At 44.6% G+C, this 72,089-nt stretch overlaps 1 pseudogene; it reads left to right on the plus strand.

Moving 5' to 3' along the window:
• Positions 1–34,130: 34,130 nt before the first annotated feature.
• On the plus strand, positions 34,131–34,334 carry LOC147732817 (metallothionein pseudogene; annotated as a pseudogene).
• Positions 34,335–72,089: the final 37,755 nt, after the last annotated feature.

Here is a 72,089-nt window from a genome sequence, read left to right on the forward strand (position 1 = left end):
CTGGGGGACTCCGCAAATGATGTCTGTGGTTTTGGATCAGAAGGCTGGGAGACGGATGCTGAGGATTACTATATAACAACTTCAAAACTAAGGATTTAACATATACTATTTGACCATGAGGAAAAGTATGTAAAACCATTAAGGATTTTTTGTTTTATATTTTGTCAGCATATATTTGTAAGTAACATTATCTACAGTGTAAGAAAATTAACGATAATGTTTTGTTATTTTAAGATTGTTTGAGATGTCTCATATTTACGTAAGAAATTGCTCTTAGAAAAAAACATTTAACATATGTTTTATTTCTATTTTTTAGATTGCTATTGAGAATATTGAATGTTTTTTTAAGATAATCTTATTGATTGTCTTTTTTTTGTCCGCTGTTATGTGATGAGTACTATTAAACTCACTGTTTCTAGTGAAATTCAATACATTCTGAGAACAGCAAAAAGGCAAATGAAATGCTTTACAAATTATTTTGTGTTGTAAAATATATATTGTAACTGTATTTTTTTGTCTTCCACAGATGCTAATTTTATAATATATACTTTTTTATTATTTATTATGTTTAAGGCAAGTATAAGTAACTATTAAAAATGGTCAATAGGATGTACTTCTACAGAGCTGAAGGAACAAGAGATGGATGCAGTACATATCTGTGCAAAGATGGTTTGTATCCTATAAAGACATTTGAGAAAGTTAACATTTATACTGAGTGTACCTGAGGACCTACTATCTTTAAACATATATTTAAAAACTTGCCAGAGACTTTTATTATAGAGATTTTTAAAATGAAATAGGGCTTCAGAACAGCTTTCTGCAACGTACCAGTATGGTATTGAATAGAAAGACATGCTTGACTAGCAGAGACCAGAGAGTTTTAGGATTAAAAGAGATCAAATTATTCTCCATAAAATATGTCACAGACAGTGTTTTCAAATACTATTTTATGTTTAGAAGAACAGGATAAGTTACCCTGTGTAGTTTTTCTTCTCTATCTAAATATGTCCTCATCATACACAATACTTTGTGTTGAAGTGTTGTTCTATACCTGTTGCTGTGAGTATTTTCAACTTATATAAGAAAGCACTACTTTCTTATTATGTTAAAAGGTGAGTACTGGATAGGTCTTTAAGAAATGATGTGTGTGAAAACACATGAAGTATTCAAAAACTAGTGTGATAATGGTACCAATATATACACAGATACACAGTGTTATTTTGGACAACCAACAGAATTCTTTGCATTTTACTAAAACACATTTACTAGTTTGGATCGGGTAAGGTGAATAGACATATTCTACATTTTTTAGTACTAAAAGTTTACTACAACAGACTGAGTCTTTTTCTATAGTCATAAGGAGTGACTGGTTTACAATTTAGGAAAACTTAAGAGCAGGATATCCTTATAAGTAATTATATTTATATAGCCTTATAAAGTACTAAAACTCTAATGTTGGAATGTTATTAGACAATGGTATTTATATAATATTTTTGTAAGGCCAAAATAGATGATAAAGCTAGTTTTGTGTTATGTATTAGGAAAACTGATGAAATTAAGTGTCTATGTTTTTGTACAAGGACCTACAACATAAGAAATGAAATATGGAAAGAGAACAGAGCAATACCGAGGACAGTTTGGAAATTAGCAATAGTCTCATAGAAGAACTAAGCGTACCTCTCACAGGCAGCGAGAGTGAAGAACAAGAAATTAGTGCTGCAGATATGAGCTGTGATTTCCAAGACGAAAGCTTTGATGCTAATTTTGTGGAAGCATTAGATGATATCGAATTTTTTGAACATATAACTTTCAAAATTGCTAACCAGGAAATTGATGCCAATGAAATACCTGATGAAATTCTTTTACAAGCTCTGTTAAAATATGAGATGTTAGAAGAATACATTTATTGTTTTATAATAATAATGGTTTGAGTACTATCTACTAATGCATGTACTGTACTTAAAGGGAAGCACTTATAGATTCACTTATACATTATTTACATTTTTCTATTGATTCAAAGTATGCAAAGTAGGTCTCAGGGCATGAACTGCTCCAAACCCCTATACACTATGCATGTACTCTTCTATGCACCTGAAAACGTGTCTTTTAAACGTTTAATTGCCCAGTCTGTATCCTTACACTTCCTCCAAACACTCTGCCAGTGCTGTTTCAGTATTGTAGTGAGGCATTCAGCAGTTTGTACTTGTCTATGCACTGTGCTAAAAGTGAAGCAGTTGTACATTCAGCTTGACACTCTGTTTGCAGAACTGTAATCATTCAGCCAGTACCCAAGTACTCCTGCAGAAAAGTAGGCCTTAGGACATGAACTGCTTCAAACCCCTATAGACTATGCATGCACTCTTTAATGCACCTGCAAACGTGTGTTTTAAACCTTCAAATGCCCAGGCTGTATCCTTACTGTTCCACTAAACACTCTGACACAGCTGTTTCAGTATTGTGGTGAGGCATTCAGCAGTATGTGCTTATCTATGCACTGTGCAAAAAGTGAAGCAGGTATACATTCAGCTAGACACTTTCCTTGCAGAAGTGTAATTATTCAGTCAGTACCCAAGTACTCATGCAGTAAAGTAGGCCGAAGGGCATGGAGAGCTTCAAACCCCTATTTACTATGCATGTACTCTTCTATGCACCTGAAAACTTGTCTTTTAAACCTTTAATTATTCAGTCTGTATCCTTACACTTCCTCCAAACACTCTGCCACTGCTGTTTCAGTATTGTAGTGCGCCATACAACAGTGTGTGCTTATCTATACACTGTGCTAAAAGTGAAGTAGTTATACATTCAGCTCGACACTCTCCTTGCAGAACTGTAATCATTCAGTCAGTACCTAAGTACTCATGCAGCAATGTAGGCCTTAGGGCATGGACTGCTTCAAATCCCTATAGACTATGCATGCACTCTTCTATGCACCTGCAAACTTGTCTTTTAAACCTTTAATTACCCCGTCTGTATCCTTACACTCTCTTCAAACACTCTTCCACTGCTGTTTCACTATTGTAGTGAGCCATACAGCAGTATGTGCTTATCTATACACTGTGCTAAAAGTGAAGCAGTTATACATTCAGCTTGACACTCTCCTTGCAGAACTGTAATCATTCAGCCAGTAACTAAGTACTCATGCAGCAAAGTAGGCATTAGGGCATGGACTGCTTCAAACCCCTGTAGACTATGCATGCACTGTTCTATGCATCTGTAAACTTGTCTTTTAAACCTTCAATTGCCCAGTCTGTATCCTTACACTTCCTCCAAACATTCTGCCACTGCTGTTTCAGTATTGAAGTAAGCCAATCAGAAACGCAACGCAGCTCCAGCAATACTCTTGGAGACCTATACTCACAATGCTGTGTCAATCCTTACACCTGCTTCAAGCAGGTGCAGGGTTATGATGCAGCATGGGCTCAAAAGTGACTAAGTAAAATCGTAGATTTCACTCAGCCACTGTTAGGAGGTGTTCCTGCACTGGAACACCCCCTCCCCCTGCGCAGGAATGTCTACTTCTGGTACAGGAATTTAGAATGTGATGCACCTCTCAGATGCGTCACATTGTAAATACCACACACCATGGCGCATCTTTTGCACCAGCGCTGCATCAGAAAAGTGATGCAACAGCAGTGTAAAAGAGGCACAAGGGGGTTGTAAATCTGCCCCTAACACTTACAAATTAACCCAGGCAGTTTCACCAGCTGTGCAAAAGGAAGCATAGACTTTTAACATATTTATGCACATATGTTACATTCAAGTGCTTTGGAAGTACTACAGTATACTATAATTAAATACCTTATAGATTTATGCTGTAGCACTTCCTTATAGTTCTGCACTTTCACTTTTACCATACACTACTAATGTATTCATTCATTCTTTTATGCACTATACATTCATTCAGACAAAGTTTTACACACTATCATAGAAATATAGCTCTTTTTTTGACTAGTGAAGGTAGTTCTGAAAAGAACTGTTTTTTTGCCTTTTTGGTTTTGTATTTTTTGTGTGATTTTTTAAAGTTTTTTTTTTTACAAAAAAAAAAGAAACTGCAACCAAAAAAGTGTCCAACTGGAACAAATCAACAAAAAAAATTAACGACGTGAGCAACGGTGCTCCCGTTTCCTTCGGATAATCAAGTCAATAGACTGCTCCCCATAACACTGAATCTCATTTTACATGTGACTTTGGGGGCATTCACCTTTTTTTGTCCTTCAGGAAAGGTGAACAATTTCCAAATGACAGCCTCTTTCCTCTTTTCCTGAGGCTGCTCTGCAACAAATTCCTCCTCTGATGAGTGCTCAGAAGAGGATTCCACAAGTTGAGCCATGTTGAAGTAGGTTTCTAAAATGACTGGAAATCCACAGAAGAGATGGTTCTCCTGAGAAAGTCACAGAAGAATGATTAAATTGGGTGGGGTCTTTCAACAGTTGGAATAGGAAGTATTATGAGCCAATCAAATCTGTTCTTTTAAAGTCGCATAGGTTTGCATACGTGTAGGGTGCGCTTACGGTGCGCGTACGTCATCAGCAGTGCATTGAGGGCGCGCAAGTTATAGTTAGCTGAACTAAATATAACGGGGGAATTTCAATAGTTTGGTATGAGTGAAATGTCCAGCTAACTATAATATGTGCGAAACCTATGTTTTTTTCAGAGAATTGTTAAGGTTTTTTAAATGCTAATTCCTAACTATAACGTGGCTGAAACCTATGTTTTTTTCAGTGAATATATATATATATACACACTGCAGCGTGAGCAAGGGCATCCGTGCTCGAAACGCGTCGCTGGTACATGGCTTGTGAACTGCAATAAACAATATTTGCCTGCTAGATTGGTGGTCTGTTTTTCCTTCCTGTGGTTGGCGTGGAGGCTTTGACCGCGTACGCAGAGCTGGAGAGAGGGAATCCTGTGCTCACATATATATATATATATATATATATATATATATATATATATATATATATATATATATGTATATATATATATATATATATACATATATATATATATATATATATATATATATATATATATATATATATATATATATATATATATGTATATATGTATATCTATATATATATATATATAGCCACACGGCTATCCAGCACAGGCATATCACTGTCTACTTGGCCCAGCAGCCCTGAGGGTACCGGAGGGAGAACTTTGTTAAGCGGTCACATTTCACAAGACTCACCTTCATCTCTGCAAAAGACATTGAATTGGAGTGCAACAATTTTTGCCCGCCTCCCACACCACCGGCCCGACAACATGATTATGGTGTTTGTTGGGAGTTGGAGTCCCCTTACCTGCACGTGACTGCCAACAGGTGAGCCTACTAATGAGGGGAGGTGTTCAGTGTCGACCGCAGCACACAGCAAAGCAGAAGTGATGAAGCTAATGCAAGACTTTATTTGGATAACTGGCACTGAGGAAGGCATGGGTTTGCCGAAATGCATTTGCCGCTTCAAATGAATGTTTCCGTGAAATAAAGGGCTTCCGAAAGATTCCCCTATGACCTCCGCGCTTTTCATTTTGGGAAGTGGTTTTTTCATATATTCGCGCCAAGCCAGGAGCGCGTCACGGAAGGTCCTGCTGACAAGTTACCGGGACTGAGACTGGCGCTTCACTGCGTGCAGTGGGTGCATGGACTCGATGTATCAAGTAGTCTGGCGTACTCCGTAGAGACAGGAGAAGCAGTGCGGTGGGCGGTATTTACCCCCCTTATATTACTGTGTTGCCACACGGCTATCCCGCACAGGCATATCACTGTCTACTTGGTCCAGCAGCCCTGAGGGGACAGGAGGGAGAACTTTGTTAAGCAGTAACATTTCAAAGGACTTACCTTCATCTCTGCAAAAGACATTGAATTGGAGTACAACAATTTTTGCCTGCCTCCCACACCACCAGCCCGACAACATGATCATGGTATTTGTTGGGAGTTGGAGTCCCCTTACCTGCACATGACTGCCAACAGGTGAGCCTACTAATGAGGGGAGGTATTCAGTGTCGACCTCAGCACAAAGCGAAGCAGAAGTGATGAAGCTAATGCAAGCCTTTATTTGGAACACTGGCACTGAGGAAGGCATGGGTTTGCTGAAATGCATTTGCCGCTTCAAAAGAATGTTTCTGTGAAATAAAGGGCTTCCGAAAGATTCCCCTCTGACCTCCGCGCTTTTCATTTTGAGAAGTGTTTTTTTCATATATTCACGCCAAGCCATATATATATATATATATATATATATATATTCTCCTTCACCACACGCTGACAAACGTGAAAATGCACTCGACCTCCAAGCAATATTCACCATTAAATTAGGCCATCCAGCAAAGTTCGTAAGTGTATTCTTTTATTCCAGCATGGAACACAGTTCATAGAACTAAACCCCCAACGCGTTTCAGCGACAACTCGCCTTGGTCACGGGTGAGTAGTAAACAGAAAGGTGAACATTAAATAAAGTTTTCAAAACTTCAAGTGTAAACATAAACAACGGACTCAGTGCTCAAAGTAAAAACACAGCGGCCATCTTGGCATGGTCATTTGTTCATGATAATCTGCCTAATCGACAGACAAATATATCAATACGCCTGAATGGTTCTTGCAATCATCTGACCTGGCGCCTCTAGCAAATCTCGCTATATTAACAGTGTGTCACTAAACACACCACAGTAACTTAAGCAAGATCCCAAGTGGGAAAAATTAAATTTAAACAAGATCCCAAGTGGGTAAGATAAATGAAAACCTCCATGCTGTCATAGTTAATCATAGAACGACAACAAACATACATATATGAGGAAGGCGCATGATATTTAGGAGCTCATAGGTGACCCTCTAAACCGGCTTACATAGTCCCAAGTGGGAGATGAATTTGCTCGCAATAACCCATGGGGAACATAGATGCGAATTTTGTCACATATCTACAAAAACAGTCATGTACAAATTAAATTTCCTTTTCAAATTTCAAATTAATTATGTCACCATATATATATTGTGAGACCCAGTCTTTGAATCCCAAGTGGGAAAAATTGAGCATGACCCATGGAGTAATCAGTTCTTCTGACCGGTCTACTCTCCACAGCTATGTGTCACCTATGAAAAACAAGAACGGCACATCAGAGCTACTAATGCCATTTTCAAGCGGCCATAAAATACTTGTGTCTATTAAGAAACAATTATACTGTGAAGTGATTAAAACCATTCGAATCTTTGCTAGGAGTTCGACATAACAAACAATGCAATATACATAGCTGAACTTCAATGCAGGCAGCATACTCTACACTTTACTCTCCCAAATACCATTTAAGTTCTTCTTCAGAATTCAAACCTCCTGGGATCCGTGTATCGAGGTCAAGAATATATTTACTCTCCAACTGACGCAACCTACGGATTCTGTCACCACCCCTTCTCATGCCTGGAATCTTGTCAATCACAAAAAACTTTAAAAGATTGCGATTGCTTTTATGTTTTTCTTCAAAGTGCCGGGCGACTGGCGAACTCTGGTCCTTATTATCAATCGCCCTCATGTGTTCAAGAATCCGTTTTTTTGCAGGGAACATGGTGCTCCCTACATACTTTTTGGCACATGGACACACCAATACGTATATGACATGATCAGAGAGGCAGTTAAGATGTTGAGTAATTGGTTTCTCTCTGTCTTCTATGGGATAGTAGACTGATTTGACGTTATTGCTAAACTTGCAAGCTTTACATTTTAAACAAGTGAAAAAGCCCTTTATTTCCTGGGTCTTCCTAGGTATGGTCTTGATCTCATTCTTGCTCAGCTTGTCCTTGAGAGAATCAGCCTTCCGATAGGTGATACTAGGGTTGCTACCTAGAACTTCTTTGAGTGTCAATTGGATCTCTCCTTGAGAACACTTCGAAATATATCGATTTCTTTCTACGTCCTTTTGTGGAGGGGATACCCTCGTATCTGAATGATAGTAGAGACTTCATCAATAAGATCAAAGATCTTGAATGGCAGGACAGCTATCTACTTATTTCCCTCGATGTAGGCAGCCTGTACACCTCCATCAGGCATTTGGATGGTATCAATGCCTGTCGGAGGTTTCTGAAGAAACGTTCCATCTCCTTTCGGGACCATACAGACATGATTCTAAGAATGATGCTATTCTGTCTCGAAAATAATTTTTTCATCTTTAATGAGACATATTTTAGACAGCGCCAGGGGACGGCGATGGGAACTTGTTTTGCTCCCAGTTTTGCGAATTTATTCATGGCAAACTGGGAGCAACAGGTGGCAGAAACCAGCATTTTGTACCGCAGCCATGTTAAGACCTGGCTGCGTTACATTGATGATCTTTTCATCATCTGGGATGGTCCGGAAATACTGGCAGAAGACTTCATCCGTGAGTTGAATTGCAATGATCTTAACCTCACTTTTGATGGTAAGATCAGTAGCTGTGCGATGGAGTTTCTGGATTTAAAAATTGAGGTGGCGAAGAACAAACTCGTCACTAAGCTATACCGCAAAGCGACGGCGGGCAACACCTTGCTCCACGCTGACAGCAGCCACCCGAAGTCACTCATACGCAGTATCCCCTTTGGGGAGTTTCTCCGGGCTCGGAGAAACTGTAGTAGAGATGAGGATTTTGTAAAAGAAGGTGACATAATGAAGGAACGTTTCAAAGAGCGAGGCTACAACCCACAGGTTATTCAAGCAGCTTTCTTAAAGGCTAGGAACATCAGTCATGACTCTTTACTGGTACCCAAGACCGACATACCTGAGGAGCAGGAAATTATCAGGTTTATCTCTACTTACCACGCGAGCTCGTGGCAGGTACAGAAAAGCCTCAAGAAAAACTGGAACGTGTTACTCACTGAACAGACACTCAAAGAAGTTCTAGGTAGCAACCCTAGTATCACCTATCGGAAGGCTGATTCTCTCAAGGACAAGCTGAGCAAGAATGAGATCAAGACCATACCTAGGAAGACCCAGGAAATAAAGGGCTTTTTCACTTGTTTAAAATGTAAAGCTTGCAAGTTTAGCAATAACGTCAAATCAGTCTACTATCCCATAGAAGACAGAGAGAAACCAATTACTCAACATCTTAACTGCCTCTCTGATCATGTCATATACGTATTGGTGTGTCCATGTGCCAAAAAGTATGTAGGGAGCACCATGTTCCCTGCAAAAAAACGGATTCTTGAACACATGAGGGCGATTGATAATAAGGACCAGAGTTCGCCAGTCGCCCGGCACTTTGAAGAAAAACATAAAAGCAATCGCAATCTTTTAAAGTTTTTTGTGATTGACAAGATTCCAGGCATGAGAAGGGGTGGTGACAGAATCCGTAGGTTGCGTCAGTTGGAGAGTAAATATATTCTTGACCTCGATACACGGATCCCAGGAGGTTTGAATTCTGAAGAAGAACTTAAATGGTATTTGGGAGAGTAAAGTGTAGAGTATGCTGCCTGCATTGAAGTTCAGCTATGTATATTGCATTTTTTGTTATGTCGAACTCCTAGCAAAGATTCGAATGGTTTTAATCACTTCACAGTATAATTGTTTCTTAATAGACACAAGTATTTTATGGCCGCTTGAAAATGGCATTAGTAGCTCTGATGTGCCGTTCTTGTTTTTCATAGGTGACACATAGCTGTGGAGATTAGACCGGTCAGAAGAACTGATTACTCCATGGGTCATGCTCAATTTTTCCCACTTGGGATTCAAAGACTGGGTCTCACAATATATATATGGTGACATAATTAATTTGAAATTTGAAAAGGAAATTTAATTTGTACATGACTGTTTTTGTAGATATGTGACAAAATTCGCATCTATGTTCCCCATGGGTTATTGCGAGCAAATTCATCTCCCACTTGGGACTATGCAAGCCGGTTTAGAGGGTCACCTATGAGCTCCTAAATATCATGCGCCTTCCTCATATATGTATGTTTGTTGTCGTTCTATGATTAACTATGACAGCATGGAGGTTTTCATTTATCTTACCCACTTGGGATCTTGTTTAAATTTAATTTTTCCCACTTGGGATCTTGCTTAAGTTACTGTGGTGTGTTTAGTGACACACTGTTAATATAGCGAGATTTGCTAGAGGCGCCAGGTCAGATGATTGCAAGAACCATTCAGGCGTATTGATATATTTGTTTGTCGATTAGGCAGATTATCATGAACAAATGACCATGCCAAGATGGCCTCTGTGTTTTTACTTTGAGCACTGAGTCCGTTGTTTATGTTTACACTTGAAGTTTTGAAAACTTTATTTAATGTTCACCTTTCTGTTTACTACTCACCCGTGACCAAGGCGAGTTGTCGCTGAAACGCGTTGGGGGTTTAGTTCTATGAACTGTGTTCCATGCTGGAATAAAAGAATACACTTACGAACTTTGCTGGATGGCCTAATTTAATGGTGAATATTGCTTGGAGGTCGAGTTCATTTTCACGTTTGTCAGTGTGTGGTGAAGGAGAATACAAACAGGGTGCCTTTGACCCTGGTTTGCACCGCAGTCCGAGGGTCCCGGTTTCTCAAAGGATGTGAACTGGTACATATATATATATTCACTGAAAAAACCATAGGTTTCACACCAGTTATAGTTAGCTGGAAATTTTACTGATATAAAACCATTGAAATTCCCACGTTATAGTTAGTCGGACTCACTATAACTTGCGCGTGCAATGCACTGCTGATGACATCACATATTACATCACTCATGACATGGTCAGTGACATCACTCATGACATCACTGATGACACCATCCAGTGAATATGTGTCTTTCTGAAAAATAAATATTAGTGAGTTATGTTTAAAAATTTAAATACATATATTAGTGTTTCACTTTGTGTATAAGTGGCTACATGTGTTGATAAGTAGCAACATGCGTATGTATATGGGTTATTTGATATTATTATTAGTATCAGTATGAGTGTCTATATGGTTTGGTGGGGGTATTACTTAGCACATAGATGCATGAGTGACTGACTCTTTGTTTGTATGTGTTTTGAAGACAACATATGTACAGGACTGTATGGGTGGATGAGTGTCTATATGTGTTTGTTAGTGAGTGAATGACTGTCTCACTAGTGTCTTTATCAGTAACTACATATGTTTTAATCTGGTATATGTGAATATTGATGTATATAAGTGAGTATATGTGAGAGTAAGAGATTGTAAGAGTTCCTGTTTAAATAAGTATGTGTTTCTATAAGTGATTGTTTAAGAGAATAAATATGTGTAATTTTAAATAGAAGTAAGGTGGAAGTGTGTGTATAACTCTATATTCAAATAAATGGATGTCCAATAGTTTATTTGCACGTGTGAATATGTGTGTGAGTAACTTTTGGATGAATGTCGGTGTGTAACAGGATGTATAGGTGTATCACTTCATATGATGAGTGAGTATATGTATGAGTGACTATATAGAACTGTTGGTGAATGAGTGGATGTGTATATAGATAGTGGAATTACTGAATTGCTTGTTGTAACTGATATAGGTATCTCCATTTTTTTAAAAATTTCAGTTTCTATTTTTGAATATGTGTCTCAAGGGTTACATTATAGTGAAAGGAGGTCTGTCACTATGTCACAAGGATGGTGTCATGAGTGATGTCACTGACCATGTCATGAGTGATGTAATATGTGATGTCATCAGCAGTGCATTGCACGCGCAAGTTATAGTGAGTCCGACTAACTATAACGTGGGAATTTCAATGGTTTTATATCAGTAAAATTTCCAGCTAACTATAACTGGTGTGAAACCTATGGTTTTTTCAGTGAATTTAATAGGTTTTTTAAATGCTAATTCCTAACTATAACTGGTGTGAAACCTATGGTTTTTTCAGTGAATTTCATAGGTTTTTTAAATGCTAATTCCTAACTATAACTGGTGTGAAACCTATGGTTTTTTCAGTGAATTTCATAGGTTTTTTAACTGCTAATTCCTTTGTATATCGAGTTTCTAACCTTTTTTTTTTTTACAATTTGCTGTTTTTTTTTAAGTATTCATTTTTTTTTTTAATTTTTTTCTTTTGCGCTCTGGGTGCGCGCTCCGGGAAGCTTTCAGCTAAGCTCTCCTGTAAGCTTCTCCGAGAGCTCATCTGAAAGCGCACCCAGAGCGCAACTGTCGTTCGTGAAAAAAAAATATGAATGAAAAGTTAATAATAATGCAAAACATTTCGTACCATACAAATAAAATTTGTTTTTTTTAATATGGAAAATGATTATGCATTTCTATAAAAGATTGATGACGTCACTTTGGCGCGCAACGTAAGTGCCCTCGGAAGCGCATACGTGCGCGGCGCATAAACGCACGGAAAAGCGCCTACGATCGCGCCACGTTTGCGCCCCGGAAGCGCCTACGATCGCGCTGCGTAAACGCACCCGGAAGTGCTCCGGAGCGCGCAGCGTAAACGCGTCGGGTCATGTGACCCTAAAATAACACTTTTCATTGGTTGCTAACAGTTTTTTTTTACAATGAATGAAATCCCCACCCATTTCCTTCACTTCTTCTTTCACTTTTGTGACTGAAAGACCTGCCTTTTTTGCTGCTCCATATTCCTGGATTCATCATGGCTGCCAGACCATCCAGCAGTGAAGATGACTTCATTGATGAAGAGCCTCCTACCCCAAAGGTGAAGGAACATTTCATCTGGAAATTTTTTAAGTTTCCAGAAGGTCAGAAGAAGGTGAATGCACCAAAAGTAGAGTGCAGGATCTGCAAACAGGTCCTGTCACGGGGTAACCCCCAAAAAAAATACTCTTTTGGCAACTACACCATGATTCGCCATGTGGAGAGGAGGCACCCCCAGAATTTTGCCCGGGAAAGTGTCAGGGCTCTGGCACAGGAGGTTCCCAGAGATGGGGCCTCTACATCAACAGGAGGAGCAACTTCTTCTGGAAGAGAACAATCTCAGGGGCAGGTAGCAAACATTCAACCTGCATTCAACCATGGGGTCGTCAGATGCAGATACTGCAATCAACTCCTCACCTATGGGGAGCAAAGTGTCCTGCTCATGGTTCGGGCATTGGAGAACCATCACTGCCCTTCCCACCCCTAATTTTTTTCTTTTCTTTTTGCTCCTGTTGAGCAGTTTCTATTCCCTGTTTTTGTTCCTCTTCAGTTAAAAGAAGAAAACCAAAAGTTCTTTTCAGAACTACCTCCAATTCTCATCAAAGAGCTATAATCTTAAAAAATGAAGAGTAAGTGAAATATAGTGCATTGATAATTGAAAGGAGAATGAGTAAGAAAGAACAGAAAGGTATGAGAGGTGAAAGGAAGTGAAGTAGGAGGAATGAAAGAAGGTGAGTGTTAGAAAAGAAAGTTATGACACAGTGAATAAACTGGAGTATTTCTGACATATCTGTAAACACAAAAGTAACGCATTGCAGGAGTGCGTCACAAAAGTGACGCAACTCCAGTAATGTGTCCTTTCACATGGAAAAAGCACCATGTGAAAGGTTTGCTGTGAAGCAGGCGCAAGATTTTTGCGCAACTGCATCCTAAAAGTGACGCACTGCGTCATTATTACCAAGCTTTTTGCAAGGAACACCCCCTCTGCATGCATTATACCTGACACTATTTTTTAAAAAGTGACGCATCTAGGTACATGGGTCACTTTTTAAAACTCTGCGCCATATTGTATCTGCAACATGATTCGTCATACATTAAATATGACACATCTGGAATGTCATAAGGAGTGCGCACAGAAAAGTGACGCATAACACCAGCAGTGTAATAAAATGTACCTCGTTGCACTATATTTAAAAAGTGACGCATCTAGATAGATGCGTCATTTTTTAAATATTGCATAACAATGCGCATTTTTTTACACCGCTGGTGCGTCACAAAAATTGACGCACAGGAAGCGCAAAACTAACAGCGCAAGGCCTTCATAAATATGGTCCTGGATTTTCCCCGTGCTTCTCCGGTGCGCGTACCATGCGCTTCCCCCGCGCAAAACGAAAAAAAAATTTTAATGCCCTGCAGGACCCTATTTTAGTCCCTACATCAAACCTAGGGGGTCAGAGGGGGTCTACTCTTCCCCCTTATGGTCATTTGCCCCTTTTTTTTTCAAACCCCTTGTGTCTCGATTTTACCGAGACACAAGATGGCGGCCGCTCCGCACTGTTTAGAATGTTTACAGACAACTGAGATCCAATCAGCTTCCTGCGCGCAAGTCGCGTGTCGCGCCTGGAGCGCACTCGGGTGCGCGCACGGGAGAGCGCCTATAGATATATATATTTTTTTGAACCTAAATTACTCAAAATCCACTGGAGCACATATCTTGAGACATAGCAAAGGCACATCGGGCTACCAGTCCCTACAATTTTGCCAAGTTTGGTGGAAATCCATTCAGCCGTTCGGGCTAAAAGTGAAATCGACCGCCCTATGGAAATTAACATGGGGAAAACGCGTTTTGGGACCCCCCTTTTATCTCGGCCCCCGCTTGACGAATCCCCCCCAAACTTTCAGGGAAGGACCGGACCGCCATGAGACCATTTTCCTGAAAATTTCAGGCAGATTCGTCAACCGGCGCCAAAGTTATTCAAAATAGAATGTTGAGATTTAACATTGAAAATTATCCTAACTATAACTACCTACTGGCGACCGCCAGTAGGTAATATATATATATATACATACATATATATATATATATACATACATACATATATATATATAAGTTTGCGGGTTTTACCGTAGTAAGTATCACATGCACTCAAAGTGGTACAGCTGGTGAAGGTTTATTTTCCAAAGTCACGCTACGCGTTTCAGCACCGAGGTGCCTTGTTCAAACGTGTGAACAAGGCACCTCGGTGCTGAAACGCGTAGCGTGACTTTGGAAAATAAACCTTCACCAGCTGTACCACTTTGAGTGCGTGTGATACTTACTACGGTAAAACCTGCAAACTTATTGAACTTTCCTCGGTGGTTGAGGGCCGCCGTGCTTTGACACGCCACCTGACAACGGGACCGGGATCCCAGAAACTAACCCTCGTGCAGTACTTGGATATATATATATATATATATATATATATATATATATATATATATATATATATATATATATTATGTATGTATTAAAAAAGAACTGTATTTAAAATGCATCTAAAGGTAATGACTTTTACATTTTCACAGAGGAATTGTGACAAATTATGTTCCCGAATATCCCATAGATTTATTGATTTGTTTTATGTATATGTGGGGCAAAGTACGACCTGCTATGCATGATAAGGCTGTTGCAAGTCACCAAGGAGTTCCATGACCATATAGGGGAATGGGGTCAAAGCCTGGGTTCCTTTCAATGTTATGGAACTCAGCGCTAACTTGCAGTATCCCTATCTTGTACAACAGGGGAGAGTTTGGTTTTCATAATACATAGTAGCACCATCACTTTTACTACAAACCACTTAAATCCATTGTCCGTAGCACTTTCATATAAAAGAGAAGCTTGGTTGAAAACATCAAGAATAAAATTAAAATCTTTAGTGCAAAATTAAACAAATAAAAAAACTGTTAGATATTTGTTGCAAAAAGATATTAGAATCAATTTAATACAATTAATTAAGAAAAGGTACTGTAGCTCAGAATGGTTAGAAATGTACAGAAAGATCATAACTTTTCTATAATTACCCAAGGAGGCAAAAAATAATCATGTTGCTATATCATGTTTGTCATGGTACAGCTGTAAAAGCAGAGCAGTACAAAGAAAAGCCACAATTAGTTTTTGTTCTTTAAAGAACTGCTTTCATTATCTTGCATGACCTGGCCTGTCTTTCCACTTAACTGCTTGCTCCGGCAGAAGGCATTGTGGCATCACATGTCAACTGTCATGTTATCACAGTTAAGTTTTGATGTAATTTCTTCATAATACATGTGATTCTGTATCCCTGTATTAACAGCAGTATCTAATTTATTTATAGTCCGAAACTTGTGACCAATTATAAAATACTCTACTATAGTAAGTTATTACCGTCAAGGTCTGACGTTACAATGCCCGCTGCCAGCAGCCAAGGTGATAGGCAACTCAGGTCACAGAGCATAATTGAAGGAGCTCAAAAATAAACTTTGCTTTTCTTTCTATCACTCTATTTTATTAGCTTACCATGACAACCAGAAACAATATGTTTAGTTTTTTGCACTCCTAAAATACAGAAAAGCAAGAATCTTTTTGCATGTTTGTGCATATTCTGAGCTACTACAGTTCTTTTTTTTTTTTAAACTGATTTTATTGAGCTATTTCTAATATCTGTTTGCAAACAATATCGAACAGGTTTTTGATGTGTTTTAATTTTGCACTAGAGGTTTCATTTTTATTCTTCGTGTTTGCAAACGTGCTCTCTTTCATATGAAAGAGATATGCACTAATTTGTTAAGCAGTTTGTGGAAAATGTGATGGTTGGAGAATTTATTAAATGGGAAAAAGTACCCCCTGGCATACATGATAATGATAGTGCAAGTCACCTCAGAGTTCCATAATCATATTGAGGAACTCAGCTTTTAGCCTCGTTCCTCAATATGGTTATGGAACTGCTCTGTGACTTGCAATATTCTTATAATGTACAGTAGGGAATACTTTATCCCTTATATTATAGTTGACCGTATGTGTTACAAGCTGCCTATTATAAGAAAATTAGAGACAGATTTTGATAGAGGGATTGCAGAATCCTCTGTATTAATAAGAAATTAGAGACATGTTTTTATACAGGGATTGCAGAATTCCATATATTATAGCACTATAATCCTTAGTTTATGTTTTTTAACATGGATCATGTTACATAAATTGGTCTGGAAAACCTGGACTGCAACTAGGTTCTAAGTGTTTAGATTTGTCCATATAGCATAGCCAATTGTGACAAGTGCCCACAGGCTGCATTGCTGTACTGTTCCACCTCACACAGGCCACAGTACATCTTGAATTCGGTGAATGTATGGTCGGACATAAACTGTGGTGCATGAAGTTGCAGTCTACTTACGCACCACTAGCCTTTCTAACAGACACCGCAGCAGCAATAGGAATGATATGCAAACGTCTGTGGGTGTCTAGTTGCACAAAAATGGAAAGAATGAAGTGTGTCAGATGCACATTTCTAAAATAAGCAATGTGCTTATAAAGTTCATACAGCCATATAGTCAAGACTAATAACAATACTTTCCCAACTGGACAAAACTATCAATCTCAAACAGCACAGTGACAGACAAAACTTACTCACTCTCTCATGCATGCCAACATTTGAGCACAGGAAAGTGGGAGAGTTTTTTTCTCCCATTGACTTCAATTGCAGCATTCATTGGTCAGGAGCACAGAGAACTCGCTTTGGCAAGGCAGCAAAAGCATGACAAAAATTTTGGGCACTTGCTTGCAGGAGCAGGTTACTGACTGGCAGAATCTGAGTCACACAAGACCAGCCGCTGCCATCTGAAGCCCGTCGACGAATCAGACTTTTTGCATGCAGGACTTGGAATATTGGAGACTAGCCTAAGAAATCGGTGGTGTACCCCCTGAATCAGGAGTGTTGGCATGTATGAAATACCTAAGTGTTAGACCTGGGGGTCTCTAGTTGGCAATGACACCTTTGACCAAATAGGGACCCTTGCTTCTAAGTCAGGGAAAGGGGATTACCCCTGCTCACCACCTTAGTAGCTTGGCACGAGCAGACAGGCTTATCTCAGAGGCAGTGTGACCACATTCAGCAATACTGTGAAAACACTACAGATGGACACATCACAGGTTTTATAAATATGTATTCTTTATATAGACTTATCACAAGACCATAAACGACAAAAATACACAATGCTGTAATCAATAAGAATTCTTCAAGATGGTAGAAATAGTTCAAAAATATATCATTCACTTAAAAATAGTATTTTGCAACAAATAACCCCAACTGGAGTTATCACGACGTCAATGTCAAAGAAATCCCAAAGCACGGCGCCGACCACGAGGTGTGCGGCATCAGGCCCGGTGTCAAAACAGACCCACAAAGAACAGTACCGTGGAAAAGCGAAAACAAAGACTGCTCACGGCATCGGTAGGTGCGCATCATTGGTGCATTGCGGCATTGGTTCCTTACTTCGGGGAGATGATGCGTGCGTGTTCTGGATGCTTGCGCAGACATGGGAGGCATCTGTTCCTGACCGGAGAGGAGGTGACGTCACGATGGCGCCGAAACCATGGTTCCATACGATGTCACTATGTCGATGTATTCTTGACCACCCACATCGATGATCGGCTCCGCGATGATGTCAGCTTCGGAGTCGATGCGGCACAGCAGCAGGCGTCGGGCCGGCGTCATAAGTCAGAGCAGCACTCACAGCTATGGCAGGCTTACAATGTTGTTCTCTGGCGTCGATGTGGCATGGTGGCCGGCGTCGGCTCTACGTTGCAAGTCGGAGCAGCGCTTACGACTACGTTGCGGAGTACGGCATCGCTCACCAGCGTCGGTATTGCAGATTCCTTCTGTAGCCCTAGAACAGCAAGCTCCAGATGCAGGCAAATAGAAGGGGTGAAGTCTGGTATCCCTGAGACTTTGGTCAGGAAGCAAGCTCAAATCAAGCCCTTGGAGTAATATTCTGCAAGATGATGAAAGTTCTTTAAAAGTTCCTTCTCCTTCCCTTGGCAATGAAGAGACCCCTGCAGGCCAACCTAGCAAACAGCACACTGGCAGAAGGGCAGTCCCAACTCCTGCAGCTTTCTTGGTTCTTCTCCTTGGCAAAAAGGTTTGTTTCCTTCCCAGAAGTGATCTAAAATCTTGGGGTCTGGGTCCCCATATTTATACTACTATTCGCTTTGCTCTCTGAAGGAAGAGAGGCCTCTGCCTCCTCCAAACCAGTTCTGATCAGTCCTGGAGCACTTTGTTGACAAGACTCCTTCTTTCCTTTCACTGTGTAGGCCAGGGACATCAGACATACCACAGGAGGTGGAGCCAGCATTGTGGAGGGAAGGCACAGCCCTATTCAGGTCTCAGGTGAAACTCCTCCCACCCAATTACATGTAGATCTCTCTATTCAGGCCTGTGCTGACTCACCCTGTCTCCTGGAATCCCCCATCCCCTGTCACTCAAACTCCAGACAAGGAATACACAACCTAGCAGAGGCAGGCTTGGATAGTTAGGCAAGGAAATACCTACTTTCTAAAAGTGGTATTTTCAAACACAGAATGTTAAAACCAACTTCACTAAAAGATGTATTTTATCACTCTGAGTTGAGGCATTCAAAACTTGAATTTCCAACTCGTTCCCTGAGCAGTTAGGATTATAAGATGTAATAATCAAACTACCCATTCTGGCCTATGGGGAACAGGTAGCCTTGCAATAGTGAAAAACGAAACAATTGTTGTAATTCACTATTAGGACATGCCACACACACCAGGGCATGTCCTACATTCTACTTACAATCCACCCTGCCCTTGGGCCTACCTTAGGGGTGTCTGATATGAAAAAAAGGAAGGTTTAGGGACAGGCAAGAGGGTGTACTTGCCAAGTTGACATGGCAGTCACAGACTGCACACGGGCCCTGCAATGGCAGGCCTGACACACTTTTCAATCTGCTGGGTGGCACAACCAGTGCTGCAAGATACCAGCAGCATTTGATTTACAAGCCCCGGGCACACATTGTGCACTGTACTAGTGTCTGTCAAGTAAATCAAATAACCCAATCAAGGAGTCACTAATCAACACATCAATGTAACATAGGGAGCACTTGCACTGTGGCACTGAATAGCAGTGGCACAGTGCCCAAAGCATCTAACCGTCAAAACAGATCAAAAACGGAGGAGGCAATCAGTAAAAATGGATGGGACACTCACGCCAATGATACCAGGTCTAACACGATGAATGTTCAAATGTCATAAAATTAACATAAATCACCAAAATGTTGCATTACTCAGCCAATCCTATAGCATGATTAAGTTAAGCCTATTTGCACAATTCCAGTGGTCCTCACTTAATATAAGAAAAAACACAGTCAGACGCATGTTGGAAATGGGGCTGTTTGGTGGGAAACCATATGCTAGGAAGGTTTTTTTAAATTATTTATAGCTAATAGTAGAAAAGATATGTGTTATTCATAACTTTGTCTTTCAACACCCACGCTAAGTAATGCATCTTCTAGCAGTGCCACAGCGTATACAAGCAGTGTGCTAGAGTCAGTCTGAGAAACTGCTCTATTTTTGTAGAATGAAAGGTTTTAAGAATTCTCATTTGTTTTTATATAGCTCTTCACACCAGACTTTTGACGATCTGGGAGCTGTAAATAACAGACGTTACAATTCACAACTTTAATGGTACTCGATCTACTTAACATGCATGTATGGAAGACTGTGGAGGCTTTTCGAGATTCGAACTTGTGACTTGCAGATCACAAACGATGTCAACAGTTATCTTACACCGCCATCGCGCAGGAAATCACTGTCCACAACTTCTTTCAAGAGCATGAAAGGCCACTTTATTTAAGACAGGTGTGTAAATCAATATCTGTTGAACACATTAATTTATTTAATAAATTCCAATCTTCACAGCATGACTAAACATCCCTACCTAACTAAAACCAGAACAACTAACTCTTGAAGAATACCCCCTGAATTCCCAATAAACTACCCTTGCGGCATTGGTTCCTTACTTCAGGGGAGATGATGCGTGCGTGTTCTGGATGCTTGCGCAGGCAGGGGAGGCATCTGTTCCTGACCGGAGAGGAGGTGACGTCACGATGGCGCCGAAACCATGGTTCCATACGATGTCACTATGTCGATGTATTCTTGACCACCCACATCGATGATCGGCTCCGCGATGATGTCAGCTTCGGAGTCGATGTGGCACAGCAGCAGGCGTCGGGCCGGCGTCGTAAGTCAGAGCAGCACTCACAGCTATGGCAGGCTTACAATGTTGATCGCTGGCGTCGATGTGGCATGGTAGCCTGCGTCGGCTCTACGTTGCAAGTCGGAGCAGCGCTCTCGACTACGTTGCAGATTACGGCATCGCTCACCAGCGTCGGTATTGCAGATTCCTTCTGTAGCCCTAGAACAGCAAGCTCCAGATGCAGGCAAACAGAAGGGGTGAAGTCTGGTATCCCTGAGACTTTGGTCAGGAAGCAAGCTCAAATCAAGCCCTTGGAGTAATATTCTGCAAGATGATGAAAGTTCTTTAAAAGTTCCTTCTCCTTCCCTTGGCAATGAAGAGACCCCTGCAGGCCAACCTAGCAAACAGCACACTGGCAGAGGGGCGGTCCCAACTCCTGCAGCTTTCTTGGTTCTTCTCCTTGGCAAAAAGGTTTGTTTCCTTCCCAGAAGTGATCTAAAATCTTGGGGTCTGGGTCCCCATATTTATACTACTATTCGCTTTGCTCTCTGAAGGAAGAGAGGCCTCTGCCTACTCCAAATCAGTTCTGATCAGTCCTGGAGCACTTTGTTGACAAGACTCCTTCTTTCCTTTCACTGTGTAGGCCAGGGACATCAGACACACCACAGGAGGTGGAGCCAGCATTGTGGAGGGAAGGCACAGCCCTATTCAGGTCTCAGGGGAAACTCCTCCCACCCAATTACATGTAGATCTCTCTATTCAGCCCTGTGCTGACTCACCCTGTCTCCTGGAATCCCCCATCCCCTGTCACTCAAACTCCAGACAAGGAATACACAACCTAGCAGAGGCAGGCTTGGATAGTTAGGCAAGGAAATATCTACTTTCTAAAAGTGGTATTTTCAAACACAGAATGTTAAAACCAACTTCACTAAAAGATGTATTTCATCACTCTGAGTTGAGGCATTCAAAACTTGAATTTCCAACTCGTTCCCTGAGTCAGTTAGGATTATAAGATGTAATAATCAAACTACCCATTCTGGCCTATGGGGAACAGGTAGCCTTGCAATAGTGAAAAACGAAACAATTGCTGTAATTCACTATTAGGACATGCCACACACACCAGGGCATGTCCTACATTCTACTTACAATGCACCCTGCCCTTGGGCCTACCTTAGGGGTGTCTGATATGAAAAAAAGGAAGGTTTAGGGACAGGCAAGTGGGTGTACTTGCCAAGTTGACATGGCAGTCACAGACTGCACAAGGGCCCTGCAATGGCAGGCCTGACACACTTTTCAATCTGCTGGGTGGCACAACCAGTGCTGCAAGATACCAGCAGCATTTGATTTACAAGCCCCGGGCACACATTGTGCACTGTACTAGTGTCTGTCAAGTAAATCAAATAACCCAATCAAGGAGTCACTAATCAACACATCAATGTAACATAGGGAGCACTTGCACTGTGGCACTGAATAGCAGTGGCACAGTGCCCAAAGCATCTAACCGTCAAAACAGATAAAAAACGGAGGAGGCAATCAGTAAAAATGGATGGGACACTCACGCCAATGATACCAGGTCTAACACGAAAAATGTTCAAATGTCATAAAATTAACATAAATCACCAAAATGTTGCATTACTCAGCCAATCCTATAGCATGATTAAGTTAAGCCTATTTGCACAATTCCAGCGGTCCTCACTTAATATAAGAAAAAACACAGTCAGGCGCATGTTGCAAATGAGGCTGTTTGGTGGGAAACCATATGCTAGGAAGGTTTTTTTAAATTATTTATAGCTAATAGTAGAAAAGATATGTGTTATTCATAACTTTGTCTTTCAACACCCACGCTAAGTAATGCATCTTCTAGCAGTGCCACAGCGTATACAAGCAGTGTGCTAGAGTCAGTCTGAGAAACTGCTCTATTTTTGTAGAATGAAAGGTTTTAGGAATTCTCATTTGTTTTTATATAGCTCTTCACACCAGACTTTTGACGATCTGGGAGCTGTAAATAACAGACGTTACAATTCACAACTTTAATGGTACTCGATCTACTTAACATGCATGTATGGAAGACTGTGGAGGCTTTTCGAGATTCGAACTCGTGACCTGCAGATCACAAACGATGTCAACAGTTATCTTACACCGCCATCGCGCAGGAAATCACTGTCCACAACTTCTTTCAAGAGCATGAAAGGCCACTTTATTTAAGACAGGTGTGTAAATCAATATCTGTTGAACACATTAATTTATTTAATAAATTCCAATCTTCACAGCATTACTAAACATCCCTACCTAACTAAAACCAGAACAACTAACTCTTGAAGAATACCCCCTGAATTCCCAATAAACTACCCTTTCAGGATGGCCAACCCGCTCCAGTCTGCCCACCCCCACTAGAAAAAACGCCTACTAAAAGAACCAAGACACCTGTCCTAAAGTGGCGAGGCCCGAAGGCCGGAACAGCGCCTAAAGCACTGCAAAGTATAAAACCTAGCTAGAAAAAAGGAAGAAGGGTGGGTGGGGCAAAACGAACCTCCCTTCCTTGCCTCCCCCTACGCACTTCCCTTCCGCCTGCCTCCAGCCCCTTTTATCACCTCCCCTCCAATTAGCAACACCTGCCCTGTCCAGCTCGTGCTCGCGTGAACGCACCCAGGGAGAGACCGGCTCGCGCCTGGCTCTCCCTGGGTCCCCCCTCGCACAAGAAATCACTGTCCACAACTTCTTTCAAGAGCAAGAAAGGCCACTTTATTTAAGACAGGTGTGTAAATCAATATCTGTTGAACACATTAATTTATTTAATAAATTCCAATCTTCACAGCATGACTAAACATCCCTACCTAACTAAAACCAGAACAACTAACTCTTGAAGAATACCCCCTGAATTCCCAATAAACTACCCTTTCATGATGGCCAACCCGCTCCAGGCTGCCCACCCCCACTAGAAAAACCGCCACCCAGGAAAACCTTTAGAGTTTTCCTGCCCCACTCAAAGACAAGGAGGAAGGGAAGGAGCACACCACAATTGCACTTCCAGTACCTTAGCTATCAAGTCACGTAATTCTAAAAGATAAAATGAAAGGCCCAATTGGGACAGGAGAACACCATCCTCACAAAATAAATGTGTCTCAGAAACTTGCAAATGATGGTGAGCCAAACTGTAGATGCATAAATGTTTACAAAACAGTCTCATAGCGCGATTCACTTTTCGTCGTGCTTTCTCCATGGCTGAATAATTCCGCGCCCCAGTCCATTGTAAGCGTGGCACGAACTCAGTCCAGATCGCCATGGTGCTCACCCAGGCGGTCTTGATGACGTCGAGATCCATTTTCATCAACTTGAGCAAAGTCAAACCGGATAAAGAGACCAAATCGTTTTCTCCAAGGTGCAGCACCAGTAAATCAGGTGGGCCCCTCCAACCCCCCGAAACCAGAGCAGTCAAGGCGGGAAAGAGGCCACCCCAACGCATGCCCCCTGTGCCATGCCAGGAAACCTCATGGGTCAGACTGCTTAAACCCAGAGATCTGCCACAAAGCTGACGTGCAGCGGCTACAGCAGCCCTTTTAACAAAAGAGTGGCCAAGAATCCACACCCTCGTTTTTGCTCCAGCCATCGCATGCCAAGGACCTAGGAGAAAAACAAATGTTAGGGCAAAACAAAGGCGATCTATTTTCTTACATACTTCTCACAACATCTCAATCGCCAACGCCCAATGCGGCGAATTTGGGACCAATCCCACCCCAACCTGGCGGCCTCCGTCGCCGCCCCAACTCGGAATGAATGGGTACCAAATTGAGAAGGATCCCGCCCCAGACCCAACAAAACCTTTCGAAGAACAGCCAACAACTGAGAAACAACTATTGGACTGCCATCAGCATGACAAAAAATTGCTCCTGGGGAAAAATGAGGGGATGTCAGAAATACCTCGCATTCCCCTACAAGGCAGCAAGAAACCACACCGCTCCGCCTCAAAAAGACCCACTTACCCCTCCCCATCTGATCAGTCTTGGACATGCGCAACCACAGGCGGACCCTGTCATGCTCCACCACCACCTCACTGCTAGTCATACCCACCCTATCCCGCAAACCCAGCAACTCAGAGGCCCGAAACGCCCCAAAAAATAACCACACAAAACACAAACGAAATTTCTGACACTCAAATGCATCATAACAGCACACATCCAATTGTGATAACAGCATCTGAAGCAAATCAAAAGTCACCGGCTGCCTTAACTTCTGAGCACCAGCTTGAAACCTACCCAAACCTTTTAAAACTTTCTGAACCAACACCCCCCCAACAGGATCCCTCCCCCACCAAAGCTGACCGTAAAAGGATACCCCCGCCAGCTTGCCCAAAATGGTCGAGTGGGAGAGGCCTTTGTCCGCCGAATGCAAACAAACTGCAACAAAAATTGCTCATCAGACAAAACAGCCTGTGTCGGACCTACCAACTCCTCACCAAACTGCAAAAATTCCTGCCAAGCCTTCCAGTAACTCCCACGGGTGGAGGCAGCCACTGAATTCTCAACCAACTGTTGGACCCTCAATCCCCCAAGGCCCATACGTACTGTGGGATCGCAGTTGGTTCTAGATCCACCCCAGGAGCCAGTCTGCGGAATTCCGACCACTGAAATCGAGATAAAGCATCAGAGATACAATTAGTGGCTCCTGGAACATGTCTAGCTTTAAAGACAATATTCAGTTGTAAACACCGCAACATGAAAGCACGCAACAGCGTCAACACACGCAAATCCCGGGCCCACTGCTTGTTAACGAGGTCAACCACTGCCATATTGTCCACGTGGAACAACACGGAACGATTCTGGAACTCATCCCCCCAGATGTACAGAGCGGTCAACAACGGGAACAGTTCCAAAAACGCTATGCTGCGACCTTGCTTCCGCCAATGCACCGGCTGCCAGCCGCGCACCAACGCCCTTCCCAAAAGATGCCGAAGCCGTTAGCTCCAGATGCATCCGTGAAAAGCTGCACCTGCCAGACGATGTCCTCGTCCGCAAAAAACAAGGACACGCCGTTAAAATCCTGTAGGAAACGCAGCCAGATACCCAAATCGGCTCGGACAGCTGTGGTAATGCACACCCGATGATGAGGAAGGCTGGCGCCAGACATAGAGAGGCCCAGACGTCTACAAAACGTCCTACCTGCCCGAACAACTCGACACGCAAAATTCAAGTACCCCAAAAGCTTCTGAACCTTCCGACGTTCCAATTTGCTTTCGCCCAACACCAACCTGATGAAATCAGATATCTCCTGCACCTTGTCAGCAGGCAATCACGCCATCAGAGCCTGAGTATCGATCTCAATCCCCAAAAAGGTCAAAGATGTACATGGACCCTCAGTCTTATCCAGCGCCAAAGGGACACCCAGCTCTGTGGACATAGCTTGGAAAATCTCTAATGCCAACTGACACTGCCCAGACTGACCCTCACCAATGAAAAGGAAGTCATCCGGATAATGACAAACCAGGGCGTGGCCACTGGTGAAAGTGAAGCGCCACTGCAGAAATGTACTGAAGGTTTCGAATAGGGCACAGGACACCGAGCAGCCCATTGGCAAAACCTTATCCACATAGAAACATCCCCCAAAATGCATGCCCAAGACACCAAAATCCTAGGGATGAATGGGCAGAAGCCGAAAAGCCGATTGAATGTCACTCTTCGCCAGCAAGGCACCAGTATCCGCTGTGCTAACCAGCCGCAAGGAGTCATCCACAGAAGCATATGTCACACTAGAATCAGCCGGGTCAATGAAGTCGTTGATAGAGGAACCCTCAGGCCAAGATAGATGGTGGATGAGGCGAAATTCCCCAGCCGCCTTTTTTGGGACAACTCCCAGAGGAGAGACTATCAAATCAGGGAGAGGGCAGCTAAGAAAAGGACCAGCAATCCTGCCCGCCGCAAGCTCTGCATCCAACTTCTTCTGTACAACCTGGGGGCACTCTTTTGCGGACTTTAGGTTATCAGACCACCTGCCCAACTGAGGACCCTGGTACCCAATCCGGAAACCGACTCTGAAACCCCAGGATAAAGTCTTAGCAGCCTCGAAATCAGGATAGTCCACCAACCACAAGTCAAGTACCTCGAGCTTAATAGGAGTAGGAGCCCATAGATACAAAGTGCGAAGATTGTCCCCTGCCCCCTGGACCCCTCCCTTGGTCCCCAAAACGCTGTCCCGAGAAACACTGGGTGAGGGCATGTCGCCCCCCGCACTGTTCACACTCGTGCTTGTATCTGCATGCCGGCCTGTTACAAGAACCCCTGTTAAAGTGCCAGCACGCCCCAGAAGTGGAGGACTGCCCTCTGCCCCAAACCCCCGCCCCAGAATGAGCGGGGCGAAATTGAAAGGGCCGATACTGCACCGGCAGGCCGCTAGCCGTGTGGGTCGTAGCAGGCGGGTGAGCAGACGCCATCCACAGGAGCCACAACTCTGCATCCACCTCACCCCAGGAACGCTCAGGGAAAGCCCGGAACTCCTCGTCGTAAGACAGCCAGGCAAAACCTCCAAAATAACTATAGGCCTTACGTATGACATCAGCATATTTAAACATTTCAACCGCCTTACTCGGATGACGCTGGCAAAAAACACTAGCATAAATCAAGAAGGCTAACGTCCAGTTCTCAATAGACTTCAGGACTCGAGGCCGCCGAGCCAACTCCAATTCCTCCTCCTTAGGCTCTTCCTTAGCTTGCACATCTCGATGGAGGAGCCTAAACACATCAACAAATTCGCCACTCCAGATTCGAGATTTAGTTTTTTTAGACAGATGAGACCCCAAAGGCATTCCCACTCCAGAATAAGGCAATCGCTTGGGAAGGATACTATCCTCCGCAACAGGTTTTGTAGGAGTCGCCGAGGCCCCACTGGCAGAAACTTCCCCTGCATGTTGCACATTCAAACCCGCCGGCCGCTCAAGCTGCAGTGCCAGAGCGACTCGCTCCTCAATAACCCCATCACCCGTACCAATTGATCTGGTACGCTTAGCCGGGAGACTCTCCCCTGGTTTCCAAACAGACCACCAACCATCCTTACCTCTTGGCAACTGGGCCAACTTCAGATGAAAAGCGACACGGTCCCCTTGAGGTGGTCGACTCCCCGCTGCCTAACGTACCGCTGCGTGGTCCGCACATGACTCCTGCAAGATACGAGAAACAGGGAATTGCCCCACCCCACCCTCTTGGGCCCGTGCAGCCAAAAGCCCAACATCCTTTTCCCGTAATTCCCCTTCTTCCAAATCATCCTCCTGTACATCCAACTGTAGCACATCACCAGAAAATGAATCTTGTGCACTGCCACTTGGCAGAGCCCCATCTCCAACTCCTCCATCATAAAACTGCCAGTCAATGTCAGTAGAGCGCACTGTGCGCAAAGCTGCAGAAGAGAGATCCGCTCCAGATAACTCTCCCGTGACCCCACCACAGGAAACAGCCGTATGGACAGTTCCCAAGCCCTTCGAACCAGCCAACAGCCGCCCAGCTGGAGCTGCAACATGAAAACTGTAGCCGCTCAAGCCAGACTGAGAGGAACCAGCGAGAATGCCCCCCCCCCCCCCAGCGGAGCCAAGGGGAACACCCACAGAAGACCCAGAACAAGGCACAAACCCTGGGCCACCACCCAATCCGCCCGCCAAACCACCCTGCAAAGCATCGGGCACCCCACGGGAGGCTGGGAAAAGCACCGGGCTGGAGGCCGAGTGTGCCCCCCCCAAGGCCTAAACCCAACGCACCAGTACCCTGGGACTGCGGCAAACCAGAAGGGGGCCCAACAAAACCAGGAACCGGGGCCCTGGGGGCCGGGGAGGGGGGGGTAGAGGACATGTCGCCTGGGAGAAACACCTCATTGGCCGAGGGAGCCCCCGACAATGAAAACCCAGACAACGCAGAGGAAGGAGCCCCAATATCTGGGCAGCCCTGTACTATAACACTGGGCAAAGGAGGGGGGGCATGTCCCAACATAGGGGTGGCTGGGGACAAAAGGTAACACTGCCCATTGACCATTAAATAAGGGGAAGCACCATCAGGCAATGCCTTCAAAGGGACAGGGAGAGCCCCCTGCACAGGAGCAGCAAAGGGTGCCTGAGGGAGGCTCTGTTAATCGAGGCTCCTCCACCGTTTGGCCCTGGCACACACCGAAGACTTCTTTGCCTTGTCAGGAGGGGGCCCGCCCAACCGCTGCACCGGCCGACCCACAGAACGCCCCCGCCTCCCACCGGGGGCCCCATGCAAGCCAGCAGCCCCAGTGGGAGCCAAACATACCTGCTGCTGGGAGCCCGGTAAAAGCAGCGGGGGCGCCGAGGCCGCGGGAACCAGGGCTGACGCCGGCAAAACCGCCGGCATTGCCGCATCTCCGTCCTCCTCCTCCTCCAGGCATGGTGACAGGCAGGCAGTCACCGCCCTCGACACGCCCTTAGCAGCCTTGCGAGGGGGGCGGGCCAACCCCACCCACGCCTCCGCCGGCACACCGGGACGAAGAAGGTCCTCGCGTCCCGCAGCACATAATGTCTGCACCGCCCGACGGACTTCCGCCGCCTCCTTCATGTCCCCGCAGCACAGGTCAGAGCAGCAAAACGAACCTCCCTTCCTTGCCTCCCCCTACGCACTTCCCTTCCGCCTGCCTCCAGCCCCTTTTATCACCTCCCCTCCAATTAGCAACACCTGCCCTGTCCAGCTCGTGCTCGCGCGAACGCACCCAGGGAGAGACCGGCTCGCGCCTGGCTCTCCCTGGGTCCCCCCTTTTCTCAACTGCTTAAGTGTAATAAACTTCATATTCACTGGCTAAAATGGGCGCCTAATGAGCAGGACATTCATTAGAAGTGACAGATGCCATCCAGTTCTACATGGTTCAGAGTAGGATGAAATAAAGTGTCATGTATGCTTTGCAAAGAGAAAAATCCAAATTACAATATGCATTGCGAGTCACATTATCATTGCATCAGGCAAAGGACGTCTCTCAATTAATTACAATTCCGCAAAGAACATATTGCAATTCATAAAAAATCCCAAAGAAAAGGAAGTGGCAAATGGGTGCTCTCCTTCCCTGGTATTTGGAAGACAATCGGCCACATGCATCAAAGTCTGGTTTTGCGATTCCTTATTTGGGATTTTTAGGGAATCGCAAATAAGGAATCGTAAAATGGGATGCATGATTTAAATCGCATAATATTTGCGATTCGGTAAAAATCAATATTTTTACTGAATCGCAAATATTATGCGAATTCTAATTTGCGATTTTGCAATTCCCATTGATTCCTATAGGCCAAAAGGCCCATAGGAATCAATGGGAAGGCATTGACATTTTGCGAATTTCAATTAGCGATTCGCAAAATGTTAATGCATTCCATGGGTGCAGGGGGGGGTCCAAAGGACCCCCCCCCTGCACCCCTGAAATGTATTTTGAAGTGCATGTTTCATACACACAAGTCCTAAGGACATGTGTGTCTGTAACATGACAGTGTTTGAAAATGCAAATTTGAGCATTTTAATACATTTTTGCAAATTACCCCGAGGTTCACCCTCGTGGTAATTTGCACCCCCTAATTGCGAATTCGCTATTTTAAAAGTAATCATGCATTGCTTTTAAGGAATTGCAAATTTGCGATTCCTTAAAAGCAACACATTTTTGGAATTCGCTAAAAATAGCGATTTTTCCAAAAATGTTTGATGCATCCCAAAAACCTATTTAGGAATCGCAAACTGCCGAATTTACCGATTCGCACCGTTTGCACTTCCTAAATAGGTTGATGCATGTGGCCGAATGTATGAATAGTTTGCGACTGCTTCTGTAGCAGCATAGAATGGACTAGTTACCGAATGTACTGGGCAGAAGTGTACATTAAGTGCAAAATAAAAGACCGGTGATAACGGAGAATATGTTAATGTACAATAGTAGTGTTTCTTTTGCCACTGCTCAATAAAAACAACAAACATTACAGTACGAGACGATTCTGTGTAATCCCATCAGGTCCAAAGCAAAAGGGCAGAGAGACAAGAAGAGCACGGTTTGCGCTCTTAAAATAGACAAAAAAGGAGCAATTAGATAGATGCTGGCTTTCTAGCACTGCAAACCTGCTGCTGAATGCTCTGCCATTATAAAGTGTTTTATGTGCGGGGTTTGGGAGTACAACTCTGTCAGAGGGCATTAATTAGCAGTCTGCGTAATGCGAGCGGCATCACGGAAGTGGGTGCGTTGCTCTCGCGCTGCTGCGCGCGCCTGCAGGAAGCGGACAAATGTTTTTTTTTAATCATTTGCATTGAGGCTGACTGAGAATGCATCACAAAGCAATCTGATTTGCTGCTGCCGCTGCGCCGGTGGGAAGCCGCAGGGGTAATTTGGATCTTTTCGGTTGAGCACGTAAAATGAATCTTCGTTGCTTGTAAGCGGAGGAGGAGGAGGTCGGTGCTGGCGCCCTGTAATTGCAGAACAACAACGATTGTAATGCCAAACGCTGCCTACACTTCGGTGATGCAAGCAGAACAAGATTTGCCCGTATTGATGATATATTTGACGATATAAATGCCAGGCAGCATTTGACCGACAACAACTGCTTGCTTATCTTGAACGTGTCTGGCCCTCGCACTCTTGGAGAATCAACTTGAGGACTTCTCAGAAGCTTGTGCTTGCCTCATATCTGCAATAGTCTGTAGTACTGAGCAGTGTTGTGTAGTTTGCTTTGTGGGCGTAGAGAATTTTTTTGTAGTAGTTTATAGTGGAATACTTGTGACCTTATGCCTTGGTGCAGAGGTATTTTGGTGTCATTTACATGGACTTATTTAGCATTTGAACATTCATCGAGTGATGTGATGTACCACACACAATCTTAGGTTGGATTCAAGGGTGTCTCGGGGTCCCGTCCAGAGCAGGCCCGGCTCCAGGTATTTTTATTTGGGTGGGCCAAGGGTGCATTTGGGTGGGCCACTGCGGGCTCGATTTGTCACATATATGTCTAGGCAGGCCTGCTTTAGGGCCCTCCTTTATCTATTCTTAGTCTATCAAGACCCAGTAAAATGCACTCTTTTCCAAATCTCTTTCTAAATATTATCACTCTCAAAAAGTGTTTTTTTCCATGTAATGCTCCTTTTGATGGGAAGAGGAGGTTTCTGAGGTGGGAGTATCAGGCAAGTGACACTTCACGGGCTCCCTCTGTGGGAGCCTTCAGGGAGAATCCCTCTTCATTACTACCTCCACCTGACCACAGACTCTGCAACGCACTCCCATACAGGCTTGATTAACCACTACTCCTCTCCAGTGTACCTCATCTCACAGATGACCTTGGGCCCCAGCCCCATATCAGGCATTATCGGGCTCCACTTTCATTTTTCCTGGTAAAAACATTAGTAAAATCACCTTCAAACTTAAAACATTGAATATAGTAGTAAATATAATTAGCATGCACTTTAAAGTATGTTCCACAGTAGCCCTTATAATCCAACAGCTAATTAAATAAATAAAAACAGAAAGGCTGGCTTCAGCGCTGCTGCAAAACTCTTTTTTGGCGCCGCACCAATAACCTCTTTCTCCGTAAATACCTTTACTCCCACCTTCCAACAGTGCCCCTCATCTCTCAATGCCCCCTCTAGTGACCTCCGCCTTGTATTCCCTCACAGCCACACGCCACAAGTGCCCCTCATCTCTTCCTAACTACCCCCTCCACCCCATGACCTCTTCCCTGGATTCCCTCACTACTACCCTCCACCAGTGCCCCTCATTTCTCCGGAGCCCCTCCCACTACCTCCTCCTCAGATTCCCTCACTGCCACCCTCCATCAGTGTCCCTTATTTTTACGTAGCCCCTCTCTCATATGCATTTCATTTGTTGTATTGCGCTACTCATATCAGTGTAGTGTGTGTCAGTACTTTACACAACGCACACATTATACAGAGACAATGAATCGTACAAGTATGTAAATCAGTCTATAGGGAATGTCACATAAGCCAATGAGGATTACAAGTTGTATGAATCACATGTCATCCATACTGGTGGGCGGGATATTTTAAGAGGGTTTGGTCTGGGGAAACACAACCTTAGGATTTAAAGAGTATTCCATGGGGGTCAGCTTTACTGATAAAAATGTATATCTGCCCAAACATACTCATTTTGGCAACATTAGAATAATGAAAGACTGGGGAAGTTCTAACTATATCACAAAACAAAAAAGTGAAGTTCTAACTATACCATTCATGTTTGTATACAGCTCTTTGATGACAGTTCATTGGTTACTGTCCTATGTAAGGGATTGTAACTTCTGAACTGCAAGTAACAAGGATCTCTGTGACAAATGCAGTAACCCACTGAGCTATCCAGGGCTTTAACTCACTGGGTCTGAGCACAGGCAGCTTTTTTAAAGGGGCCTCAAAACGGGTCTCTATCGGGCTCTGTTTTGTGCGCTGGTCACAGGTAGTTTTTTTCCGAACTGCAGTGACAGCAGTCTGCTGTCACTGCAGTCCGGAAAAAAGTGCCAGCTAGGGCACAAAACAGAGCCCGATAGAGACCCATTTCGAGACAGCAGGCACATTGGTGTATTCTGCTCACACTACTCTCAAGTGGAAAGTTACGGCATAACGTCATGCCAGGTGAGCGTTGTAGGGAGAAGGGAAAGGGAAATCCTTTAAAGAGAGTCATTTTCTCTCTGGATTTCCCTTCTCTTTTTGAAACTCAGGAGCAGCAACATTGTTGAGATGTCACCAGTGCTTTAAGTGGAAGCTTTTGCAATATTATATACAAGCCATAGTTGCTGTTATTTATTTTATGCAACTAACAACCATTGACAAAGCCAATAGTCCTGGCTTGTAGGTATGATGTTACTTGTATCATATACCTGGATACAATGACAGAAACCGCAAAATTCAAGTCGGGCCGCACACTGCTAAACACAGATTTTTAATGTACTGTTTTTAAGCCACGTCTTCAATTACATTGGCCACGCACCTTTGAGAGACCCCCCCAGTTTTTTCATCCCACTTAAAGCCCTGAATTTATCCACATAAAATACAGATACATAAGCATTTAAAAACTACTAATAGACAAATGATTGCTCTCTGGCAGGATCATTAATCACCAGCATTATCTGGGCATTTTGTATTATTTTTGTTGTCCTGCATCAGCCATGATAATGATAAAAACTGTTTAAATGAAGCATATACGAAGTATGTGTCCTGCTGGGCCTGTGCAGATTTTAAAAAGAAAAAAAATGGAGTAACGCATTCTCTCACCTACTCCATTACAAACTTTGTGGCACAGCCTTATGTGATAAGCCACGGCAGGGGTCAGGAAAGGTGAATAGAAATAAACACATTTTACAGAGACCTTTCAATACTGGGCTGATAATCCGTAGCTAACATCTGCTTCAAAACATGGACCCTAAAGACTGCTGTTGTGCCACTGGTGGCTCTTGTTCATGTACTGGGTTGTGCAAGTGTGAGAACTGCAAATGTACATCCTCGAAAAAAAGCTGCTGTTCCTGTTGCCCTCCCGGATGCGATAAATGTGGCCAGGGGTGTGTGTGCAAAGGAGGATCGACCGAGAAATGCAGCTGTTGCACACAATTTGCAGATTGACTTGTTCAGTGCCCATGGAGTTGCTTAACACACAATGAATTGCCCTTTTTGATTTATTTTTCTTTCTTGCGCAAAGGAGCAATTTTAAACTTACATATTATATATTTGTATAAATGTTCTGCTAATAAAGTAACCTAAAATACGGAAATAAATAAATAAACAAACTTCTTTTCTCCTGCGCTACATAGAAAAAGAAATATCAATGCAGCATGACAGTAGGCAAAGGTTACCAAAGGTTACCGTTGTGAAAGAAAGGATTTGTCGCCTTTCGCCATGCAGAGATAAAGGGGTGAAATAATAAGCAAAGCCTCATTAACATGTAAATGGTCTTGTAAAGACCTGTGAAGTAATCGGGGCGGCAGCGATAATCTGTAAAACTGTCTGTGCGTGCGCCCGGAGAAGCTGTCTCGGCCCGGGCTGACACACAAGAAGGGGGAGGGTTGAAGCACTTTGATCTTAAAGGCTTTGCCCGCCTGTCTTCAAGCCCTCACTGTGAGGGCCAAGGATCCTGTTTGGGTGGGCCAGGCTCATGTTTGGGTGGGCCTGGCCCACCCGGCCCACCGGCTAGAACCGGGCCTGGTCCAGAGTATGTGTTTTCCCAATGTAGACTTTTATTGTACTTGTTGGTTCCTTAATTGGCTAGAATCAGGGCACAAGTCCTAAACAAAGAAGTGGGGGGATGCTGACGTCATGACAGGAGGTGGCGTTACGAAAGGTGGCTTGCACCATCAGACTCATTGCCTCCCCTCGCTCACCCCTTAGATGCGGTTGCATCAGAGAAGCCAGCATGTGAGCAGCGTTCTGAATGAGCTCCGATCTCGCCCCAGAGAGGCCAAAGAGTGAATTTGTGGCTCATTTGCTCCAGTAATCGAGCTCCTGGTAAAATAAGTGGGGAGGCGCCATCCACCCAAGTGATAGCTCGACTCGAGCCCTGGCTAGAATGATCTGGAGAAAGCAGTGCAGGAGACATTGTTAGTGGCAATATGGTGATAGAACTTTTTGTCTTTCAGCAGCTAGGGAAAGGGGGCTGTGTAGCTTGGCTAAGACATTACCTTTAGACCTATCAAGGGATTTAAACATGACAGACGCTGGTTATAACAGCCCTTTGACGACATTCATCATTCAGCAGCACATCATATGTGAACATGTGTTGACCATTCTCCTTCCAGATTTTTGAGGCTACTGCTTCTTCTAAAAGATTAATAAATAGTTCTTTAGTTATTTCATTTATTCATTTTAAGGAGTATACATTCAGAACTTCTTAGAAAGCTGTTCCTAACTGAGGTGGTTTTATTTTGTAACACCTATTTGAAGTGAACAACATTCATGGCTTTGTGCAGGATTCAGGCCATTTGGAATACATTTCACCCTTCATTGAGACTCCATTTTAGTTGATTAAAATGTATGTGATGTGATGGAAGTTATTTTTTTATTGAAATGACTCTTGCTGCTGTTTGTAAATGCGTATTTAAAGGACATGCACCTTGGTGATAACTCTGAATAATGTATTCCAGTAATCAGCTGCCAGTATGACCATTACCTGTACCACTGATTTAAAGGGCACTTAAGGTATAAGGAGGTACAACCCTCAAAAAGTTTAAGTTCTTAACTATGGCATCTCAGTGAACATGTATATTCACATTTTTATCTAGCACACAGCCCAGATATTTTGTGAATTCAATTAAGCAAGTTCGTCGTCCAGTACACCGAGGGAGTCCATCTATGATTGTTCTGGGATTGAGTTGTGAGGTGGAGCGATGAGTAGACATTATGACAAGTGTGTCTAATTTTCCACCCTTGAACCTGGAATATCTACTCCTGCACCTATGGGGTCTGGCTTCCCTGCCCCTCGCCCCCTGCCAATGGCCCCCTGCAGCACCCTGGGCCGAGGGTCCTTGATCAGACCACTGAAGAAACCCAACTTTCCCCAATTATTTATCAAGCTGTGCCACTCTATCCCTCCCCTTCCCTCACCTCCACATCCAAGTAACTGCATATATCTAAAGCCCCCCAGTCTGCAGCTTCCCTGTCTGTGCCAGGGCTCCTGGGTAGCTCCTCATCTTCTTGGCCACTCTCCTATGACAATGAATGTGTCCCTGCAGGCTGTGAAAACCTCACTGCCTGCTGCCTAATTACTGGTTATGACTGAACATTCATATTCCCTCTCTGGCTCGTCTCCCACCTGTCCTCCTGCTGCCTCATTCCAAGTTTGCACAAGATGAGTGGCTCAGCCGATGCCGCTTGCAGTGCCCGACTCGTCCCCCTCTCACCTCTGAGCGAGCAGGCAACTCAGCTGACATTGCCCGCTTCTGCCTATTCTGCCCCTTGGCGGACCTATAAACATGCTGCGTGGGTGACGGGCCTCTGTGCTGTACCAATGGTCCCTGGGTGACATTGTGGTCAAGGCCGCATCACAGTCCCCATTCTAGTTAAGCTCCCTCCACCTCCTGCCTCTGCCCCCAAAGACCCCTGAAGCAGGATTCTCCGCTGAAGCTGAGACCCGGCCCACGCCAATGGCCCGGCTCCACACCTGGCAGAATGTTAAGGGGTGCTTGCATGGGTACAGAGTGGTCCCTCCAACTTACCCTAACATCATCTAACACCACAGCTCACCATTTCCACAGCGGTGAACAGGCCACCACCGCTGCGGCAATGCCAGCAAATGCCTGCAGATCTGGGTGGGCCGCCAACACCGAGGCCTCTCTGCCGACCACGGGGTCGAGCCTCCCGGCACCCTTAAATAGCCGCATCACCTCTAACACGCGGGCATCAGAATACATAACTACCAGAAAGGCTTTTTTTTCTAAAAGGCTATATAGCTCACTAACAAATCTGACTAACACTAGCAAAATATCACCAGAAAGGCACCAAAATCTCCCTGTCATCAGGTCACCTGAACGTAAAATGTTCGTAAGAACTCAAAAACACACCCCAAATAATGGTTGGGCTATATTGGGCTACATAAGTAACCCAATACGAAATAACAGTTGATGAACTGCACCACCCTCCCAATCTGCCTGGGTGGTGGTTTTAGGTTTTCTTGGGGGAGATTGGGGTAGGTGTTTATTAAGCTTTACATATTAATGTTACTTCATTATTGCTTTATTTTTGTTATATCTTTTGATTTTTACTTATTTGTTTAAAGGTTTAATGCATTTTATGTTTTGCATTTTGGATTGTTTAGTTTATTGGAGATTGGTGTTTTTTGGTATATATGAACTGATTATATTGTTTTCTTTTTGTAATTGTTATTTGTGTTTTAATGAACAATAATTGTATAAACTATGTTTTAAATGTGGATTAAGGGATTTATTGGTGATACAATGGATAGTTTTAAAATCAATAATTAAAATGGTTGTACATTTTGATTCATTTGTTAATACAGTTAATATACTGATTATTAGTTTGACAATTTGTTTTGTGTTTTTTAAAGTAAGAGTTACATTTTAAAATAATTTAAACCTAAAGGATTTGAGGTATATTGTTTTTTTTTTAGTTTAATTAATAAACAAATATTTTGTCATTATGTAAAAATGTCATTAAATAATGTTCTGTACATAATAATTCTGTGCTATAGAGTTTTTGGCTGTTTGTGCTATTGGAGAATTTGAGTATATGCATTGTTTTAAAAATGTTTAATTTTAATAACATTTTATTAAACTTAAAAATATTAAATATTTTAACATTTTCAAAACTTCTAAGTAATTTTATGATTGCTTTATAATATTTTTTTTTTGAATGGCTTATGAATTTATATGGGTGTTGTGAATGTGATACACAAATATATGCACTTAATGTTTGTTAGACTAGATTTAGAATTGTAAATGTTTCACTCCAATATATAGGCTTCCCCTCTTATTAATTACATTTGTAAAGCGCAACTTTCACCTTACAGGTATACTGCATGTCGTTGATAGATTAGAGTTAGAATAGTAAATTTGACCTCCCCGTGTATACATTATGAGAATAGTAAATCGGATTCCTCCCAGCCTCTACCCTCAACCTTTGTTGGTTTGGGGTTAGAATAGTAAATGTAAGCTCCCCCCTCCACAATGCCAATGCTTACACTTTCTGTATTGTTCATTAGACTGGAGATGGATAGTACATCATACCCCCAATTTATGTGTTTTCCCGAATGTTTGCTGGTCTGGTGTTAGAAAAGCAAGTCTGATCATCAGCTATGCACTTCCTTAAATGTTTGTTAGACTTCAGTTTGAATAGTAAATCTGACCCCACACCCAAACGTTAGCACTTTCTCTATTGTTTCTTAGACTTGAGTTAGAATACTAAGGCTCTCATTTCGATACCGGACAGACGGACCATGTGTCCGATCGCCGGGCCGTGGGTCAATTCCGCCCGCCAGGACCACAAACCAATCTCCGCTGTATTACAATGCATCCAGCCATATTCTCTGACCGCTGTGATCGGAAAGCCCTCGGCTTAGAGCTCAGCTGTCGGAAAGCTATCGGTTCAGACCCATGCTGTATTGTGGCACATTGAAAAATCTGGACATAGATACTGAGGTGCAAGAATTCCCCAGCATGGTGCACAGCGGTGACCGAATACCTGCCATGGATTGTACCGATTGCTAAGCTCTGCCCATGGACCACAGTGGTCGTTAAGCAAGTCCATTGGATGATTTGAATTTAAACACAGCTGATGGCTATTATCAAAGTGGACACACATAAATATCAAAGTTGAAAGTTCATCTCATCCCAGACCATGATCATTCTCCCCATTTTCCAAAAGAGCCAGATATCGTTTGCATAGAAGGCAGCCGTTATCACAATTCCTGCACACACTTCACACACGTTTTCTACAAAAATCACTATCTCATTCCTTGTTTAGGTCACTATTTACATTTCATTCTCTGTCACAAACCTCATTTTATTTTTCTTATTTGCGATATGTCATCAGCCAAAACCCCAAGTTTTTCGGACACAGAGTTCACAGCGTTGGTCGGTGAAATCATCCGACATACTCCTCAAAATCGAAGAAATGCAACGTGGGACTGGATTGTCGATTAGGTGAATGCTGTGTGTTCCACTGTTTATTCAAAGGAGGACTTCAGGAAGAGGTGGCAGGACTTGAAGGTGAGGGTCAAGAGACTGGCTACAGGCACTATCTTGTGGCCTTCAAAACTTGCGGTAGTCCTACTGGAACCTCATTGCAACTCATACCCTGGGAGGAAAAGGTGTACACCATCCTACAGTCAGAGGGCTTGATCAGAATACCTGGGGGATTGGAGACTGGTTAGTAACACCTCAACAACTCACACACAAGTTCACTGTTTAAATGCACACATCACAGCTATTGCCATAGTAATGTTCATCTGCTGTATTAACACTCATTATGTCCTGTTGTTTACCCACTAAACAAGATGTACTACTGCTTTCTGGTCTAGACCCACTTGTCTGCCATCTTGCAGCTGATCATCAGCTCACATGCAGGCAACCATTGCTCCAGTCTGGGGGTTGAGTGACTGAAGTGACTACATCTACCATCTTTCCCTGTTTTTTTACCTCTAAAAAAGATGTACTACTGCTGTCTTGCCAGACCCACTTGTCAACCATCTTGTAGCTGAACTTCATCTCACTTGCAGGTAGCCATTGCTCAATTTTGGGCGATGGGAGACTGAAATGACTACATCTACTATCAGGCCCTGCTGTTTGCCCATTAAACAAGATGTGCTGCTGTTGTCTGTCCAGACCCACTTGTCAGCTATCTTGCAACTGATCGTCGGCTCACATGCAGGTTGCCATTGCTCAAGTCTGGGGAATAGAAGACTGAAGTGACCACTTCTACCATGCGGCCCTGTTGTTTGGCCACTATACAAGATGTACTACTGCTGTCTATCCAGACCCTCTTGTCAGCCATCTTGCAGCTGAACTTTAGCTCACTTGCAGGTAGCCATTTCTCAAGTCTGGGGGGAAGGGAGACTGAAATGACTTTATCTCCCTTCAGGCCCTGTTGTTTGCCCACTAAATAAGATGTACCACAGCTGTCTGTCCAGACCCACTTGTCAGATGTGTCTGAATAATTCCCCAGAGAATTCTTTGCAATGTAATCCAACACACCTAATGTTCGCCACAGGTTCAAACCCACTGTGTCACTGATGATTGGGCTGTACAAAACACACCGTAAACGTAACATTGTACTTTTTCTATAAACTGGTGGATCTGGTATGACTGCCCAAGGTCAAGACACACCCCAGACTCCATCTCCAACCCATGATCAAGCCTTCAGTAATGCCGGTTCTCCTGGAGGAGTTGACGTGGATGACTGAGCTGCCCATCTGGTGGGCCTGGCAGACAGCAGCAGTGACTTTCAGAACTACCACAACCACATCTCCCACCCCTGCAGCAACATCTCTGCAGACCTCTGCCCCAACAACTGGTGCACCTAGCACAGCCGACAGCGTTTCCTGCCTCCCAGTCCAACCTCAGGAGGTGAGGATTAGCAACCCTCTGAGTGAGGACACTGACGCAAATTCGACACACAGGGACTGCTGTGTCCACCGCAGAGCAAGGTACTACATAGTTTGAAGATCAGGAGTTGACCCAGTTCAGATTCCTGATAGTTTCAACGCCATATAGACAGAGCACCAATAAGACAGAGTTTGCGGTCTACAGCGCGGGCCATCCACTTTTGTGAATGACGACACACCCTGTGCTGGTTTGTGGTCTCCACAGACATATTCGTTAACTATTGGCCCTGGAACTCGAATTGCCTCTTATTCGTATCAGAATCAGTTGTAGCTTGGGTAATACTGGAACTGCACTGTCCTGAAGTGGCCATAATCAGAGGCTGAACCGCATCGACTTTCATTATCCATGACCAACAACATTTATTAAAAAGAAAGATATAAACCCAGTAGGGCTCTGACCAAAAAAATCAATATTGGATTCAATTAATTTGAACTATGTACAAGTTGGTCGAGCATGAATTATTGTTGGTTCCAAAAGACTGTTTTTCTATTGGTCCCTAAAGAAGGTCAGGTTATCCGTCATTGCGGAAACCTTGTTTGCCTAATTTTTAGCCAGCACTTAGTTTTCCAATCCTGATACAAGGTTGTATAATTAATTGATAGATTGTAGCCAATGTGTTGTGACTCACTACTTGCTTTTGAAAATTGATTAATAAACAATTTCATTAAGTAAAAGTTTTTGCATTACTAAGCGACTCTGCAATTAGTGTCTTTCTTGATTTTTGGTAGAGCAATCCCTTTATAAATTCAATTGATATACTTTATATGAATTAAAACATGAAGCAATTACACAAGGCGAGTAGTTCTGCAAGAGGTTAGAAATAAAAAGTGAGCCTCTTTTCAAGTTTTTTTTATATATTTATCCTGCTAGATCTCTTTTCTTTGTTCACATCTGGTGGGTCTGAGCAGACAGCAACAGTGACTCTCAGCCCGCCCACAACCACATCTCCCACACCAGCAGAAACATATGTGCACACCTCTGCCCCAACAACTGGTGCACCTAGCACAGCCGGCAACATCTCCTGCCTCCCATTGCAACCGAGGAGGTGAGGATTAACAACCCTCCCAGTGAGGACATAGGAGGAAGTGGGAGGGTCAGGCTGTGTCAAGGACATAGGCCCGTTGGAGCAGGGGTGCTAGGAGAGTTGCAGGGAACCATCTAAGTGAGGCCTGCTGCCAGTGAAGCCCAGGCCAACGTTGAGAGACTCCTTGGCCTCTATGAGGACAATCAAGGAGTGATGGTCGCAATATCATGGGACCTTTGGGAGATGAAGCAGCTACAGAGGTCTATAGATCAGCGGCTTTAGGCCCACAATGAGAAGAATGTTGAGGTGATCGGGGTGCTGAAGGAGATAAGTACCACTTTCCCCAGAAACTGCCCCTTCATCTGGTACTACAACATCTCGCCCATTAACATCTGATGCTGCCACACTAAGGGAAGCCCTGACTGAAGAGGGGCCCTCAGACACCCCTGTGGCTACTACCATATTTGTTTCATCCACAACAGTGGCTACTGCTTTCTTACTGTCAACTATTTTGTTGTCACGTCCAATTTTTCATTATATATCACTTTGTGCAACACAATACATTAATTAATCACAATGTCTCTGACTCCTGTGGCATCATTGACATCTAGCAAGGTTTCATGTTTTCCCGATGTGAAAAACAAAATCTGACTATGAACAATGAGTATGTGTAATAACATGTGAAGTGTCTACTTTGTGCATAGGAGTAACACAAACATCTCAAACCAACACAGACAGACAAGTGTGTAGCCTCAACCCAAGTTTATTAGAGTACCAACCGTAGGCTTGCATTATGTTAGTTACAGATCCAGTAGCATACAATGGTGAAATGATCAATGTCATGCACGACAAAGCTCATGTTGTGTAGAGGGCAAAACGGTAGGAGGTAGTACATCTCACAATGCCAAAACATTTTGCCCCATGCTAATTAGGTCATGTCAAAAGCTGGAACTATCATCTTGGTGAGTCAGTGAGGAAAATGAAACAAAAAATATTTGAAATACAGGTGTCACTGCACAGGTCCTTTCCAAATCTATGTAGCAACCTCTGGTGGTATGTCTCACACAAATGTCAGTGGTGTGCCACCTCACCATGTCTCACAATGATTAGTCACATCAACAACTACATCCAGTCCCTACATATAGAGGACTTGGCAAGTGTGAACGGAGAAATGCACAATTTGGTCTTACTATAACATTCTGTTGGAGCACATGATGGCATACATATGGCAATAGGAGCACCACTTGATAAGGAACAGTCCCAATTGATTCATTGTTACTTCCATTGTTGGACTTGGCCCTTTTTGCAGGCTCATCCCAGAACTTTTTGCCTTCCTCCTGTAGGTTGTCTGACCTGTTGTTGGTGGATTTATGACTCTGGGCACTATATCACTGCTGATCATTGCTAAAGTGCATGTGCTCTCTATGGTAAAATGGTAAGATTGGTCTACACCTTTTTGGCAGATTTAATTCACCTATCAGTCCCTTGTACAGTGGTATCCCATATACCCAGGGCCAGTAAATTAGATACTACTGGTGGGCTTGCAGCGCTGCTTGCACCACCCACCAAAGTAGCCTTTCAAACCTGTCTTAGCCCCCTGCCACTGTAGGGTCTGCATGCGCAGTTTACCGCCCATGTGACGTGGCACATAAAGTGGTTGCCACGTCTGCGACTCCCCTTTTACTACATATCAGTCACCCCTATGGTAGGCCCTAGCTAGCCCTAGGGTAGGGAGGACGGTGTCAGTGTCTTCTAGACCCGCTTCTGAGGCCAGTGGTATTCACATTGGAGCGTTACTCCGTTCATTGATCATTTTGTGCAAATCGAATGTCCTGTAGAAATTCTTTATCATTTTTATTATTCAACTGCTTTTAAACATTTTCGCCGCATTTTAACTGTGTGCACATTCTCTGATGGTATTGTAAATCTAGTAATCCTGACATCCTGATATCGTTCTTTGAGGGGTCACTGGGGGTTCATTTCACCTGAAGCAGCCTGTGCTCGTCTTTTCAGCCTGCCAGCCCTTGTCCGACTAGGTAACCAGTACCGTAAGCCGGAGGGCGGTACAGGCAGAGGCACGGACCTCTCAGCACACGAGCGGTTAGCGCTGTAGCTCTTTGCCTTGACGGGCTATTTAGGCCGGAAGGAACTGCCGGCCCAGTGCGGTAGGGAGGACGGTGGCAGTGTCTTCCTGACGCGCTTCTGAGGCCAGTGGTATTCACATTGGAGCGTTACTCCGTTCATTGATCATTTTGTGCAAATCGAATGTCCAGTAGAAATTCTTCATAATTTTTATTATTCAACTGCTTTTAAACATTTTCGCCGCATTTTAACTGTGTGCACATTCTCTGATGGTATTGTAAATCTAGTAATCCTGACATCCTGATATCGTTCTTTGAGGGGTCACTGGGGGTTCATTTCACCTGAAGCAGCCTGTGCTCGTCTTTTCAGCCTGCCCGCCCCGGTCCGACTCGGTAACCAGTACCGTAGAGCAGAGGGCGGGACAGGCAGAGCCAGGGACCTCTCAGCACACTAGCGGTTAGCGCTCTACCTCTTTGCCTGACAAGGCTATTTAGGCCGGAAGGAACTGCCGGCCCAGTGCAGTAGGGAGGACGGTGGCAGTGTCTTTCTGACCCACTTCTGAGGCCAGTGGTATTCACATTGGAGCGTTACTCCGTTCATTGATCATTTTGTGCAAATCGAATGTCCTGTAGAAATTCTTTATCATTTTTATTATTCAACTGCTTTTAAACATTTTTGCCGCATTTTAACTGTGTGCACATTCTCTGATGGTATTGTAAATCTGGTAATCCTGAAATCCTGATATCGTTCTTTGAGGGGTCACTGGGGGTTCATTTCACCTGAAGCAGCCTGTGCTCGTCTTTTCAGCCTGTCACCCCCAGTCCGACTCGGTAACCAGTACCGTAGAGCGGAGGGCGGGACAGGCAGAGCCAGGGACCTCTCACCACACGAGCGGTTAGCGCTCTAGCTCTTTGCCTGACAGGGCTATTTAGCCCTCCTATCTTACCGAGTGTGCAGCGGTCGCACGCAGGGGAGCGCCAAAGGACACGCCAAAAGCAAGCCTAAGAGAAGCCCGTCTGCGCCCGTCCGTGACAGGACGGGGCCAGGGGCCATGGCACTAATATCCTTAAAGGGAAGTGGCGCACTTAAGGAAAGGGTGAGTTATTCCTCCCTAGCTTTGATGTACATAAGGGAAACTCCACGGATTACATGAGGGACAAAAGAACAAACCCCTCCAGAGGGGCCGTTTTCATGTAGGCGCTGTCACTTTCAGGCACTAGGCGATCCAATTCCATGTAACACAGAACACCCCCAATATACGACTGCAGGAATCTCCGTCGAAACCACACAGGGAGCGAGGAATTTGTTCTGTAATGTAAGATCTTTGCCCAAACATTATACTGAGGTCTGGGATCTCATTTCTACCTACGTACCTGACCTCTGTTTCCTCACTGAGACATGGCTTAAACCTCACTCGGTCCCTGTTATTACCCTTGGGATTCCGGAAGGGTACAAGATCATCAGATTATACCGGCATCTAAAACAGGAGGGGGCATAGCTATTGTTCATAAATGTAGCATAGCCGTTTCCATTCTAGATCAATGTTGTAATTCTTATTTTGAAATGATGATTTTTAAAATTGGTACTTATGCCAAGTATTGCAGGAAGGGAGCACTAGTGTATCGTCCTCCAGGCCCTACAAAAAAAGTATCTGGCTCTTTGGTGGAAGTATTGGCTCCGTATGTCAATATGGACAAAGACTTCCTATTGCTCGGAGACTTTAACATCCACAGCGAGCTAAAGGATAAATTGGAGGCTCAGTCCTTCTTGAATGATCTCTCCCTGCTAGGTCTGAAGCAGTGTAACACTGGGCCCACCCATCAGACAGGGCACACCTTAGATCTGATCCTTTCTAATTTTCCTTCAATTAAGTGTTACGTACCAATACAATCTAATTGGACAGATCATCTTATTTTAGAGTTTTCCATGCCCAAAATTGATGTACCTCTTAGTCGTTCTTTGCAGATTCCGGTACGGCGAAGACAATGGCATAAAATATCCCATGAAGCCTTCAAGGAGATATATATTGCGCCGAACATTCAGCTCACGGAAAATATTGATTCCGCCCTATCTAAATATGAGCATGCCATACATACGGCAGTAGAATGTATCGCCCCACTTTTTTTTTTTTCAAAAACTTTATTCGGAAACATGTAAATCATGTCCATAAAAGTACATACATACAATACATGTTAAAAGGAAAAAAATACACTTAACAATCGCAATCCGCTAAAAAATACAGTATGATACATATAACGAATCAAATAACACACTTTAAAAAGTTTCCAATGGATAAATTATTTTAAAAATTCATTGTTTAAAAATTCATGCTTTTCCTAGAGCTGATGGCCCTGAGTAAATAACTAGCCGTATAAAAACAGATGTCATGGTGGTGCAAATTAAAAAGTAATTTCATTGCCGCTTTGATGGTTCTTGCTCCAAATTTAATAAATAAAGGTTTTAAAAAGAATTTACGATATTCACTATACAGGTTACATATAAGTAGAAAGTGCTCTGTGCTTTGTTCTGAAATATTGTCGCACCGACATGGACCTGTAGGGCGCATCTTAATCTCAGGGAATGCAACCAATAGGTGGACCGTACCCATCCTCATCCTGGTAAGAACAAACCGATGTTGCCCTTTAGTTACCTGGGGGAGGTAAGGGTGTAGGCCCACAAATTCATTCAGTTGGTTATAACGTATACAGGTGGAAAGTTTGAGATCATCCTTGGCTCGTCTTTCTGCACAATGGTTTAAGAAGATTGATTTCAGACTCTCTTTAGAGAGATCCGAAGCAGAACAGTGATCTAATGTAACGTTTAACCCAAACACACTAGAAAAGGATTCAATTGTGTATTTAATCCATGGGATTTTGAGAAAATAGTCTAGACGTAAACAATCCTCAATGATGGCCCTATTAAATGAGGTTTCGTCTTTCATCCAGACCGAGCGCCATAACATCAGAGGTCTCAGCAGTAATAGATCATTTAGATGATGCAGTCCTAATTCTTTGTGGACCAAACTATTAGCAGTGGATGTCGGGAGACACAATAATTTTTTCAGAAATGTATTCTCTTCTACCTGTAGAGGTTCTACCCTGGATACCCCCCATACCCCTGCTCCGTAGAGAGCAGCCGAGAGACACCTAGCTTCAAAGATCTTAAGCATTACTTTAGGCCTTCTACTACCTAATTTACTTGCAAAAGCAAACATTCCATTGGCACTCCTGATCATTTTGTCGCGCACCACCTTGTGCTCGACATCCCAGCGACCATTTTTGGAAAAGGTAACCCCCAGGTAGCAGAAATTTTCCACACACTGCACCACCTGGCCATCAATAAGATACCTATAGGGCTTTTTAGTTTTGACATTACTAGCTCCACACTCCATCACATATGTCTTGCTCTTGTTAATGACCAACTTTCTTTTTTCAATAAAGGCCACAAATTTGTCCATCAAAAGCTGTAGACCCCGAGGAGTCCTAGAGAGCAGCACAGCGTCGTCCGCATAAAGTAACACGGGGATGGTACTTGTGTTTACTCTAGGGGCGTCCGCTGGTGCCTTCTTAAGGATCGTGTCTACTTCATTAATAAACAGAGTGAAAAGCAGGGGTGCCAAAACACACCCTTGTCTAATACCTCTCCTGACCCTGAATTTGTCTGTACATTCGCCCGAAGGCCCGTACCGAACACTCGAGCTAAGCCTCTCGTACAGTCGGGCCAGAAAATATATAATTTCCCTAGGTGCTCCCATTTCTAGCAAGGTAGTCCATAGTATGGCGTGATCCACCAGGTCGAAAGCGCTGCTCAGATCAGCGAAACAAAGGTAGAGTGAACCATTTTTTGCTCGGGTGTATTTCCCTATCAGGAGTTCCAGGTTTAAACATTGTTCAATGCAACCTCTTCCTTTCCTGAACCCGTATTGGCAGTCTGTCAGTATCTGATTAGACTCTGCCCACTCTTCTAATCGGACGAGGAGTACACGGCTCATAATCTTGACGGACGAATCCAACAATGAGATTGGCCTGTAATTTTTAACGTTTCCTCGATCCCCTTTTTTGTGAATCGGAACTATTATTGATTCAGACCAGGTGCACGGGATAGTATAGCGAACAGCAGCATTAAAAACTTTGACTAGTACTGGCCCCCAAGTCTCAGGTGCGAATTTATACACATCAACTGGGACACCGTCGGGTCCCTGGGCCTTTCCGCCCTTACTAGCCCTGATGCTACTTAGGACCTCCTGTAAGGTGATATCTAGGCTAAGTACTGGCCAAGAGCAACTTATCGGCAACATTACCGTGTTAGGATTAAAAATGCCAGAAAAATGCTGTACCCATGATTCCTTACCTACGTTTGAGGTTAACACGGGGAGTTTATCATCTTTTAAAAAAGGGCTGTTTACTACTGCCCAAAAAAGAGTACAATTATTCGATACAGCCGCTAGATCAAATCGCTCCCAAGCTTCCTCACGTAGTTCAGCTTTCCTTTGCTTGAGAGCTAAGTTATAGTCAAATCTAAGCTTAGCTACAACCGTTTTGTCTCTAGGTTTGATGGATAATGCCGTTTTTAGTGTCTTCAGAGCCACAGTGCATGCATTATTAAACCATCCCCTTGCTTTATTGTTAAAATTTCCAGCAGCCCTAGTAAACTTACCACTAATAAAAACATTGATTTTTGTAAAGTGAAAAATACAGGCCTCCATATTTGATTTCTCATCAATAATTGATGTAATGTCATTTAAGCAGCATGAGATAATGCAATTAGAAGTTACTTCAGCTTTATCCCCTGCCCACCTTATTCTGAATCCGTTCGGCCTATGTACCTCAATGTTTGTGATGGGGCTACTATCTGGAATTATGCAAGCTTCCCAAAACCTAGTTTCAATAACAAGACAGTTATGATCACTAACCATGTGGTCTACAACCTTGACATCAGAACTAAAATGAGCTAGTTCGGAAGACATGCAAATAAAATCAATTAGTGTTCGCCCCTCTCCCCACAAAAGTTGGCAAGCTATCACCCTTCCCATCCTGCTCAATCTCTAGGATCTCCATATCATAGGCGAGTAGGAAGGAGTTCAGAGTTTCTCCATATGTATTGTGTTGGAAATGTGTAGATGGTTCTCCAACACGGTTCAAAGTGCCACACAACTTTTGATTAGAGAGAGGGCAAACAGAAATGTTAAAATCTCCAACATATATGAACTCAAAAACTGTATTAGAAGCTTTCATCAATTGTTTGATTGCGACGTCTAATTCTAAAATAACCATGTGTCTGCTAGCATCAAAAACATTATTATACATATTAATCAACAGAATGTTTTTGTCTGCCTCATCAGCTAACCACAGCAGTTGGGAATTATTGCCCACGGTGATATGCTCCTTCACCCTAATTCGCATTTTCACAGAAATCAGAATTAGCAAACCACCTTTGGCCCTCCCTGAGGTAGTTGCCACTGCTGGTAGCTCATATGCTACAAAACCATCAAGGCCCTTGAAATTTAGACACCAGGTCTCTTGTAAACATAGGATATCAAATGTTCTAATTAGTTCTAACCACCCTAATACTTCAAATTTGGAAACTAGTCCTGCTATATTCCAACTAGCAATATGGCAAGATGTTGAAGCCCCCTCTAAGGTATTGCAAGATGTACCCACAGACTTAGGCAGTGTACTACCTATAGTATTTGGGGACTGATTTAAGTCTACTCCTACGAACACTGCGGCAATCTCGTGTCTGACCTCTTGTCAATCGCAGTTATTAAGACCAGACAGGGCATCAAATCTGTTGTGTAATAGCAGGCTTGGTACTAGGGGAGAAGCCCAGCGGTTATGCATATTCAGGTTGTTATCCCATCCTAGTGCTGGCGTTTTTGGTAGGGTTACATTTTGCTGTTCCCCATAGAAAAATTTCAATGTTAGGGGAACCACCGTACCTCTTCTACGCTGAGGCGGAAGAATATGTGTTAAGACATTTGGAAGTACATCGGGGTGTGCAAATGTTACCGCCACACAGTCCCCTTTAAATCTTTTGGGGCGATTCCCTATCCAGGGGACACGTTTAACTGCTTTAATATCGTGCGCCAGTTGCTGTAGCCCTCCAGGCGCTAACCTCATATTACCTGAGAGCCAATGGAGGGCCTTACTACTCAGAGAGCTAGATGACTCGGTAATGCCGTCATCCAAAAGGGGTACATTAGCTAACACCAGTATAACAGGTGAGGCTTCCTCAATAAACTGCAGTGGGTCTGTACCGTGAACTTGTGCTTGTGGTAAATTTACTGTCAAAGGACGCCCTTCTGCTGTTGTTACATGTTGATTAACTTTCGGGGCCGGCATATGGACTGGATTAGTCAGCACACCAGATGTCCCTTCTCCAACTTGGTTAACCCCTTCGGTACCATTTTTTGTTATTAATAAAGTATTAAGACTACCTATTTCCTCCGTCAACTTTGTTTGCACACCTCCAAGTCTTTTTACTTCAGCCTGCAATTTATCTATTTTAGAGATCAGAGGTTTTACAATTTCAATAAGTTTACCCTCTACAACCTCAAGCAGTTTAGTTAACATTTCGTCATCTCCTCTGTTTCTTAAAGTCCCTTCCCCTACAGCCTTTTGGGGAGCTCTCAAGGAACCTGGGGATAATGTTCTTTTCCTTTTCACTCTTGGCCTTGGACCGCCCTGTTTCCGCTGATTCTTCACACAGGTGCGCACAGGCCGGGGTGTATGCTCAATCGGTGGTAAGTCATCCTCCACAAGATCAGTTACAGTTTCTGGATCAGAATCTATAACATTTTCAGAGTCTACATCCAGAATAACAGGGGATGGTAACGTAGTCAATGGCTGGCTGCCAGACTCAATAATAGGTGATGCGTTTGGTGAGACCCTGGTTTCTACCAACACGAAAGGGCTATCATCAGTTGACAGAGGTAAAGTAGGGCTTAACCTGCGCAAATCTGGTGACTGGCTTAGCCCAAGTGATTCCCTCCTTTGTTCATTTATTTTCTTTACTGTTTGCACAACATAGTTATCCATGGTGTTTGCAGGCAGAGCAGCAGGTTTCTTTTTGGACATCGTCTGTATATAACACAGGTAACAAACAACACAGGGACGACAACAGAGTCTTACTTGTAGGAGCGTCTCTGGGGGAACAGGGGGTCAGGCCCTGCCCCTGCCTCCTCCTGCCGATGAGGGCCGTAGAGGGCCCGCCCTTTGCCCGGGCTTCGCCCCGGGCGTCCCGCTCGCGTCCCGCGACGCGGGGGTGCTCCTGCTTTTATTCCTCTTCCCTAGCGCTCACAGGGCGCTGCCACGTCACTCTGACGCGCCGCCGCGGTGCCTGCCGGGATTTGCAGTCTCCCGGAGCGGCGGCGCGGAGTCCGGTGTTTCTTGACTCTTGGCGGCGGTGGCGGCGGTGTGGGCAGTGTCCTCTGCCTTCCTTCCTCTGTGGGCGAGTAAGGTAAGTGCTACACACTCTCGGCAATGGCGGCGCTTTGGCTGTGGTCTCCCCCGCTCTGCCGGGGTGCTCCTGCTTTTATTCCTCTTTCCTAGCGCTCACAGGGCGCTGCCACGTCACTCTGACGCGCCGCCGCGGTGCCTGCCGGGATTTGCAGTCTCCCGGAGCGGCGGCACGGAGTCCGGTGTTTCTTGACTCTTGGCGGCGGTGGCGGCGGTGTGGGCAGTGTCCTCTGCCTTCCTTCCTCTGTGGGCGAGTAAGGTAAGTGCTACACACTCTCGGCAATGGCGGCGCTTTGGCTGTGGTCTCCCCCGCTCTGCCGGGGTGCTCCTGCTTTTATTCCTCTTCCCTAGCGCTCACAGGGCGCTGCCACGTCACTCTGACGCGCCGCCGCGGTGCCTGCCGGGATTTGCAGTCTCCCGGAGCGGCGGCGCGGAGTCCGGTGTTTCTTGACTCTTGGCGGCGGTGGCGGCGGTGTGGGCAGTGTCCTCTGCCTTCCTTCCTCTGTGGGCGAGTAAGGTAAGTGCTACACACTCTCGGCAATGGCGGCGCTTTGGCTGTGGTCGCCCCACTTAAATTATTTAAAAATCGACCTGCCAAAAAACAGGAAGTCTGGTTTTCCGAAGAGCTGAGGGTTCTTAAACGAACCGCCAGGAAACTTGAGAAAGCCAGGAGAAAATCGTACCTGGAGGTGGATAAATCCAGTTACCAGACGGCTTTGAGTATTTACCACAAAGCCATCAGAGTTGCCCGTAAAAACCACATTACTTTGCAAATTGAGGCGGCAGGCAAAGCTCCTAAAGTATTATATCAGATTTTAAATACCTTCTTAAAACCGGTGGCGTGTGAAAGTACGGATATGTCATCGCAACAACTATGCGACGACATTTCAGGCTTCTTCACTGATAAGATTAAAATTATCTATGGAAAAATCAGGGCGTCCATCCTACCTACAAGTATATATACTGTTCACACGCAGGTGAGAGTAGATGCTAATCCAGATACACTTCTCAAATTTCCTAATATTACCCGGTTGGAAGTGGAGGGGCTGATTGACAATATCAAGAGCGGGTGTCCATCAGATCAGATACCAGCAAGAATTATGGGAGTGGTGGGCAGGGCACTTGGTCCTGAAATCCAGAACCTTGTCAAACTCTTGCTTAGCATGGGCTGTGTCCCACGAGAGTGGAAAAAGGCTCTGGTAAGACCCATCTGGAAGAACACCTCCGTCATATGGACCAATCTCCCCAATCTTAGACCAATCTCCCTGCTCCCTTTTCTGGGAAAACTTGTCGAAAAGCACGTTAATAAACATCTTTCTAACTTCCTGGAACTATTTGGAAGCCTGGATTCCTCTCAGTCCGGTTTTAGGAAGAAATATAGTACAGAATCGGCCCTGCTGTCGGTAACAGACGATCTCAATATGTACCAGGAAAGGGGTATTTAAGCTGTCCTGGTGCTGTTGAATTTATCGGCAGCGTTCGATACTATATCACACAAGATCTTGATCGAACGACTGGCTGAGAGTGGACTGGAGGACATGGCACTGGCTTGGCTAAAGAGCTTTCTCTCCGACCGCACTCAATGTGTTACCATGGGTGAGTTCCGGTTGGCTGAGGTTAAGATCACCAAGGGGGTGCCAAAGGGCTCCTGTCTGAGCCCGACCCTTTTTAACATCTATATGGCCCCCCCTGGCAAAAATTATGAGAGCCTTTGGTTTTTGTCCAGTGTCATATGCTGATGACACCCAGCTGCTTTTCCCATTTAAATCTCTGGCCTCGGAGGTTAAGCGATCTTTCTCCGAAGGGATGCATGCGGTCTCCCAGTGGATGTCTTCCAACTTTCTTCAGTGTAATGTTGGTAAGACTGAGGTTCTGCTTTTCGGTGAGGCCAAGATACTATGGTCCCCTGACTGGTGGCCACTAGATCTGGGACCAGTTCCTGAACCAAAGCAAGTGATCAAGAACCTCAGGGTCCGCCTTGAACAGGAGTTATCCTTGAAACAACATGGAAATAATACAGCGGGCCCTGTTTTCATGTGATAGGACTCCTTCGCAAGGTATTTCCACTCCTCCCTGACTCCACTAGAAAGACGCTGGTCCAGGCCTTAGTGCTCAGTCGGCTCGATTATTGCAATGGCCTTCTGGCATCTGCAAATGAAGAGGTACTGGACCGACTCCAAATGGTACAGAACACTGCGGCCAGATTGGTCCTTAATGCTCCTCCCAGATCCCCTTCTAAACCTCTGCTGGAAAAACTCCACTGGCTATCTGTCCGCCAAAGAGTTAAGTTAAAGATATGTTGTTTAGTACACAAGGGACTACATGACTTAGGACCCTCTTATCTGGCAGAGAAATGTGTTCCATATGTCCCCACACGCACCCTAAGGTCAAGTAATCAGCTCCTTTTGAGGGTGCCCATGATTAAAAGGGCCAGACAGGGAGGTAAAGCACTGTCAGTGGTGGGCCCAACATTATGGAACAAACTACCTATTCTGCTTAGACAGTGCTCGGACCACCTTGCCTTTAGAAAAAAACTGAAAACCCTCTTGTTTCAGGCCTAACCGGCTTGGCCGAGATTTATCAAATATGAATCTCTGTTTAGGATTAACTGCCCCTTCTTTGCCACTGGTGTTTCTGGAGCGCGGAGATACTCCTTCGGGCGTTTATTCAAGCGAGTTACAAACCAGCAAATAAATATTGGCAGGGTACAGTGTAGGTAAAAGGCAGGACATGTGCCTTAACTGTGTAGCATGTCCTGGTATTGACAAACAGCCTATTTGATTTCTCACTGCTGTGAGGCTGCCCTCTCATAGGGTTCAATTGGGGATTCCCGGATATGTGCTTCAGTGGTAATTCCTGATCTGAGAGGGGTACCGTGATCAAGTTTGGTGTGTTTGAAATAAGGATTAATCCTGGTTATTGGTGAAAGCAGATTTATTATTACTATTTTAGAAATGCCACTTTTAGAAGTGGGCATTTCTGTGTGCTATGTGTCTTTGTGCCTTCCTTATGTATATTGACCATCTGGTTCTTATTGACAGGATATAGGGGATGTGCATTCACTCCAGCCAGTCCCTGAGGGGGTTGAGGTGTGTCCAGTCCTGCCTGGGTGACTCAGTGCTAGGCTGAATAGACCTTGGCTGGATTTAAGAGTAGCACGAGGAGTTTCCACTCGCACCTGAATAGGCCTGGTCTCCATTTGGAGTGGTGAGAGGGGTAGCACCTGAATAGGGCTGTTCCTGTTTTCCACAATGAGGGCTCAGCCCCGCTGTGGTGTGTCTGGGGCCAAGGCTTACACTAACAATGAAGGTTGTTGTGCACTTGCGAATGTAATTTTAGTGTGCCCCCCGAACTGGTTTGGACTGGGCTCAGCGCCCTGTGCCAGGGGAGCACAAAGACATATTGACTATAAGTACTGGGGCTGTGACCCCATGTCTAGAGAACTGAAAGAACAGAATAACTGGAACTGCTGGGTGCCAGGAGGAACCGCCATCCTTGACTCCCTACTTGTGGGAGCAAACCTGCTGCCCATTGGGCAGTTGAAGGGACTGCTTCTTTACTGAAGAGACCTGGTGTGCTGGCCTGCCTGGGCCCTGTCTTCTGGGATTTACCAGGGCTGAGTGGCTGGCCTTGGAGAAATTTAAATAGCACTGGGGGAGCACCGTGCTTTCCTCCCTGTGAGGAGGTGTTGGTCAGCAAAGCGCGTGGAGTGCTTCCTTTTTGGTGTGCTGCAAAGTGCGGTGTCCGCTAACTAGAAGCACGTTGTGGGTGTTCCAAATTTGAAACGACTACCGCGCTGGACCCTCGAAGATTTGATCGCTAAGAGGCCCCGCTATCATTGAATGTCCAGGAATACTCTTCTTATTCGTGAAAGACTCCATCTGATATGACGAGTATCTAACTCTTAAGAAGGACCTTCATCTGATCTAATCCTCCTTGTTATTGTTCTTCGTTCCAAACAAGGACCCCTGACTTGACCCCTGATTCACGAACCCCGAGCTCACTTAGAATCCTAGCAGCGGGACCTGCGGAAATAGACCCTGTCCTTCAGATATTCTCCCATTACCGAAGAAGAGAGTACTTATAAACGCTGGTGAAATTCATACCGCGCTCCTTCTGTGCAGCTTGGAAAGTGTGTGTGTGTCCCCACCCCCTGGTCATCTTCGCCCTGATGAAGGTGCAGTTTAAATAGGCTCTGCATCGAAACGCGCGTTGTCGTGACTTTTATGGATGGCCCAAAGTGTAGTCTTTGTTAAACCATTTCCTTTCCATCTTTCTGCCTCCATATTGTAACTATAGTCCTAGCAGCCATAAGATATCTTTTCTGCAAGCCTTGATGTACCTCTATGAATTTTAAATGTGTGATTGTATAATATTGTAATGAGTGAGTTTGAGAGTGATTGTGATTCTAGTGGATGATTCTGGGAGAGTGTGGGACTTGAATGTTTCCATTTTTCTTGATTCCAATTATGGTTCAATCTAAAACCATAAACATCATGTTTTTTTCCTCCACCTTAAATGTGATACTGAGTTTAAATTAATGTATATTTTTCTAAGCATCTATATGAATCCTTTATATGAACTCAACAAATAACAAATAAACTATATATATTTTCACAGAAAAAGGTTAATCAATTTTGTGGGATGTATTGTTGGCTCTGACACGTATATTTTTGTCACCACTCATTTGATTGTAAGGATCCCCTTGGGACCTTGAAGTTCACCCTGGCAGGGTAGTTCTTGTTTCTATTCAGCTGTTCTTTCCCCTGTTTCCTGCCAGCATCCTAAATCCCTTTGGGGAACCCCCTTCTATTCTGACGTTCTGTAGAGCAGCCTGAACGTGGGCGGCTACTGGCTTCCTTGGTCTCCCGCTGCAGAGAGGTCTACTGATTCGGGGCATTGCACTGCCTTTCTGTGGCATTAGGGGGCTGCCTAAATATTGGACTGGATCAAGATCCCGGCCCCACTCGGAGCCACAGGACAAGACTGGGATAGGTTTCCTATGTATTTAGGCTGCCAGTGGCTGCACTGCGCAGTCAGAGGCAGCTGCTGATTTGGTTCACTATTGGTTTTTTTTGTTGTTTTATTGCTCCTGTGAACATTGCAGACGAGCCCAGACGAGGGCTCGAGTTCCACATGACCGCATTTCCTGTGGAAGGAGGGCAGGTGGCCAAAGAACTTAGGCAGGGAAAGACAGTCGCCTTTGCAGTGATGGTGGTAGGCCTACGGTGGGCATGTTGCATGTAGAATGTGTGCGGACATGTAGAATGTGTGCACTCTGTAAGTGATATACCATGGTGCACTGGTGCTGATGTTTGTGCTTAATGTCTTATGCTGGAGGTACTCCTGCCAGTAGTTACTAGTGACAATAACTATAATGTTTATGACAATTGCCCGATTGGCAGAGTGGTTTATGTAATCCCAGTGAAGTCATGACTAGTGCCTGGTGGCACAATGTAATATATGTGATTGTATTCAAAGGTGTTTCTATGGATAATACAAATGCTATTTTTATATAACCCTGTTTGGAGTTTTTTGTGTGGTGTGCCACTGCTGTGTAAGTGTGTTGTACAAACGCTTTACACATTGCCTCTGAGATAAGCCTGATTCCTCTGCCAAGCTACCAAGGGGGTGAGCAGGGGTTATCTTCGATGTGTAACTATCTTGCCCTCACTAGAGTGGTGGGTTCTGCCTGGCTTAGGTGAATACCCTAGCCAACCAGAAACCCCATTTCTAACATCGATCCTATTACAATGCAAGCTGGCTTGGTACTAATGATTAACAACACAAATCTGTGCCAGACATCTACAACATTGTTCCATGCCCACTTTGCATTTTATAATAGCATCACATACTGACTGATGTCACAACTCAGAAATGCCCAATTGATGATGACATGGTAAAGGTACCTACAACAGACCAATGCATAAAGATTAGCAAGAAAGCCATACATTTTACAAAAACTCATTCCACTTCTGGAGTACACAGTAGATGTCCAAATATCACACACACCAATTTACAAATGTAATGTCCACATGTGTCAAGAGTTACCTCCACAAACATACTGTGCACTGAGTGTTTCACATATGTTCGTACACACCAAACAATTTGCCAGCAGCAATCTTCTCACATCATCACAATAGCAGTCACTGAATCAGGCTTGGTAATTACAACACCCATCATACTTACGCTCATGGGAAGGAATTGTTGATGTAAACTCCTCCCTCTTCACCACTTTCATCATTATTCAGCATTTCTTGATCCTCACCAGTTGACACCGGTTGGTCTCCATCCTCTGCTGTGAGAGGGATGTTCTGTCACAGTACGAGGTTGTGGACCATATAGCATGCAACGGTGATCTGACACCTTCCCGGGGGATTAGAGGAGGGCCCCCATCCAGACCAGACATCTGAATCAGGCCTTCTGGAGCCCAAAAGTATGCTCCACTGGCAGCTGTGTTCTGCCTTGGGTCTCTTTGAAGCAGACTTCCCCTGCTTCTAAGGGATTCTTTAGCAGTGTTAATAATCATGGGGGGCTGGGATATGCTGATTCTCCTAGATGGAAGAGAGGCAGAAGTGTAATAAATGTGTAACACATTTAATTATCATGCAACATGATCACACACATAAAGGTTGGAAATGTCATACTCACCAACAAGCCAGGCCCTCTCCGGTAGTAGTTGTGATATCAGCTGGGGTACGGTGCTGTTCCCCAGTACGAAGGAGTCGTGGGCACAACCGGGGAATCTGGCCAAATCTTGACGCCTTGGGAACTGGTATAGCTGTCAATGTATCTCACCATTGCTGTAAGTACATCATGTAGGGCACGACTAAACATAGGTTGTGACATTCCTCCAGATGTGACTACAGTATACTGAATCGAAACTGTTGCAAAGAAATGTAGTGCTGCCATTGCTTTCACCATTGGTGTCAGAGCCATGGGATAATGTCTATGAGCATGTAAATCAGGTTCCAACTGCACACATAAATCATTTATTGTCTACCTATTAAGACAGAACTTCATGATAACATCTTGTTCTTCCATAGTCTTGAGGTCTGGGAATGGTCTGTATACCGGAGGTTGTCATCTCCTCAATCTGGCACAGAACCTATATAGGAATTGAGACACATATGGCTAGAGCTCACAGTGTCTACATGAAAATTTACCAAGACTCATACACAAGTGATAGGAAAACACATTTATTTATATGTGAGTTTTTCCACTGCTCTTCACATCATGTGACACTAAATACTTTCATGCATGTATTCTGTAAGTATGATGAAAGTGACTGTAAAGCGTTAGCCAAAGATATAGGCAACATTTTTCACCAATGACATTAACTACATTAATATATTATTTATATTGTATGTAGCAAACAGTTAAATGATGAATATAAGGCTACACTGAGAAACGGTGGCCCAGATTCAGCAACGCAACATGCAACCTCAGGTTGATTTGAACCGTGTGGTAGGCATGTTCTAGAACTGCTGTCATAGCCATTGGAGCAAGTTGTAATTTGCGACTGCGGTGGTTAGATGTGATGTGTTTTTCCGACATAGATGACCGTCTCAGGGTAGCCTGAATTAGCCAACAGAATATGTCCAATCGGCATCCGCCTGCTGATTTGAACTGCACCAAGGTGTGTCCTATCACTACTTTCACAGCCATCGGAGAGAGTTGTAAAATGGGACCTCTACCGTCCAATGTACATGGCCATCTACACTAAAGGTTATGGTTGCTAACACTTCCCACTTGCCATTGCTGCTAATCACACCTCATCTGTAGATGCTGTTTGCCATCTCTGGGAGCTGCAATGACATGGTTTACAGGGCAGAGTGCTTCTCCCTACACTCCAGAGGAGCTGCAGACTATGGTAGAAGGGTTCTTTGCTAAGCATGGGCGTAAAATCCGTTCCGCTCGCGGATTTTGCGGATTTTCGGTAAATTCGCAATCCGCAAACTCTCGCGAATTTGCCGAAAATCCGCAAAATCCGCGAGCGGAACGGATTTTACGCCCATGCTTAGCAAAGAACCCTTCTACCAGGGTCTGCAGCTCCTCTGGAGTGTAGGGAGGAGCATTTTTGCTTGGTGATACAATATTGCGGCGCGCGGCTTTCACTTACAGTCATTCAGCGTATGCCGAGTAGTTTTTCTCGATATTTTGCGAGTGCTGCACCATTTTGGATCTTGCTGCGGGATCCCGCGGGAGTTTGGCGACCGCGATTACGTAATCACGGCTTGCCACCTTGCACAGCACGCATCGCGAGAGTTCGTAATTGCGAACGCGTAGATGCGGCGGGCAGCAACAATCTTGCACTCGCGAAATACAGAATTTGCAATTCTGCACAAGAAATCCACCAGCAAGCAGCATAAACCTTCTGAAAATGATGATTTGTATCAGAATAACTCCTCACGTTGACCTTTGCCTGCACTTTTTTTTGCAAGGAGTCCATTTTGGGGGTCGGGGGGGTGGGAGGAAGGAAGTGCCCTACAGTCTCCAACTTCCTGTTCCTGTCCAGCAGGCTCCTCCCAGTGCTTTCTTCATGTGCTGGTCACTTTCATTCGGATCTTGACCTGGAAGGATTACTTTTTGTGGATGCTGCTCAATATTTGGATTTGAGGCCTTTTTGACTTTCTTTGGATCACTTTTGGATTAGAAATTTAACAAGTAAGTTTGTTTGGGGCATTACAGTTGCTGCAACTACAATTTTGGAATTTTCGATTTTTGTGCTGTTGTTGGGGCCTTTTGACCAGGGCTAGTGAGTGGTGCATGGGCCTAGTCTTTCTGTGGGGTGTCTTGAATTTAAACATCATTGAGGGCATAGATGGCATGGGATTGTGGTGATTTTTGTGTGTTTTTTCGATTTTTTGGGGTGTTCATGGGTCTGTCCATGTGGGTGGGGGCCATTGTGAGGACTGGTGCAGGCCGGGCCTGTCCATGAGGTGGGGGTCTAGGGGCCATTTTGAAGCCAGGCAGTGTGCTTTGTTTTGCCATATGCCTGCACCCAGTCTGCCATGCTTTCATCCATTATGCCCAGGGGTACTCAGGGGTGCATGGGCCTAGTCTTTCTGTGGGGTGTCTTGAATTTGAACATGATTGAGGGCATGGATGACATGGGATTGTGGTGATTTTTGTGTGTTGTTCGATTTCTGGGCTGTTGTTGGGGCCTTTTGACCAGGGCTAGTGAATGGTGCATGGGCCTAGTCTTTCTGTGGGGTGTCTTGAATTTAAACATCATGGAGGGCATGGATGGCATGGGATTGTGCTGATTTTTCCGTGTTTTTCGATTTTTTGGGGTGTTCATGGGGACTGGCCATGTGGGTGGGGGCCATTTTGAGTGCTGGTACAGGCAGGCCCTGGCCATGTGCTCGGAGGCAATGGGCCATTTTGAATGCAGACAGTGTTCTCAGACCTGCACCCATTTTGCCTAGCTTTCATCCATTATGCCCAGGGGTAGTGAGTGGTGCATGGGCCTAGTCTTTCTGTCGGGTGTCTTGAATTTAAACATCATTGAGGGCATGGATGGCATGGGATTGTGGTGATTTATGTGTGTTTTTCGATTTTTGGGCTGTTGTTGGGGCCTTTTGACCAGGGCTAGTGAGTGGTGCATGGGCCTAGTCTTTCTGTGGGGTGTCTTGAATTTGAACATGATTGAGGGCATGGATGGCATGGGATTGTGGTGATTTGTGGGTGTTTTTCGATTTTTGGGCTGTTGTTGGGGCCTTCTGACCATGGCTAGTGAGTGGTGCATGGGCCTAGTCTTTCTGTGGGGTGACTTGAATTTAAACATCATTGAGGGCATGGATGGCATGGGATTGTGGTGATTCTTGTGTCTTTTTTGATTTTTTGGGGTGTTCATGGGCCTGTCCATGTGGGTGGGGGCCATTTTGAGGACTGGTGCAGGCCAGGCCTGTCCATGTGGTGGGGGTCTAGGGGCCATTTTGAAGCCAGGCAGTGTGCTTTGTTTTGCCATAGGCCTGCACCCAGTCTGCCATGCTTTCATCCATTATGCTAGGGGTACTCAGGGGTGCATGGGCCTAGTCTTTCTGTTGGGTGTCTTGAATTTGAACATGATTGAGGGCATGGATGGCATGGGATTGTGGTGATTTTTGTGTGTTTTTCGATTTTTGGGCTGTTGTTGGGGCCTTTTTACCAGGGCTAGTGAGTGGTGCATGGGCCTAGTCATTCTGTGGGGTGTCTTGAATTTAAACATCATGGAGGGCATGGATGGCATGGGATTGTGCTGATTTTTCTGTGTTTTTCGATTTTTTGGGGTGTTCATGGGGACTGGCCATGTGGGTGGGGGCCATTTTCAGTGCTGGTACAGGCAGGCCCTGGCCATGTGCTGGGAGGCAAGGGGCCATTTTGAATGCAGGCAGTGTTCTCAGGCCTGCACCCATTTTGCCTAGCTTTCATCCATTATGCCCAGGGGTAGTGAGTGGTGCATGGGCCTAGTCTTTCTATGGGGTTTCTTGAATTTAAACATAATTGAGGGCTTGGATGGCATGGGATTGTGCTGATTTTTATGTGGTTTTCGAGTTTTTGGGGTGTATAACTGAACTGATGTTCCTCTGTCTTCCATTGCTTTTAGGTGCACAAGACTCAAGAGAACCACCAGTGCCAGGAAGAAGTCCTGCAGCGGTGTGTGTGTGCAGCATAATGTCACGCGGCGTCACATCTGGCCACAGACAACTCTGCAACTCGTGCAACTGCGGCCTGCTGTTCTGACCTCTGAAGAAGATGGCCCCAAAAAAAATTCCCCGTAGCTCCTCTAGCAAGAAAGTTGCCAGTAAGGAACAGAAGAAGCAAGTTACCAAGGAGACTGGTGTGCCGCCCGCCACATTTTTTGGGAATAAAAAAAAAAGTATGCCTGCAGCAGCAGCGGGATCTGCTGGGGACCAAGCTGGGAGCAGCACCCCCGCTCCATTGGGCTCAGTGCCACCACCACCACGCCAACTTAAGTCCAAGCCCTTGAGTGCTGCAGAGGCACTTAGTCTAGCTGTTCAATCACCATCGACCAGTGATGTTGGCTCATCGCAAGAAAGTAGCAGCAATGTCCCTCAATCAACACAGGTTGTTGTAACTCATCTGACGAGTGTTGAACAACCACAGCCGCAACAACAACCACATGTGCAAGTACATGCCCAAGTACATGTGGAAGGAGAGGCAGCGCAAGGAGATGCACAAGCAGAGGTGCTTGGAGGGGCACAAGTGCCCCCAATAGTTGTTCCTCCCGAAGTAGGGGCACATCAGGAAATCGACAATCAAGCCGAGGTATCATTTGAGGAAGCCACTCCTCCTGATGATCATTCATTGTCTTCCACATCCCTAGCAAAGAAAAGATCAAGGGTGGTGTCTACATCTTCTTCAAGCCCCCTTCTTTCTGATGATATGGATGACAATTGGGAACCACCACAGCCGTCTGAGAGTGAGGCACACCATGATCTGACAAAGGTAGCTAAGCGTAAAAGGAAGGTCGTCAAAACTCTCATAGTTATGGATTGTGATGATGACGCTGAACAAGAAGTGACGTATACTCCTGCTGATGAAGACTCACGACGATGACGCAGTCATCATAGACGTCACTCCAGCCTCAGCGGGCATGCATCAAACAGACATTTTGACCCTAGCCCGAAAAGCTGCTGAGCGTGATGATGTTGTCGACGAGGAGGCAATGGGAACACCACAATCATTGGAGTTAACTAGTACACCACCACCTACTGCTTCCATATTTCTTCCTCGCCAGAAGGGACCTCCATCCACCTCAACCTCAATTAGTGGTGGTGAAAGTGCACAACGCAGTAAAGTTCGGCAATACACATCCTCCACTTCATCTGGCATTAGCAGCATGACCACCACCAGTATCACCTCCTCCGGCCCCCACAGACATTTCAAGTCCGCAGTTTGGGACTTCTTTAGTGTTTGCCCAAAAAAGGAAAACATAGCCATTTGTAGCATTTGTAAGCTTGCAGTTAGTCGCGGTAAGTTTGGTACCAACTATGGTACCGGAGGCCAAAGAGGTCATCTTAAGAGACAGCACGCTGTCCAATGGTTTGCGCACCTAAAGGAGATCAAGGAAGCCCGAATTGCAAGTCAAGAAAACGTTGATGTTTCATCTGATGATGACGTGGAGGAAGAAGCGTCAAACACTACTTCACTTACACCCAGTACCCCTCTCAGCACACCCCCTGTGAGCCACACTAAGACTGTGGGAGAGAGTGAGACACCAATGTGAAAAAGTTAATCAGCGAGCGTAACTGGGTCGAAGAAGTCAACATCATCCCTTAAAATGGTCCAGGCCAACATTAGAACCATGTTGTTTTCAGAAGCGCCATATGAACGCAACCACCCACTGACGCGTCTGGCTAAAATGCTATCGCTGGACCTTCTCCCTTTTTCTTTTGTAGAAGGGGTTGGTTTTCTAGAATTAGTGGCAGCGCTCGGCCCTAAATGGAAGGTTCCTAGCCAGTTCTATTTTGCCAGAGTTGCCGTTCCAGCACTACATGAAGATGTGCTGGAGGTGATTGGGGCAGCTTTGCAGAAGAGTGCTGTTCACACTATACATCTGACAACAGACATGTGGACCAGTGGCGCAGGCACTGATTACATGTGCATCACTGCACACTGGGTCTCTTTTTCAGGGGTTAAAGCAAAGCTAAACGCAGGTGTTGACCCGGACCAAGTTTTTAAAGCTGCTCAGAAACATGCAACACTAGCCATGTTTGGCTTGGAGAAACGTCATACAGCAGAAAACATTTTGAATGAGTTTAACACAAAGGTCTTTCACTGGCTGTCCCCAAAAAAACGCAAGATTGGTTATGTTTCCACGGATAATGGCACCAATGTAGTTAAGGCCATGGATCTGGGTAACTATTTCAGTGTGCTGTGTTTGGCGCACTGTATAAACCTGGTTGTTAAAAAATTCTTGAGTGAAGAAGACAGTCCAGCGTGCGAGTTAGTGGCCACCTGCCGAAGAATGTGCAACCATTTCAGCCATTCTTTTAAGGCCCGGAAGCATCTGAGGGGCCTACTACATGAACGTCGTATGCCAGTGAAAGCACTCATCCAGGAGGTGCCAACACGTTGGAACTCAACCTTCTACATGCTTGAGCGTCTGCATGAGCAGTTTACGGTACTCGATCAGTATTTCTTAACACTGGGTACAGCTCAGAAGGACCTGAGGCTAGATGCGGCGCAATGGAAGCTAGTTAAAAGCCTGACAGACATGCTTCGTCCTTTTGAGGTCTTCACGCGTGCAGTCAGAAGGGAGGACTGTAATTTGGGAAAAGCTATCCCTTTGTTGCGCACACTGGAGCACCAACTGAAGGCGGTGTCTTCTATGTTTCAAAAAGATAAAGAAAAGCAAGACGATTTTGTTTTGGTGTAGAAATTATTAGAGCGCCTACTTGGCGATGAACGTCTTAAAATGATCCACTCAGAACAGCATTACATTTGTGCTACTATTCTGGATCCACGCTACAAAAAGGCGCTGGCAGGCAGAGCATTCTTTCCTTTTGGTGATGAAGATGTTACAAAGTACAAACGTTGGCTAGCATTGTCAGCCATGAGGTTTGAAAGAGAACGGCAGAAAATTGAAGGAAAAGGCAGTACATCAGCATCAGCAAGCCATCCTCAGTTAAAAGAATCCACTTCTGCACCTGTGGCTGTGGCAGAAGTGACCTCTCAGCCGTTAAAGACACCGGCAACCGGATCATCTGCACCAGACACAACAGTAACATTGGGTGAAGAAGAGGATTGGCTAACTCAGCTTGGGTTTGGTTCTCAAAAGGCCCCAGCAAAAAGTAGGCAAAGTGGAGGAACCTAGGAGAACCTTCAGTCGATGGTGCAGGACTATCTGAATGACTCAACAGAGGTCTATGTTAATGCTGACCCATTGGCGTATTGGCATGGGAAAAAAGAATTGTGGGCACAGATCTCCAACCTGGCTATAAACTACTTGTCTTGCCCTCTCGCAAGCGTGTCTTCTGAACGTGTTTTCAGTGCTGCTGGTGGCATTGTAACTTGCAAAAGGACCCGCCTCTCGCCCAAAAATGTGGAGAGGTTAACAATGATCAAGATGAATCAGCACCTCATACCACCAGATTACAAAGTACGAGAATACACGCCGGAAGAAGACGAGGAGGACAGCAACTTAGATGAGGGAATTTCTTCTCTGTTAGGTGACACTGACCTACTCCTGCCTGAATTCGTAGAGTATGAGGACGAACTCTTATTCCCTGACACCGAGCCCTGAAAATGAGCCAATCAATCAATAACTTTCTTTTTCGTCCTTATTCACTTTTATTCCTGTGTGTCTGTCTTTCTTTATTTTGCACAGTTAATATAATTAAAACTTTAATCACCTAATCACAAAAACAAGGCCATCAGCAGAACTGTCTTCAATTATTTGCTTATTGATTTGAAGGTGCCGCAGTCTGCATTCCTCAGGTTCACAAGTTCACAAGAACATGCTCCTCTATCCTCCTCCTCCAGACTCCTATTTCCCTCAAAGCAGAGGGCTGGATTACGCCCAATAAAAAAAGACTCTGCACTTGTGGGGGTGTTCTACTTCTTTGCGGGTGAGTTGGCGGGTCTTGGGGCATTGCTGAGAAGGTCTAATACCGGATAAAACTGGTTTTGACCAAACCAGACTTGAAAAAGTTTTTGATTTTTTGCTTACTATCATGTTTTCAGGGGCCTGTTTGGGGGGCTTCCTGGTGTTTGTGTGTGGGTTTCGTGGTCTGGGAGCACTGCTGGCTATGGATACTTTTGATTGCAAGAGGTTTGAAGCAAATCCATGGTGGCAGAGGGGAGTTAGGGCCTACCTGCAGAGCGCGCGCGGAGTGATTTTGGAAATTGCCATGAAAATGACTAAGTCCCCATTTTTTTACTTTTGTTTTTTGGCTGTTTGGGGGTCTTCTACTTGTTTTCGCCTGGGTTGACGGCTCTGGGGCCATTGCTGAGAAGCTGTAATACCGGATAAAAGTGGTTTGGACCAAATCGGAGGCGAAATTCTTTTTGCGTTTTTGCTGACTTGCTTGTCTTTGAGGTGCTCTTTGGGGGGGTTCCGGGTGTTTGTGGGTGGGTTTTGGGGTCTGGGAGCACTGCTGGCACAGTCTAATTTTGATTGCATTTGCTTTTCAGGAAATCCATGGTGGAAAACGGGTGTTATGACCTAGTTGCACAGCGCGTTTGGGCAGAAGGCCGAAAAATATTGTAAGTATGAGATTTTCCTTTTTGGCTGTTTGGGGGTGTTATGCTTTTTTGCGGGTGGGTTAGGGGGTCTCTTGGGGCATTGCTGGGAAGGTCTAATACCGAATAGAAGTGGTTTGGACAAAATCCATGTGGAAAAAGTTTTTGCTATTTCTGACATTTTGCTCAATGTAGCGTTTTCGGGGGCCTGTTTGGGGGGCTTCCTGGTGTTTGTGGGTGGGTTTCAGGGTCTGGGAGCACTGCTGGCTATGGATACTTTCGATTGCAAGAGGGTTGGAGCAAATCCATGGTGGCAGAGGGGAGTTAGGGCCTAGCTGCAGAGCGCGCGCGGAGTGATTTTGGAAATTGCCATGAAAATGACTAGGTCCCCATTTTTGTACTTTTGCTTTTTGGCTGTTTGGGGGATTCTACTTGTTTTCGCCTGGGTTGATGACTCTGGGGCCATTGCTGGGAAGCTCTAATACCGGATAAAAGTGGTTTGGACCAAATCGGAGGCGAAATTCTTTTTGCGTTTTTGCTGACTTGCTTGTCTTTGAGGTGCTCTTTGGGGGGTTCCGGGTGTTTGTGGGTGGGTTTTTGGGTTTGGGAGCACTACTGGCACAGTCTAATTTTGATTGCATTTGCTTTTCAGGAAATCCATGGTGGAAAACGGGAGTTATGACCTAGCTGCACAGCACGTTTGGACAGAAGGCCGAAAAATATTGTAAGTTTGAGATTTTCCTTTTTGGCTGTTTGGGGGTGTTGTGCTTTTTTGCGGGTGGGTTGGCGGGTCTTGGGGCATTGCTGGGAAGGTCTAATACCGGATAAAACTGGTTTGGAGAAAATCCATGAGGAAAAGCCTTTTGGCACTTTTTGCAACTTAGGGTTCATTAGGGTTAGCCCTAGCAGCAGGATTGCATGTGTTTCGGGGTGTTCTAGATTTTTGCAACTGAGTTCTGGGGTCTTAGAGCACTCGTGGGAATGTGTAATTTTGGTTGCAAGTGATTTGAAGAAAATCCATGGTGGGAAAGGGGGGATTTGGCATAGTTAAAGAAAGAGTTTGCCACTATTCTTAACTTAGGGTTTGTTAAGGTTAGCAGTATTTGTATTGCATGTGTTTGGGTGGGGGGCTGTTTGTGGGGGGGTTGGCGAGTCTTAGAGCGATGCTGGGTATGGATACTTTTGCTTGCTTGCAAGTGGTTTGAATACAATCCACGGTTGGTAAGGGGGGATTTGGGCCTACTTTTACTTTCAAAGTACGTTTTGTCACCAGTTTTCTACTAGGCCTCGTTTTTTGAGATCTGATTGGGGGTCTTCTACATTTTTGCGACTTGCTTTAGTAAGGGTCTGGGTGGGAGCACTGCTGGGAAGGTCTAATTTTGTTCTAAAACACAGTTTACAGTACACCTAGCTTGAGGGGAAAGATCCGCTAAATTAATTTGCCCATACTTATTTATCCTTCAAAAGGAGACTCAGTACGCACTTTCAAAAATATTGTACTGTCTATTAGGAAACTCAAAGTTTGACTTTTTGCACTACACAGCGTACATACCTTATATTTATTTGTCAGTGGTGTTCTAATATCACTTCCTGTTTTTCCATCAATAATTACAGGCCGGGTTTCAGTCTGTGCAATGGGAAAAAAAGGATAAAGTCAGGCTTCACATTAGCGAGCCGCAATTCAGCATCCACCAGGCAGGCAGTGGACAGGGTGTCTTCTGGTCACCAACATTGATTGACGAAGCGTCAGCTGGAATGGAGGAGTGCCGCTAATAGGAGGAATGGTTTGATGCGTGCAACTTACTTACCAAATTCAACAGGACAACTACAACAACATACAGATACAGTATCCATTCTTTTCTAATTATTTTTTAAGTAATGTTATTGCTGTGAACTTCTATGAGTGTGACTCTGCATTTCTTGGATCTCTCTCCTTCTAAATTGATCCCTACAGCCATTCTATAGGTTTTACTTTGGCTGTTTTTTAAACCTAATTTAATGCAAGAAGTGTTTCTCTGAGTGCAGAGATAGGCAAGTGAAAACGCTGCAGCCCTGTACTGTCGCATTCTGTCATTCACGGTTGTCGAAAGTACTACTTACTTTTCAGTAACAATGCATGCAGTAGTGCATGCACTTCCTTTTTTGTCACTTAAAAGATTTATGGTTAGCTTTGTACCCAAAGATTTCTTTATCTTCAATTATTGTTTGTCCATGCTGTGCTTTTTTTTTCGTCTCTCAAAAAAACTTTCCCAAAATCCCCCATTCCCATCCATTTTACAAACCCTAACCCTCTTCTGTGTGGTTTTGATTGATATGTGACTAAATGACAGCAATAATTCCACACACTTGCTGGGGAGGATAAGGTCATAGCAACAGGCTGGTGAAGGAATCTGAGGATATATTCTATACTTACTCAGCTTCACACTCAGTCACTATTGGCAAATGAAAGCAGATTTTCATGTGCGCCATGCCGCCATCAACTTGATAGGTCATCAAGAACATCCTCCTCCTAGAAGTGGCAAATTATTACGCTGCTGTGTCCTTCACCTTCAGTACTATTTCTTGTAGTAGTAGCCAATGTCAAAGAAATTCAACGCAAGTACTAGTTATACTTTCAATACTTTACCATTCGTTAGGCTACATTGTGGCACTGTTCTAGTGTACTGTCATCTGCTATATTCTCTATCGTACCGTTCTAATGCTATGGTAAGGACAAACAAGGTTTCATTTTCTTTTTTTTCAGATGCTGCAACTGCCATTGTGTAACACCACTAGTACCAAAGCAATGAACACATTTCATCCGCCCAGGATTGCCATATCGCCATTTGACGTGCAGCCAGCCCTGTGCCTAGCCCTATTTCCAAACACAAATTACAGGTAAGATAAGCGTTTGGGGAGAGGAAGTATAATGGAGTATTAGGAGAGACGAGAGACTGACGCTAGTACTAGTAAAGTCCTAGGACTATTGAATTCACTTACTCTGTGAGAGGCACTTAGTTTTGAAAACATTTGGGCAATTAATTACACAACTTGAATCAAGATACCACTTAAGTGTCACCAAAACAAAGTTACTGTTAAACCACCACCCACCAGCCTCAAAAGCAGTAAAAAAAAACGTATGCTAAGATAACGTTTAAAGTGTATTTATATCCCTGACAAAAATAATCTCCCACAAGACCCAACCCACCCCCTAACCCCAACGAATGTCCGTGAAAAGTCCAAAAAAGTGAAAAAACCCAACTCCCAATTCCCACCCCCAGAAGTCTTTAAAAAAGGGACAAGGGACAGTCTCCTCCTACTGCTGGCTGCTGCTGTTGAATTTCCGGGCCAGGTCGGAATGCTCCTTGCAGAGGGTCTCAAGCAGGGTTTTCGTGTTGAGCAGCTCCTGCTCGAGGTAGGAAACCCTCAGGGAAAGGCGGTGCATGCGTTTCCTGCAACTGCTGTGGGGGGCAGCTGATTTCTTTGCTCGGCGGTGGCGGGTGGCTGCGGTACCCCGGCTCCGTACCGCTGGAGACCTGCACCGTCTGGGTGACCCAGGGAACGCGGAGGAGGATAGAGCTGTCCCGGTAGATGTTGTGGTAGACTGCGTGTCCCCCTCCTCCTGGGCCACCAGCCGGCGATATTCAGCGACAGTGGCCTCCAGCTTCCGTTGCTGGGCCCGTCTAGCCAGCTCCTTCCGGGTTGGTTTGGAAGGAGCATCTATATGAAGAAAGAAAGACATAGTCTGTAACTAATGCTCTTTAAGATTAACAAAAAATGATTCAGCAGAAAGTTGTGTCACAGTAGAACTAGCAACTTGCAAGTGCAGTACATACCTATTGTGGCCAGTATCTATCTAACCTCCCACTTCTTCACCCTTGCTCTAACATTAGTGGGAGTTTAAGGAATCAATTCTACGAGCACTATGGACTCACTCCATTAGAGTCGACTATGACAGTACACCAGTCTTATTTGTCTTCTTCTCTCTTGTTTAGCAAAATTGGTACGTTAACTTCTGCAAGCCAGCATAATGCCAGCGCAGTCAACTTGCACCCGAGGAAAACAGACGCCCGCCATGATGAGTGAGACAGACTTGCGTTACTGTACCAGTCCAGTACATGCAGGTGGTGATGCTCTCTTACTTTTCTATTACGGGTGGCACTGAGAATACTCTGTTACAAGGGCTACTGCTTAATTAATTTAACTTTCACCCTACAGTGCCAATGAATACTAGAAAAGGAAAAATGAAGAAGATAAATAATCTGATTATCTATCACTGCACATGGTATGTATTTACTTACATATGGGATGACTTTAGGTGCTTTGCTTTTTATTGAGTGAACAGTGATACATCCACACATGAATGACCGAGTTCTACTAAACTTATTAACAGAGGTAGTGAGTGGCCATCGTAATAGCCGGATATATGCTGTGCTTGCAATACAAACTACTGCTACTATTCATGGTAGTATTCGAACAAAATTAAAACTTCTTTTCCTTGCCTTTCCTACACTGGGACAGACGTGCGGGTGCGGTGGCACATGCTCTTCAAAGTAACACTTAGTTCATCCAGTGACCGTCTACTCTCTCTAGATACACATATGCTATCTAAGAGTCAGATAGTACCATGATCCAGGCATCCATCCATTCAAACTATGGGTCAGATTAGGGTTGTGGATTTCCCACATCCTCCGGGCCGGCGGAATCCACCGCCGGCCCGTAGGATGCGGGAAATCCGCAGCAGACTGAAAAAGACCCCCCGCCAGATTAGGATGGCTGGGGGATAGTTTTTCAGTCCGCAGCTTTTCCGCCGCGGTCGCCTCCCGTCCACGGCGGAAAAGCACTAACATGGCTGGCGGTGTCTATCAGACACCACCAGCCATATTAGGATGTTTGGAGGAACATGTCTTTACACGGCGGCATTTCTGACGTGCAAAGGCATACGGATTTTTGTTTGGGGGCCTGTTACGGGCCCCCAGAGGTGAAGGGGGGTGGGGGTGCCCATGGGGGGTACCTATGGTACCCCCCTGCATTTGCCTGCACAAAGCGGCAGGCACCACGTGGTGCCTGCCGCTTTGTGCATGCAAATGCACAACTTACATTTTTATCATTGCGGCGGGTGCTGCTTCAAGCAGCACCCGCCGCAATGATAAAAATACAGGATGTGACCGCCAGGGTGGAGGTCACATCCTAATTACCACGGAGGGACCGCCGCTGCTCCTGCGGACGGTCCCTCCTACTCTATGGTGTCGGACGGACTCAGGTCCGTCTGCCATCATAATAGGACCCTAAATGTCAATCATTCTTCTCCATGTCTCTCATCTGGACAAACCTTACGTTTTCTCACGGGGAACAGCACACTATGCAGTCTGCAATCTCAATAAGTAAGGAATATAAGAGGTTACCACTGCCGACCACTACCGTGGCAACCCGCACAGCAGTTTGGTCCGGCACTTGCACTGCCTCCTCCCCAGAGCTTCCCTCCACCTCCGCGCTGGGCCCAGCACCAGATGTTCCACCTACAAAGTACATT

This window comes from Lissotriton vulgaris, chromosome 2_1 (genome assembly GCF_964263255.1).
Source record: "Lissotriton vulgaris chromosome 2_1, aLisVul1.2, whole genome shotgun sequence".
Classification (NCBI taxonomy): Eukaryota; Metazoa; Chordata; class Amphibia; order Caudata; family Salamandridae; genus Lissotriton; species Lissotriton vulgaris.